Source organism: Hyaena hyaena, unplaced genomic scaffold, assembly GCF_003009895.1.
Source record: "Hyaena hyaena isolate Hyena2069 unplaced genomic scaffold, ASM300989v1 scaffold_21, whole genome shotgun sequence".
NCBI lineage: Eukaryota > Metazoa > Chordata > Mammalia > Carnivora > Hyaenidae > Hyaena > Hyaena hyaena.
In genome coordinates this window covers 389,521-446,299 of record NW_024080653.1, presented here as the reverse complement: position 1 = coordinate 446,299, position 56,779 = coordinate 389,521, and the positions used below count along the sequence as shown (strand labels likewise).

The following is a 56,779-nucleotide window of genomic DNA, read 5'->3' as shown; positions in this document are numbered from 1 at the left end:
AGGAGACGCCGTCCTGGGCGGCCGAGTCGTCCCCGCTGCCGGGCTGGGGGTCATCGGCCTCCGGGGCCTGGGTGAGGGGCGCGAGCAGGGCCTCGGCCAGGTGGTCCTCCCGGCCCAGCAGGTAGGTCTTCGCCTGCTTCATCTGCTGCAGCTCCAGCAGCTCGGCCTCCAGCTCCTGCACGCGGAGGCGGCAGGCCTCCAGGTCGCACAGCTGCCGCTCCAGCTCCGCGTACTCCTGCAGCACCGCCGCGTACTCCCGCTCCGCCCGCTCCTTGCGCTGCCGCTCCTGGCTCACCTGGGAACGCAGCACGCCCACCAACGTCTGCAGCCGCTCGTTCTCCTCCAGGGGCCGCGGGCCTAGCTCCAAGGAGGAGCTGTGCAGGCGGAAGGCATCCTCGCACCTGAGAGGGAGCAGGCCGGCAGACATCTGGTCAAGGCCAAGGTCCCGGGATCCAGCTACCCACGCTTAGCAGATCTCCCGGCCAATGGGCAAGATCTTCTGTTTGCTCCACTCTCTGCCCTTTCTCTCCCTTCTCTCTGCCCTGGGCAGTGACCTGCGTCAGCCGGGTTTCTGCTCTCTCCGGAGCTCAACCAGCCAGCAGGTCCGAGGGTGGGAGCAGAGGGAGGTCAGGGAAGGTCTTCCCCAGATTCCTTTCCTGGTTAGTCCTGGCCCGGCAGCCCCTGCTGGACTTCCAGTAGCATCCTTCCCCTGGTGCCTTCAGGACTGGGGGTGGTAACAGCTCCTTGCTGTTTGCAAGCCTGGGGAAGCTGCAGTGTCCCTGCGGTCTCCCCACACCTCGTCCACACCTCTTCATCCATCGCTCCTCAGTTACTCCGTGCAAGGTGCTGTCTCCTGCCAGGACCTTGACCGAAACACCCACTAAACACACAACGGGTATTTTTACATTAAGAGGTCATCCCGCTAAGATTTACTGGGAACTGAAAGGTGTAGTGGTTAACTCCTCCTGAGTTAGAATTCTAGCTTAGTAAAGAGGTGACCTTGGATAAGCTCCCATAACCTCTGAGCTTCCTTTTCCTCATCTGAGTAGCGGAGGTGATAAAACGTACCTGGCGGGATCGCCACGGGAGTGAAATCACTTTGAGTGGCGGGCCCACGGCCAGGGCTCGCTAAATGCCAGCTGCCGCCTGTTGTTGGCAACGGGATCAGTCCCTCCGACAGCCTGGTGATGCGCCAACTCTCATTCCCACCTGCTGCCTCGTGCCCACCCTCTCCTTCCTCCGGGACTCGGGGACGCCGTGCAGGGTCCAGACCGCCCTCACCCTGCCCCCTGTGTCACCCTCACCTACCGGGGGCTGGTGCACAGCTCCTTGAGACAGGGGAAGGTGTGGATGGTGCGCCTGCGTTCCCGCTTCTCCCGGCGCACTCGCAGCTGCTCCAGGCCCCGCAGCTGCTCCACTTGGGCCTGAAGCTCCTCCACCTGGGCCTGCAGGCGCTCAATGGTCTCTGTCAGCCTGGAGGTGGGGTGGGGGACATACACGGGAGGGACTTTAAGGGGACGGGGCCAGCCCTCCTCACTGCAGCCCTGGAGGGACTGGGGGTGGAGGTGGGGACAGATGGGCAACCTTGAACCCCACTTCCTGGTGCTGAGGTCAAACGGAACTCCCCTTGTACCTGAGGACCCGCCCTTCTTCTGCACTTCCCGGGCTGAGCTGCCCATCCTCCCTGTGCCACCTCGGTCCCTTCTACACCATTGGAGCACTTATCACCCTGCACGGCAATAAAATATTCACATGCCTGTCTTCACCTAGGCTGTGAGCTCCTGGGGGTGGGGCTGTCTCTCTGTATCCCCGTCACTGTACCCCCAGTGCCTAAACAGAGCCTGCTATGTAGCTGGTGCTTCAAGAAGGGGTGTGGCCTGAACGTGAAACCACCCACAATTGACAAGGGCAATTTCACTACCATCCCGGGGTTCAGGCCCGGGCTTCTGGGAGAAGGAGCGTGAGTCAGAGCCACTGGCCAACATGCCTATCTACAACCCAACCTGACCGCTCCCTCGCTCGCCCCCCGGCCCTCCCCGCCCGGCCCTCACCCATGGATCTTCTGCTGGGCAGCCTTACTCTCCAGCACCAGCTTCTGGTTGGTCAGTTCCAGGTCGCGGGCTGTCAGGTCCAGCTGTTCGTACACTTTGGCATGCTGCTCATTCATGTGCCGCAGCGTGTCCAGCTGCTTGGTTAGGTACTGGAGGGGAGAAGGTTGACAGGGCTGGGGACAATGTCATGGGCCATTCTCCTACTTCTAGGAACACGTTTGCTTCGAGGTACTGGTCTGCAGCAGAGCTGGGGGTAAAGATGGTGGTGCAATGGCTGCCCGGGATAGTTGTACAGGTTGTGAACCGGCACAAGCTATAGGACCAAGGCTGTGTCTGCTAAGAGGGCACCTTTCCCTAAGTCATAACAAAGGCACCACGGGCCAAGGGGTCCTCAGTGGGCGGGGGAGCACGTGCAGGGCCTGTGTGGCCCCTCACCTCGATCTCCTGCACTTGCTCCTCGTTGGTGGAGTACATCTGCTGCAGAGACTCCTCCAGCTCCTTGTTCCTCTCCAGCAGGGTCTTCCCCAGCTCTGCGGCCAAGTGCAAGTCTAGTGGAAGAGGGGGCAGAGGGTGGGAGGAACCTGAGGAACTGAACGGGCTCAGAGGACTCCCATAAATGTTCCCAGCATGCATTCTGTGCCTTGGGGACTCCAAGACAACCAGGACACAAGCTGGCCTCGGAGCCCGCGGGCCTTGGAGGGGATGGAAGCCAGGGACTAAGACTTTACACTGACTGTCGCTTCTTCCTGCAATGTCCTCTCTCTCCCCAGACCCTCCCAAGGCTCATCCCTCTCCACCTTCCACTCTGTGCTTAAATGTCACCTTCTCCAGGAGCCCTTCCCTGACCACAGACTCAAAATCACACCCGCCCCCGCCTCATACTCCCTCTCTGTTTAATTTTTCTCCTTAGTGAATATCACCATCTAACTTACCAAACAGTTTGGCATATCATTTATCTTTTTTTTTTAAATATATATATTTTTTTATTTCTAGGGGAGAGAGAGAGACAGCGTGAACAGGGGAGGGTCAGAGAGAGAGGGAGTCACAGACTCTGAAACAGGCTCCAGGCTCTGAGCTGGCAGTCAGCACAGAGCCCGACGCGGGGCTCGAACCCACGAACCGCGAGATCATGACCTAAGCGAAAGTCGGACGCTTAACCGACTAAGCCACCCGGGCACCCCTGGCATATCATTTATCTTGTTCATTCCCTCCCTGACTAACTGTAAGCTCACAGGGCAGGGATTTTGCCCATTTTGTTCACTGGTATCCCAAGACCTACCACAGTGCCTGGCATACAGCAGGTGCATAATAAATATTTTCTGAAAGAACGAGAGGAATGTGATCAGACAATCGATAGACATGGGGCAAAGTGCCCTGGGATGATGGTAAGGGAGAGCTCACTCTCCCTGGGCTCAGCGGGAGGCTGAGTGAGCTTTCAGGTTGGGTTTGGAAGGGTGACTAGGACCTCACCGAGAGGCAAAAGAAACAGAAAGACTTGCTGGATATTAGAATTGGGTGAGGGGCGCCTGGCTGGCTTAGTCAGTAGAACATGTCACTCTTGATCCCGAGGCTGTGAGTTTGAGCCCCAGGTTGGGTAGAGATTACTAAAAATTAAAATTTAAAAAAAAATTTTTTTTTTTTTAATGTTTTATCCATTTCTAGGAGAGAGAGAGAGACAGCGTGAGCAGGGGAGGGTCAGAGAGAGAGGGAGTCACAGACTCTGAAACAGGCTCCAGGCTCTGAGCTGGCAGTCAGCACAGAGCCCGACGCGGGGCTCGAACCCATAAACTGCGGGATCATGACCTAAGCGAAAGTCGGACGCTTAACCGACTAAGCCACCCAGGTGCCCCTCTAAAAATTAATTTTTAAAAAAATCTTAAAAAAAAAGAAGGAGCTAGGACTTTATTTAAAAAAAAACTGAATGAGGCTTCAGAGTTCTTTGGCCCAACATCCTTATTCCATGGAGGACAGGCTGGAGAAGGAGAGGGAAGAATGACTTGCCCAAGGTTATGGCCACATTGGAAGCAGAATTCAGGTCTCCTGACCCTGGCTGGGGACCATTTGGTCCTAGTGATATGTGCCCCTCTCAGAAACCTCCTTTCACAGGGCAGCAAAACCATCATCATCTTGCTCCCAGAAGCCCTGATTCTTGTACCCTAGGACCGGAACCTGCTCTCCCCGACCCCAGCCAAAGGTGCACGAACACTGTCAGAGAGGCTGGGAGGGGATCTAGCCTGCTTCTGGGGTGGCTGTGTGGTGGGGAGGGGGACGGATTAAAAGGAAATGGCAGGTGCTGGTTTCCCTAAAAATTCTCTCTAGTGGGTCTGGAGTTGTGTGAGGGCACCTAGACATTTGGAGTAGGTATTTCTCGATATATATGCCTCATTCTTCTTAGAAACAAAGGAAACAACATACTTATTATCATAAGGGGACACTTTATTATTTCTTTATATATATTTAAAATTAAATTTTTTTTTCAATGTGTATTTATTTTTGAGAGGCAGAGAAACAGAGCAGGAGTGGGGGAGGGGCAGAGAGAGGGAGACAGAATTGGAAGCAGGTTCTAGGCTCTGAGCTGTCAGCACAGAGCCCGACACAGGGCTCGAACCCATGAACTGTGAGATCATGACCTGAGTCGCAGTCAGATGCTCAACCCTCTGAGCCACCCAGGCACCCCCAATTTTTTAAAATGTTTATTTATAGTTGAGAGAGAGAAAGAGAGATAGTGCATGAGTCGGGGAGGGGCAGAGAGAGCCGGAGAAAGAATCTGAAACAGGCTTCAGATTCTGAGCTATTAGCAAAGAGCCACACGTGGGGCTTGAATTCATGAACTCTGAGATTGTGACCTGAGCCGCCGAGGTCATTGACTGAACCACCCAGTTGCCCCTATATTTTAATGTTTATTTACTTATTTTGAGAGAGAGAGAGAAAGCAAGCATGTGCCAGTGAATGGGGGAGGGCCAGAGATGGAGGGAGACAGAATCCCAAGCAGGCTCTGCACTGTGCAGAGCCTGATGTGAGGCTCTAACTCGCGAACCCCGAAATCATGACCTGAGCCAAAGTTTGATGCTCAACGGACTGAGCTTTCAAGGCACCCTGAGGGAGAGAAAATCTTAAGCAGACTCTATGCTCAGAGCAGAGTCCAATGTGGGGCTCAATCCCATGACCTTGGAATCATGATCTGAGCCAAAATCAAGAGTCAGATGCTCAACAGACTGAGCCACCCAGGCGCCCCAAGTTGCTGTGCACTTTAAATGAGTGAATTAGCTGGTGTGTGAATTATATCTCAAAAAAGCTGTTAAAACAAAAACAAACAAACAAAACCACTGAGGGCAGTTTAATCTGGGGGCAGAGACTGGTGTTAGGAAGCAAGACCCTTAAAGAGGTTGGTAGATAGGCTCTGATTGAGTTCGCAAGGCTCTTTTCTTTTGAAAATCACTTTAAAGTTTGTGTTAAGTGTACTTGATGTAAAAAATCAAACAGCACAGAAAGGTTAAGAATGGTGACCAAAATCTGGCCTTTTGCAGCAACATGGATGGAACTAGAGGGTGTTAGGCTGAGCAAAATAAGTCAGGCAGAGAAGGACAGATACCATATGTTTACACATATAGGTGGATTAGGAGGAAGTTAACAGAGGACAATGCAGGAGAAGAAGGGGGAAAATAGTTGGGGAGATGGAGGGAGGCAAACCATGAGACTCTTGAATGCCGAGAACAAACTGAGGGCTGATGGGGGTGGGGGTGAGGGGAAGGGGGGGTGATGGGCATGGAGGAGGGCACTTGTTGGGATGAGCACTGGGTGTTATATGTGAACCAACTTGACAATAAACTATTTAAGGAAGAAAAAATACATTAGTTCATAAGAGAAGAAAATTGTAAAACATAAATCTTCATGTAAATAAAAATGTCATGTACACATAAAAAAAATGGTGACCAAAAAATTACTTGAAAACGGACCTCACATATTCTTAGATCTATTACTGGGAATTCCATAAACAAATGCATATGGCCTCAAATGGTTATGACAGAATGATTATTTGTAAGTAACAGAAGTCACAGCCTGCGTGTGCGGTGTGGGAGGAGAGAGGAGGAAGCAGGTAGATGAAAATGCCCCATTTAGAGAAAGACGCTGTCCACATGCTGGTCACCATTCTTATAAACAGCTCTCTGGGCTTAAAGCAGCTATAGGTACAATTTCGTGTGAACAGGATGTTTTTCTGTACGTGCTTTTTTCACTTAACAATTTGGCACAGGGGCACCTGGGTGGCTTGGTCGGTTAAGTGTTAGACTTCGGCTCAGGCAGTTTGTGGGTTCGAGCCCTGAGTCGGGTTCTGTGCTGACAGCCCAGAGCCCAGAGCCTGGAGTCTGCTTTGGATTCTGTGTGTGTCTCTCTCTCTGCCTCTCCCCCCTCACACACACTCTCTCTCTCTCTCAAAAATAAATGAACATTTAAAAAAGAAGAAAGAAAAACAATCATGTAAATCTCAGAAGAACCTTCAGCTTTGAGCAATTAACATCAGATGATGATGGCAATAAAAACCAGGTACCTGATACAGACCAGTCGGGGAATGGGCCACTTGCAGTATGAGTTTATTAACTATGAGTTGTGGAGAAGTCTACAAAGTGTGAAGGCCTCTGCGCTCGTCCATCTATAAAGTGTGAAGTCTGATGTTTAACATCGTAGAACTGTGCAGCCCTATGTTATGTCGAGTGCTCAGTAGAAATTCGGGAGCCCAGCAAGACCACGTCCAGTTGGCAATGATGGAGCCGTACCGCCTTCCTCCTCTCTGTAGTGAGATGGTAAACAGCTGGCTCACCCCCAAACAGTATCAAATAACTCAGGTATCAGTGACAAAGAACACAAGGCCACGGTCATCAGTGTTTTCTCCCTGGGGAACTGTCAGGTGGCCTGCAGCTTAACCTAGAGTCCAAGACCCCAGGCTCTGAAGCTGAGTGAGGAAAGGTCGGGAGCAACTGCATTTTATGCTTTTCCTTCCAGGTGGGCACGTGAGCCGGGTGTGTGTGTTCCTACCTCTGGCAGGCGGGGCCAGCTGCAAGTCACACTATAAACCAGGAACACAGGAGCCTGCGTTGCAAAGGCACCGAATGTAACCAGGCCACCCAGTGACTCAGGGGAGGGGAGGAAGGGAACACGATAGAAGCTGTCTGCGGTGGGAGAAAAATCTCAGAGAGTGTCTCAGGGAAACTGGATCACGATGCAAGCTAAGCTGGTCAAAGCTGTGAGGAGGGATCACAGGAGAAGCCAGAAGCTGCAGGGCAGGGAACTGGCTGGAGCCAAGCGCTGGGGAAAGTACACCAGCTAGAGGGGGCCTGGCGGTGTCTCTGAGCTCAGGGCAGAGTGCGACTCCCCCTGGACCAGGGGTGGGGGAAGTCAGGGGGTGGGAGAAGGAGGGAGCCGGCTAAGGAGGAAGTAGAAATCAGAGTGATAAACAGTCTGTCATGGCCAGATTAATGGTCACACTGGACAAAGCCGGGGAAGGTACCGAGTCTGAATGGGCGTCTCCCCTGGGCCCTGGAGTTTTCTGGGGTCTCCAGTAGTGGGCTTCGGCGGTGTTGCCCTCTGAGTGCCTGCTGACATGTGTTCCCTGTGAGCGATGCCCCGGAGGCCTGAGAGGGAGTGGCCGGCAGTCAAGGAGATATCGTTGAAAAGAAACCCTGAAATCCCACTGTCCCCCCTGGTTGGGGTTGGGGTGTGGCTCTGGAGCAGAGAGGTGGGAAAGGGCCAGGGGTCGGGCACAGGGGGAAGGGACAAAGATAAAGGCAGTGGGAGGAGAAGATCTACCCCATCTGGCAGGGATGTGGGGTTCCTGCTTACAGCCTCCAAGGCATGAATGTCAGGAACTCTGGGGCCACACAATTGGGGTCCGGTCACCTCCCTCTCCTTGTCATGTCAGAGCTCTTGCCCAGGGCTGAGACTCAAGGTCGGGCACCCAGGACTTCAAATCTATGACTCAGCAGCTATCTCTCAGCATGGAAAGAGGTACCATAGGGCCCGCCATGCCTAGTCCAAGGTCAAGGAGGGAGGCGGGCAGAGAAAGAGAGCGCGAACCAGTGTGCTTAACAATCAATGGATTTTTCTATTTTTACAGATGCTTGTGTCAGTGGGCGGAAGGAACATGGTGACGATCTAGGACCTTGCTTGTCCCAACTGCCTCCCTCCACTGGGACAGAATGGAATCAAAGTCAGGCAGCAGGCCAAGCTTCCAGAAAGTAAAGTTGGCGCCTGCCCCCAGGGCAGGGGAGAAACACACACAGAGGGGAGACCCAGCTGGTTGAGCTAACCTCTTCCTGAGCCACTCAGAGGCAATCAGGGAGCAGCTGGGCAGAGGAGAATTTGGGGACTGGGTACAGGGAAGGGGGATGTTACAGGCACTTGATTCCCCAGTGTAGCTGGCCTTTGGCCGACGCTTCGCCCCACCATCCAGCTCTCCGTGCCAGGCTCTGGGAGGTGGTGCTGCAGTGCCTGGGCCTGAGACTTCCTCTGAACCCACCCCTGGCATTCTAGACGCTCCTACTTTCTAGTCACATGTGGGCTTTTCATGTTGCTCTGTGCCTTCGTACAGCATCCTTTCTACCTACAATGAATGCCCAGGCAGCCGCTATTGAACTCTCTAGCTCAGAGGGCCCTTTGCATAAACCTATATGAGTATTACACCAGAAGGCCCTCTGTTTCTTATCTCACTGCTCTCTGCCCTCACCCAGGGTGAGCAGGTATTTGTTTTTTGGTCAAGATGTCCAACTTCTTCTGACACTGCCTCATTTCTGGTTTCCCTCCTTGTTCCTGGACCCTGGCTACTACTGGGGCTACAACGCAAGGCCAGCGGCTGCAGGCCAGCGAGGCCGTCCCCTACCCTGGCCCCAGAGCATGGCAGCCCAGCCCAGCTTGAATCTCTCGCTCTCCAGAAGCAACACATCTCCCACCCCTACTCCCTGGCTCCTTCCTCCCACATCTGGGCCGGGCACAGTGCCAGAGACATTGTTAGGGGTGCGGGAATGAAATGAGACAGCAACAATATCAGCATCAGCTTCCCAGGAAGCCATCTTCCCAGGAGCTCAGCTTCCAACCTTTCCATCGAGGCCTGCCTCTTCCATGAAGCCCTCTTACTGCATTCTAACACCCACACTTAGTTATAGGCCCATCTCCACCTGGCCGGGTGCACCCAGGAGGCCAGGGCTGGAACTGTTCCCAGCTCCCAGGATGGTGTCTGACACCTAGGTGTCAGCCTGATAGGTGTGGGGGGATGTAAAATTTGGGGGGTTAGTGCCCAGCATGGGGGATGGGGTTGTCACGGCCACTACCGGACATCACACTCCAGGCAGGGAGGCTGAGGTGGGACTCCCGGGTGAAGAGTATGGCAGAGTCCAGCCCAGCACCCCCAGTCCCACACTCATCCCCCAGAGACTGATTAACCCACGCTCCTGAGTACAAGGACGGTTTCATCTACCAGCAAATCTGGCCACATGGGGATGTGGGTCAGGGCCAGGAAACAAAAGGCTCCAGGATCCGGGTAGATGCCTCACATGAGGGCAAAGCTAGGCATCTGGGGTCCCACGGAGACGCCACTCAGAGCAAGGGCTATTAGTAGACACTGAACCAGAGTTGTGTCCACACCCGCCTGGCTTGCTGGGTGACAGTGCTCATTTCTCCTGGACATGTTTCCGTGCCCCTTCAGCTCTAACCACCCGAGAACGAGGTGCTTTGGGGGAAGAGAGGGTGGATTTGACTGCATTCCAGCAGACCTTGGCCTTGACCCCCTCAGGCCTCCTCCTCCTTCCTGTCCTACAGCTCCACCCCGCCCGCCCCCCCCTCCCACTCAGAGTGATGTCACGAAGGCCACCTCATCACCAGATTCTAACCCCCTTCCCGCCATCCTCTCTACACTCAGACGGGAGTGGGGGAGGTGGCTCCCCCTTCACTCAGGCTCTAGTCTGGTGCATTGCTCAGAATGCCCCAACCTGGTTCCCTCGAACCATGAGTCATTTGAAAGAGGGCTGGGAGGGAAAGGGAAAGGGCCAGGGACACCCCCCCCTCCCTCCCGCTCCCTAGGAGGATTGGAGACTCCAAGTTTTTGCTGCTTCTTGGTCAGCAGGGTCCCCAAACCCCTATACCCTCCCTGGGTAGAGGGTAAAGAAGTTGGCGAAACTTTCTGGGAGTCTTAGAGCTCAGGAATCCTGGCAGGGAAGGGTGCACCAGATTTGGAATGGGATAACTTTCACACACACACACACACACACACACGCACGCACACACACACACACACACACACACACACACACACACTCACCATTCCTCTCAGCAAAACATAACCAAGGAGCCACCTCCAAGCCTTCAAAGACTTCTAGCCAGTACTCAGGCCCCCCAATAATACTAGGGGCGCTTGGGCAGCTCCTGCCTCTAAGATGCGGTGGGTGAGCGGGGTGAAGTATGCCCCTGTCGTTCGGGGAAACAGAATGGCCGCTCCCCCCACTTTTGTGTGTCTTCGCCGGTCCGGCCCCGGTCTTCTCAGGCAGCGCTACCCGTCTCCACGTCCGCGTTCTCCAGACGCATCACCCTCGGAGTCCGGCGCTCCGGGTCCAGCCCGGCCCTCCCCGGGGTGATACTGCTCAACAATGGAGAAGCGGACAGGGGTCGCGGGGCGCACCCCGCTTTCCCGCCGCACCCACGCCGCCGTGCTCACCCTGTTCCAGGTCCTGCTGGTCGTACCAGGGCTCCTCTTCCTCTGTGGTGAAGTCTTCCATCCTGGCGGCTCTCCGCATGGCCCCGCGGGCGGCGGGCGGCAGGCGGGCGCTGCGGCGGCGCGGCTCAGGGCCGGGGCGCGGGGCCCGGGACAATGCGGCGGAGGCGGGCCGGGCCTCCCGCGTCGCGGACTCGGGCTGCAGTGCCCCCGCCCGCGCCGCGCCCCTTCGCCATCGGCCGCCGACCGGGCGCCCACGCGGGGCTGGCGCGCCGCCGCGGTCCGGCCCGGCCGGGGTCCTGCGGAGTCGGGGGCACCGGGCGACGGCGGCACAAAGGGTGGAGGGGCGGGGGCGGCGGGCCGGAAGGCGGCAAGGAGGGCTGGGGTCAGCCGGCACGTCTGGGGCGCTAGGAGTGCACGCGGGCCGCGGCGGGCGCCCCCTGCCCGGCTTCGGCCCGCGCTGCCCCAGGCCCGCCAGGCGACACCGGGAGCCGCCGCTGCATCTTGGCGGGGTCCGCCCCGCGCTTCCCTAGCCGCCCGCTCCGCGGGGTGGGGCCGGCCGCCTCTGACCAATCAGAAAACGTATGCAAAGGTGGAGGCGGGGCAGAGGGCGGGACCTCCCTGGCGTCTCGGTGGGGCAGTTGCTGGTTGAACCTCACCCTCCATCTACGTCCAACTCCTTCAGTGTACCGCTCCGTGTCTGAAATGATTTTATTTTGTTTACCTGCTGTTCTCTCTCTCTCTCTCCCTCTCCCTCCACATCTCCTGAAAGCACAGCTCTTGCCCCTTTTGTTCACAGCTGACTCTTTAATATCTAGAACAGGCTGACCCATTGGTACCGTCCATGGACACTCTTTGAATTGAATGAATGTTAATTTACAATTATCTTTAAGAAGCTGAGTGTCTGAATATTTGTGGCCGGAAACTTCAGGCCGGGAGTGGTGAAGTTTGAGGGTATGTTACCTGCATTCTGGACTTTCCCCTTTAAGGTCCTGTTTCCCTCCCCTTCCCTCTCCTTACACATTTTATACCCAGTTATACCAGTTAAAGCCATTCATGATTTCACCTTCTAAGCATCCTTAAAGGAATTATCAGACTCAAGCATTCATGTAACTGATTTTTATTGGATCCATCATGTGCTAGTACTGTTGCGGCATCTTGAGTATATCCAACTCTGAATATATGTGGCAAATATATATATATTTGCCAAATATATATATATCCAACAAAGGACTTGTATCCAGAATATAGAAAGAATATCTGTAAATCCACAGGAAAGACAGCCCAGTAGAAAAATGGGTAAAAGACTCGACCAGGCACTTCACAAATGACCAAATGACCCAACAAACATGTGACAAGGTGTTCAACTTCTTTAGAAGGATCAACTCTTGTAGGGGAAGAGAAAGGAAATAGGGTGTGCAGAGGCAGGAGTTGAGTTGAGATATGGCTTTGATAAAAGTGTCCCCCAACTCTGCACAGCTCTGGACTCAATCCAGAGATATCCTTCAAAGCTACTTCAATGGCAATGGGGAGAGGGCCTTTATATCCCCCCTCTCCCCTGCTCATATCCACAAATCATTGAATGGGTGCAGGCAGTGAATGGGAAGCAATGTGATCTTGGGCAAAGAGGCTGTTTTCAGTTCCTCTCTTCTTAGAAAGGGCTGGCAGCTGAGGACTGTCAGCCAGCAGGCTTTCCAGCAGTTGGGGGAACACATCTTTCAGTCCTGAAAAGGCGTCAGGGAGATGCACCACAGTATGCATTATATATGCATATCCTATAATCTAGCCATTCTGTTTCTTATATACGTGCAGCAGAAGTATGTACATGGGTGCCCGGGTGGCTCAGTCGATTAAGTGTCTGACTCTTTGTTTCAGCTCAGGTCATGATCTCACGGTTCATGAGGTTGAGCCCTGCGTTGGGCTCTGTGCTGACAGTGCAGAGCCTGCTTGGTATTCTTTCTCTCCTTCCCTCTTTACCCTTCCCCTGCTTGTGCTTTCTTTCTCTCTCACAAATAAATAAACTTAAAAAAAAAAAGAAATATTTACATATGTTAACGAAAGACATGTACAAGAATGTTCATAGCAGCATAACTGATAATAGCCCAAACTGGAAACAACCCAAATGTCCATCAATAGTCAATGAATAAAATGTGGTATCCACGTGCAATGGAAGATTATATAGTACAAATAAACTGTTGAGTGAAAGATGCCAGGCATAACATAAAAAGTAAGTACTCGAATTGGCATTCTATTATTTTTTTTTAATTTATTTATTTTTGAGAGACAGAGAGGTACAGAACACAAGTAGGGGAGGCAGAGAGAGAAGGAGATACAGAATCTGAAGCAGGCTCCAGGCTCTGAGCTGTCAGCACAGAGCCTGGCCCAGGGCTGGAACTCACAAATGGTGAGACCATGACCTGAGCCGAAGTCGGATACTTAACCGACTGAGTCACCCAGGCGCCTCAGCATCCTATTATTTCTATAACAAGTTACCTCAAATTTAGTGAGTTGAAACAACATAAATTTGGGGCACCTGGGTGGCTCAGTCGGTTAAGCGTCCGACTTCGGCTCAGGTCATGATCTCATGGTTCATGGGTTCATGCTGACAGCTAGCTCAGAGCCTGGAGCCTGTTTCACATTCTGTGTCTCCCTCTCTCTCTGACACTCTTCTGCTCCCACTGCTCTCTCTCTCTCTCTCTCTCTCTCTCTCTCTCTCGGAAATTAAAAAAAAAAAAAAAAAGAAAACATAAACTTACTGACAGTTTTGTAGGTTAGAAGTCCGACATGGCTCTCGATGGCTGAAATATAGGTTTCTGCAAGGCTGTATTCCCTTCTGGAAGCTCTAGGGAAGAATCAGTTTCCTTGGGTTTATACCTTCTAAATGCCACCCACATTCCTTGGCTCATGGCCCCCTTCTTCCATCTTCAAAGCTATCAACAGCAGGTTGTATCTTTCTCATACTGCATCACTCTGACCTTTCTACTTCTCTCTTCCACTTTTTTTTTTTAACCATTTATTCAGTTTTGAGAGAGATAGAGTGTGAGTGGAGGAGGGGCAGAGAGAGAGAGGGAGACACAGAATCTGAAGCAGTCTCCAGGCTCTGAGCTGTCAACACAGAGCCTGACACGGGGCTCAAGTCCACAAATTGTGAGATCATGACCTGAGCCGAAGTTGGCGGCTTAATCAACTGAGCCACCCAGGTGCCCCTCTCTTCCGCTTTTTAAAGACCCTATGATGACATTGAGCCTGCCCCATAACCCAGCATAATCTTCCCATCTCAAGGTCCTTAAGTCAATCACATCTGCAAAGTCCCCTTTGCTATGCAAGGTAACATATTTAAAGGTAAGGGTTAGGATGCAAGCATCTCTAGGGATCATTTTATTTACATAAGGTTCAAAACTGGCAAAAAGGAATCCAATCCGGACAGTGTTTAGCTATGAGTGAGGATCCATGTGGGGAACTCTAAGTGGCTGGGAGAATTTTCTTTCCTGATCTGGGTGCTGGTTACACCGGTGTGTTCATTTGTGACAAATGTACACTTAGGATGTGTACATTTCTTTGACTATATGTTATATACTTTAATAACAGTTTACTTAAGAAGAAAAATAAATCTATGGTTGACACATAAGCAGTCTCTGTCCCTGTGCAGTTTTCATTCTAGTGGGAATAATTAAATAAATTATTGCAACCTGCAACATATGCCATGAAGGAAATTAACAGGTTTCTGGGAGAAAGTTTGGGGTGAGGTTTAGATTCAGCATTCAGGAAAGACCTCCCTCAGAATGGGACGTCTAAGCTAATACCTAAAGGACGAGATGGTGCCAGCCATGCCAAGCTCTGGGGGGAGAGTGTTCCAGGCCGAAGCAACAGCAAGGTCAAAGGCTTTAAGGCAAAAAGAGCTTGATCTATATTAGAAACTGACAGAAGGCCAGTGTAACTGAGTGGAATGGATAAAGGAGAGATGAAATGGGAGTTGAGGCCAAAGAAAGAAATTGGGATTTTTTTTTCCCGCTCAACTGGTCAAGGCTTGCTATTTTCAGTTGTAAAAGATCAGTGGTGGAGTGCTTGGGTGGCTCAGTCGGTTTAGTGTCTGACTCTTGGTTTTGGCTCAGGTCATCATCTCACGGTTCGTGAGTTCGAACCCCTCCTGAGGCTCCGTGCTGAAAGTGTGGAGCCTGCTTGGGACTCTCTCTTTCCCTTGTTCTCTGCCCTTACCCCCACTCCTCAAAAAATAAATTAATTAATTTTAAAAAAAAGTCAGTGGCAATATTGGAGCATGAAATAGAGGGGAGGAAGCAAGCATCCAGTTTGGAGACCTTTGTGATCATCCGGAAGGGAAGTAATGGCGGAATGGGCAAGGCTGGTAGCGGTGGAGATGGAGCAACATGAGAAACATTTTGTGTGCAGATGAACTGACTGCAGAATCAGAGTGATGCCTTAGACTCCTGGATCTAGTAACTGGGTGATAGTGATGCCATGTATTGAACTGGGGACAAAAATGAGTCTAAGGGAGCAGCAGGTTGGGGTGGGGGTGAGTTTTAGAGGGATCTGGTCAGCACTTCAGGCCCACCAAGTCTCCTCCCCATTTGTTCATTTCTTTATTCTGCAGCGCTGTGGGAGTGCTGCCCCTAAGGAGTTTAGGAAGTCCCCAGAGGAGACCAGGGGCAAAGGGCTGAGGGCCAGGGCCTGGGAGGGCTGCCTCAGTTTCCCCAGCTGGTGGTAGTTCGAGCAATTAAAGGCAGCCCCAACCTCAAGTTTCACCAGATGCTTTCAGTGGTGACTTAGATGACCCCTGTGTGTGAAAACATGTGAAAGGGTCATCTCTCGCCCTTTACCATAGTGGCCATGCTCTCAGCTTGGCTCTCCTCTCCTGTAGTGACCCTTCCCTGTCCCAGCCCCAGAAGCATCACCTGGCAGGGACCAGAATGTCACAAAGGCTGGATTCTCATTGCCATCCCAGCAATAGGCAGGGTGATTCAGGTCGGATTCTCCTGGATCTCACGAGGCTGGTACAGGCCAAAGCTGGGAAGCCAACCCTGCCAGGTCGGTGGGACTTCCCTGTGCCCCTCTACAGGGGGTCAGAGAGTGGAGGTCCAGGTGCCCCCGCAGAGCTGTGGCTGGCTGCCGGGGTGGGGCGGTCGGAGGGGGGAGGAGATGCATGCTGGGTACCAGGCCTGTACCCCCGCCCTTTCCCTGACACTGGAATCCCAGGCTCCTTGCCCAGTGGGACCCCTCCCTGTGCCTTTAGGCCAGACTTAATATCGCTTAAACTATTCCAGGAGGAGGAAAGTCAGTTCTGCTTTTTTTTTTTTTTTTTTTAACGTTTTATTTTTTTGAGAGCCAGAGCCAGAGCACGAGCAGGGAAGGGGCAGAGAGAGAAGGAGATCCAGAATCTGAAGCAGGCTCCAGGCTCCGAGCTGTCAGCACAGAGCCAGATGCGGGGCTCCAAGCAAGATCATGACCTGAGCCGAAGTCAGAGGCTCAGCCAACTGAGCCACCCAGGCGCCCCTCGGCTCCGCTTTTGAGGAAGGAAATTCCTCAGCCTCTCTGAGCCAGCAGCCAACAAGCCCTGGGATCCATTTCAGGCCTTTCCCTCTAAGTAGGTAGAGAGGCTCCTCAGGGGTCTCAAGCGTAAACTTCGTCGTCCCCAGGCTGGTACCTCATAGGTGTGTCAGGCGGATCTACTGCGTGGTGTTCCTTGTTGGAGGCATCAAGACTCGGCGCTGATGGCCGGAGCCCTCGCTGGACACCATGTCCCCCAAGCCTTGGGCGTTGTGATTCCCCTGGGTTGGCTTCACACTCCAGCCACCAGGAGCGCTTCCCGAGCTCTCTCACTCGGCCTCCCTGGGAATGCAAGCCCAGCTCCAGGATGTGCGACCTGAGCGCTGCAGGGAACCGCGGGGAAGCCGGAGCCGGGAGGCGGGACCCCGCGACGCAAACGCCGTCCCGCCAGCGCCTCCGGGACGCAGGGCGGGGATGGACATCCCGACACCACCGCCAAGGCGCCACTTGCCACCCACCCTCCCAGCCGGGCTCCCCGCCTCCGCCCCCCAGCCCGGCCCACCGGAAATGACGGCACTTGCGCAGGCAACGCTGACGTCGGAGGGTCCCGGCAGCTCCGGGTCACCCGAGTCACCCTGGGGGAGGGGCAGGGTGCCGCGCCCGCGTCTCTGGCCCTCGGGCATGCACCGCCCCCGCCCGCTGCGCGTCTTGGGTTGGGTTCAGGGGAACGGGCGAAGCAAGGACACCTTCCTCGGGTGCCCCCACCCCGCAGGCCGCGCTGCCCTCCCAGTCCCCAGACGCACCGTCTGAGCGCTGGGCGCACACTGCACTGAATGATCTCGCCCCATCTGTTCCCGCACCCCCACCCCCAGTCTGAAGTCAGTGCCAGGCGGGGTAAGGCGTGAGTGAGGTCATCTGGTGCCCATTCCCCGCCCCCCCCCATCTACCATCTCCGTGTGTCCCAGACAGCTGTCTGTTCTGAGAAGGGAACTGTTTTAGATCCTCACGGTCCTTGTGGTCAGGAAGTGCTTCCGTATGTCTACCTCAAATCCCTGCAGTTTAAACCCTCCAGGCCTGCCATCAGTGGAGTGACCTTTAGGGTGCAAATGCTGAGTGTCCTCCTGTGGCCTCACCCTTACTCCTTTAAGACCTCCCCACGGGGCTGTTGAGAAGATTCAATGAGCTATAACACAGGGCAAGTGCTTAGCTCAGTGCCTGGGCCATGGGAGCACGCGCTATTCAGCGTTTGCCTTTACCATTATTATTAGCACAACTTTTTTACCTGCAGGACCTATTCCTTGCCCATCATGAGCTCTCTTCTGGCAGGGCTCCTGAGGCGGGTTGGGGAGACCCATCCAGGGACCTTACCTTTCTGGTGGCGCATTGCTGGGGGGCAGGTGAAGCCTGCAGCCTGGGCCGAAACCAGGGGCCTCAGACACTGGGGGAAGCTCCAGGCACATTCGCTCCTTGTCCACTGCCCGAGCTCTCACAGCGTCTTGCGGACCCGGTCACAGATGACACCCCCACTGCATGGGATCCCTTTGCCTCCGGGCAAGTTGAGAGCTGGTGGAGGGCAGAACTCTGGGCGGGACGTAGCAGGTGCTGATGAATGAACACATAGATGCTCTGAAACGAGTGGCAGAACCTTATTCCTTGCCTTGCCTTCTTCGTCCCACCACTTGCCCCACCTCAGAGGCTCCTCAAAGAACTACAAATCTGAGACAGAGTTCGTGAAAATGTGTGGTTCCTATCGACTGAAGGGAACTGCCAAATTGGCTCCATCTTCTGTGCCGCGGGAGTGATCTTTATTCGTTTACCCAATAAAGAATTGTGCGCCAGGCCAGTGCTGGACGCCGGCGACGCAGGGAGCAAGACAAACCCAGTCCGTGCTCGTGAGAAGCTTACATTTCCGTAGGAGAGACAGACATAAACCGAACAAAAAGGCGAAAATACTTTAAATGATGGTAAATTTTTAGTAAACACGTCGGCAGCTAACATAACAACAGCTGGGGATGGGAAATCTCTCAGGGAAGGAGAGTGGAAGGAGATGTCCCAGGCAGGAAGAGCTCAAAGGGTTTGAGGAAGGAAGACGTGTGTGGCCTGGGTGGATGCAGGGGGCTCCTGGGGGGCGGGGGGGGGGGCAGGGCCCAGTCCCTGTAGAGCCTTGGAGGTCAGGGTCGGGGCCCAGCGAAAATTGTTCCTAACAAAGGGCTCCAAGGTGTTTTCAGTGGGGAAGCGTTGTGAGCTGCATTTTATTTTATTTATTAAAAAAATTTTTTTGAAGGAGGGGGCACCTGAGTGGCTCAGTCATTAAGCCTCGGACTTCAGCTCAGGTCATGATCTCACAGTTTGTGAGTTCGAGCCCCGCGTTGGGCTCTGTGCTGACAACTCAGAGCCTGGAGCCTGCTTCAGATTCTGTGTCTCCCTCTCTCTCTTTCTACCCTCCCCCACTCACACTCTTTGTGTGTGTTTCTCTTATGAATAAACAAACATTAAAAATTTTTTAAAATATTAATGTTTGTTATTTTCGAGAGACAGAGACAGAGCGCAAGCAGGGGAGGAGAAGAGAGAGGGAAACAAGGTACTAAACAGCCACGCATTTCCTCCTCTTTCTCTCTGGACAGGCTCTTTCTGTATGCACCATTTGGGACACTCCCTCTCAGAGCTGTGACGCCCAAGCCACACGCAGAAGTCCAATGTTGGTGTGACCATCTTCGCCCACCCACTGAGCCCAGCCTGTGTGTTCTCCCAGCCCAGGCGCCAGATGTAGAAGTGAAGAAGCCTCTAGATGACTCCGGGTCCCAGCTGTTCCGAGTGAACCCTCCCCTACGTCTGCTGGTCTCCCCAGCTGAGACCACAGGTACCGTGGAGCAGATGCAAGCCACCCCAGCTGGGTCCCATCTGAATTACTGAGCACAGAATTGACAATAAAACGGTGTTTGTTTTACACCAAGTTTGGTAGGAGGTCATTACACAGCCAACCCACATCCGATTGACAAGCAAGTGCCAAGATTCCAACTTGAGACTTCACCTGCCTCCTTCCTCTCCATTCCACCTGTGACTGCCCAGGCTCAGCCCTGGTCCTCTCTTACCCTCAAGCTGCTGGATTCCCAGTGTTGAGTCACTTTATCTTTCCTGCAGCAGACAGAATGACTTTGCCAAGACATAATGACATCCGATGACATTTCCCCCCTGCTTCAGAGGCTCCTCAGTGCTCACAGAGCGAGATAAAAGCTGTTGGACAGGATATGAAGCCCTTTATGGTCCAGTCCTGGCCTGCCTCCCCAGTTTTATCTCTTATCAGTCTTTTTTTTTTTAATTTTTTTTTTATTTCTAGGAGAGAGAGAGAGAGAGAGAGAGACAGCGTGAGCAGGGGAGGGTCAGAGAGAGAGGGAGTCACAGACTGAAACAGGCTCCAGGCTCTGAGCTGGCAGTCAGCACAGAGCCCGACGCGGGGCTCAAACCCACGAACCACGAGATCATGACCTAAGCGAAAGTCGGATGCTTAACCGACTAAGCCACCCAGGCGCCCCTCTCTTATCACTCTAAATTTCATCCCAACCAGGTCTTCCTGGGCTCTGGGCAAACCAGGCTCTCTGAACCTTTGGGCTTTCCTCCCCCTTGTTCCTCCCACCTGGATGTGGGAAATGTTCCATTTGCCCATTCCCCGCTCTTTCCATCTTCCCTATCTGCTCCATGGCCCGAGGCTGAAGCTTCTGCAGGCTGCATCAATGGCCTCCTTTGTTCTCTTGCTGTCCATGGGTCCATTGATGGGAAGTGCCGGCAGGAAATCAGAGGGCAGAACAGTGAAGGTAGGGTATCCATCCCATGGCTCCCTGCCTTCCAGACCCTGTGAGGTCACTATTTCTGATGGCTCTCTCTTACAACGGGGCTCTCTTCCTCTGGATTCTGGTAACCGTTCCTCCATTCCTCCACTGCCAGGGTCCTGAACAGACTCCACTCCAGACCCCAAGGCTGTCTATGGCCTGTATGGTTGCCCTATCTTGGCAGTAGGAACTTGCCTTTGTAGCTCAGGCCCTAACACCTTGCAAAGTATGCAGCCCTTAGCAGGTACGGAGTTAATGCTTGTTCCATGACTGATGGTTGAACTTAGAAAAAAGGGCTCATAGGAGCCACAGACAGGGACTCTTCCTTTATGCTGGGCATAAAAGGAGGGACATGGGATAGTTTCCACATAGGAAATCATAGCTAAGAGCCTACTAGAGAATCATCAAGTTAATGTTTATTTATTTATTTGAGAGAGAGACACACACAGAGAATGTGAGCGAGGGAGGGGCAGAGAGAGAGGGAGACACAGAATCTGAAGCAGGCTCCAGGCTCTGAGCTGTCAGCACAGAGCCCGACACGGGGCTTGAACCCACAAACCGTGAGATCATAACCTGAGCTGAATTCAGCTGCTTAACTGACTGAGCCACGTGGACGCCCCAACTAATTCCTTTAAACTTTTAAAAGCTCTGTTTGACTGCTATTTTTCCTGTACTAATCTAGTGTTTTTTTCCTTAAAGATTTTGACTATATAAGTGTTCAAGCACACACACAAAAGTAGAGAGAACGGTACAGTGAATCTTCACATATTCCACAGATTCAACAGTGACCAGGCCTCTGCCACATTTGCCTCATCTTGCCTGTGTGTTCTCTGTCTTGTTTTCTTTGCTACAGTATTTCAGAGCAAACCCTAGTCATTATGCCATCTTGTCTCTCTCGCTTCAGTATGCACTAAACAATACCAATGGCAGTTAAGAAAGCAACCACTGGGGGCTGTCTGGGTGGCTCAGTTGGTTAAGCGCCCAACTCTTGGTTTCAGCTTACGTCATGATCTTGTGGTTCATGAGTTCGAGCCCCGAGTCCAGCTCTGTGTTAATCAGTACAGAGCCTGCTTGGAATCCTCCTCTCTCTCTCTCTCTCTCAAAATAAATAAACAAACATAAGCAAAAAGCAATCACTGGTGGGATTAGGGAGGGTGTTAAGTTTAACCTGGAGACAGTAAACACGTGGTGGGGATAAATGGATATTTTTTCACCTAGATGTATTAGCGATCATATTCCTCAAGATAATATTATTATTTTTTCCATTCTATGGGGTCAAGAGTGCCCAGGGACCTTATAAGATTTCCTGGAGATGAACACCAAGATTTCCTGAGGAGCAGAATGCCCAGTGGATGGGAGTCCTCCTGAGGTTGGAGGAAGATTAATAGATTTATTTAAATCCATCCCATGAAAGTTGATGGAAAGAGCAAGGTCGACGGATGTCGAGTAATATTTTGGTGCCACTGGGAGTTCCTGGTTGCCAATCCATGAAATGGCTCTGGGTGATGGGCAAAACCAAAAGGCTCACAATTAGTCCCTTGGAATGGCCGGTTAGCACCTGCTCTTGCTTTTTTTTTTTGAAGTCAAATTTATTGAGGTTTAGTTTACATACCATAAAATTTATCCCTCTTAGAGTGTATATGAACTTCGACAAACATGTGCAGTCATTGAATTACCACCATGATCATAGCATAGAATGTTTTCATCACCCCCAAAAGTTTTCTCATGCCTTTTCTTCTTTTTTTTTAATGTTTATTTTAGAGAGAGGGAGAGACGGAGTGTGAGCAGGGGAGGGAAAGAGTGAGAGGGAGTCACAGAATCCCAAGCAGGCTCCAGGTTCTGAACCTGATGCGGGGCTTGAACTCACAAACCAGAAGATCATGATCTGAGCTGACACTCAACTGACTGAGCCACCCAGGCACCCCTCCTCATACCTTTTCATAGTCCATCTCCCAGCCTACTCCCAGCCCAAGGCAACAATCCCTTCATTGTTTTCTGTCCCAATGTTTTGTCTTTTTCCAGAATATCATATAAATGATATAATACAGTACGCTGCCTTCTGTGTCTGGCACAGTACTTTTGAGATTCATTCACATTGTTGCTGCCTGGATCAGTAGTTTTTTCCTTTTCACTGCTAAATACTAGTCCTATTGTGCCAGTGAACCCCAATCTGTTTATCCACCAGATGATGGACATTTGGGTAGTTTCCACTCTTTGGTGATTATAAATGAAATTGCTATAAGCATCACACAGGCTTTTTGTATGGATATATATCTTCATTTTTCCTGGGTAAATACCACAAGTGGGACTACTGAGTCATGTGGTAACTGTATAATTTAACTTTATAAGAAAATATAAATGCTCTCCATCCTCAGCAGTATTTGCTATTTTTTTTAACCCATTCTTATAGGTAGATCTAATAATTATTATATTATGGTTTAAATTTGCATTTCCTTGATGACTAAGATTCCAAAATTTTTTTTAATGTTTATTTATTTTTGAGAGAGAGAGCATGAGGGCGACAGAAGTGGACTCCACGCTGACAGCAGTGAGCCCAGTGGGGTGCTTGACCTCACAAACAGTGAGATCATGATGACCTGAGCTCAAGTTGGATGCTAAACCAACTGAACCACCCAGGCTCTCCAAGAGCCTGAAAAAAATTTTAATATTTTATTTTTGAGAGAGAGAGAGAGAGAGTGCGAGAGGGGAAGGGGCAGAGGGAGACACAGAATCGGAAGCAGGCTCCAGGCTCTGAGCTGTTAGCACAGAGCCCAACGCAGGGCTCAAACTCCTCAATCGTGAGGTCACGACCTGAGCCAAAGTTGGATGCTCAACTATCTGAGCCACCCAGGCACCCCAAGATACTGAATTTTTAATGTCACTGTGGCCTGGACTGAGGTTAGGTGATTTGTAGAGGAGATTGGATTTTAATTTTTTCTTAATGCCAAATAAAGACAAATGAATAATTTGTTATCTTGGAGGGATTAGAAAAGCCGTGGAGCCTGCCCAGAATGTCATCCAGGGCAGAAAAACCCACCTCTGGAGCAAGAACAGAGCTATCCTTCAGAGTCTGCTCATTTGGTGAGAGGGCAGCATCCCTGTCCCCCTCCTCTCTGCCTCCATGCCTGTCCTGTCCTGTCTTTGTACAATCCTTTCACTGGATAGATGGTGCCCCTGTCATTTTTCGCCTGTGGAATTCCTATTTAAGCTAAATGCCACCTTCCTTTGAAGCGTCTTCGGATTTCCAGAAGCTTCCAGAAACAGCATACAAGATAATATGGAAAAAGTGCTGCCTCTTTTGGTGTCAGAGTTGGAATCGTTGTTTTGGTTTTGTTCTTTAGTGGTTGTGTGAGTTGCCATTACTCTGGGCAAGTAATGTAATTGTTTTGAACTTCAGTTTCCTCTACTGTAAAATGGGGATAATACTTTTCTCAGAGGTAGGTTTTTCTTGTGTTAGAGATATTGTCATTATTATGACATCATTGAACAGTGTTCATTATCATTAATAATAGTACCAATTTGGGGCTCCTGGGTGGCTCAGTCGGTTGGGCGTCAGACTTCAGCTCAGGTCATGATCCCACGGTCTGTGGGTTCGAGCCCCACGTCGGGCTCTGCGCTGACAGCTCAGAGCCTGGAGCCTGCTTCCGATTCTGTGTCTCCCTCTCTCTCTGACCCTCCCCTGTTCATGCTGTCTCTCTCTCTCTCAGAAATAACTAAAAAACATTAAAAATATATTATCAATTTTCCTCTATCAAAGGCTCACTCAGCTGAACCATGTTTACTTCTTTCCTTGTTTCTTTCCCAAGCCAATTGCTCATAAAGGGCAGGCCCTGTGACTTGAGCTCTCTATGTCGGGTCCTTGACACAGTGTTAGTAAGTAACAGTCCTGCAACATAATTTGTTGAAAAATTCGCAGGGAAGGCAGGTGGCCAGAAAGCAGTTGAGGGAACTGGGGGTCCCTCCCACTCTCATCAGGCCCAGGAACGCCTTTCCTGGAGCCTGAGGCTTGTGGCTGGAAAAACAGCCGGGCTGTCTGGTGATGTGGGTTTGACAGATCAAATAAAAGGGAACCAAGAAAGCAAATCCTGAGGGGAAAAAAAGGAGGGGGTGTGGAGTGGGGAGAATCAGGCCTGACAAGGAAGAAACTCGAGGGAGAGGGCTGCCTGGGAAAGTATGCGCCCAGAGTTGCTTGGGGACCAATGGTGAGGACGGGGGCAGGGGACGGGGGCTGGGAGGGTTGCGGGCCCCGGCGGCCGAGTGGAAACGCGAGAGATGGAACAGGGACAGCGCTCCGAAGCAGAAGGGAGGGCGCGGAGGTCCGGGGTCCGGGGAAGCAGGGCGCCTGGAGCGTGGCAACAGCGGGTCCCAGGAGAGGACTCCAGGCGCCTGGAGTGGGCGGTGCGGGGCGCGGCAGGTGCGGGGGCGGAGCCACGTGAGGGCGGGACCAGGCGGGGAGGAGCCTAGGGGGGGCGGGGCCGACGCCGGGCCGGCAGGCGGGGTGCGCCGCTCCTCTTCTGCGAGAGCAGCGGGGGCCGCGGAGCTGGAGCTGGATCCCGAGCCGGGGCCGGGGCGGGAGTCGGGGCCGGGGCCGGGCCGGAGCGGGCTCCAGCGATATGGGGTCGGCCGACTCTAAGCTGAATTTCCGAAAGGCGGTGATCCAGCTCACCACCAAGACGCAGGTGCGACCGGGGCCCCGGCCTCTCCACCCACCTGCCGGGCTGGGGGCTGGGCAGGGCCGGGGGTGCTGCGCGAACTTGGCTTGTCAGGAGATAGGGGACCGGCTGGCCTGCAGGGTGACGCTGAAGCCAGGGCCGGAATGGAACCCCTTGGCCTGTAGCCCAGGGCTTCATCCCCTAGCCCTAGCCCCTCACCCCCAGCCTCCTCTCCCGGGAATATCCCTCTCTCCGCAGCCGCTGCTGCCACCTTAGGCTGACGTGTGCCTACTCCCAGAGCCGGCAACGCTGCTGTCCGCCACCTGTCCCGCCCCCTCCCCCCACCCCCCGCTCCCGCCCCTCCAGCCTTGCATCTTCAGCTCCCCCCCCTTCCCGCCCCCATCCACCCATCCACCTTCCTGCTTCCCTCCCTGCCCCTCGGTGCCCGAGGTTCCCAGACGCGTAGACCCTGGCTGATTCAATGCAAACAAAGCCGGGCCGGCGCCTGCCGGGTCGGGGAAAACAGCTGGTGAGCAGTGCAGCGGCCTCGCTGGGCCCAGGTCGATGTCCACAGCAAGGGAAGGCCCGGGTCTTCCTGAGAATGTGCAAAGAGTGGCGGGCAGCGCTGCAGCCTCCCAGAGGGACCTGTTCCCAGGCCCCTGGAATCCAGTTTCCCAGCTGGGGACCCCTGCTCCAGGGGGCTTCTCCTTTGAGGCCCAGCGGTGGGGATGGCTGTATTTTCAGGTACCTTCTTTTCTCTGGGTCAGGGCTGACAACCCCCAGGTTGTCTTTGACTGGCTGGTATGGGGTCTGGGGGTGTCTTTCAGCCTGGTCCATGCCTGCACACTCCCCTGAATTCACAAGTGACACAGAGCTCACCTCCTTGCCTCCAACACATAGGGTCTGGCCCCAGCAAGGCTGCTTCCTGCCTACCCCTTCTCTCCTTACCCCTTGAACCAGGCTGCTCTGGCTACAGAGATGCCAAGTCCTGATTCCCCAGATCCCCCATGTTCAAGGGAGTCAGGACTTGCTGATGTCTGGGACTTTCCTCTTACCCTTACCCCCAGGGCTCTCTCTGGTTCATGGACTGAGGGAGCCATTTCCCCAGTGCCAGCTGGTCACAGCTCCAGAGGCTGGACCTCTTGTCTTACACTCTCTTATTCCCACGAGAGACAGGTCAGGTGCCTGGCAAATGCCCAAGGCCTCTGGAGAGCCCAGACCCAGCTAAGAGGCATTTGACAGAAACCAGATTTGCTTCTCAACCACTTCCCTAATGGCTCCTGATTCATTCTAGCACTTGGCTTTTTGGGGATGGGGCTTCTAGGTCTGTGGGTGGCAAGTGGGCCAGCCCCTCGGTGTGGAGCCACAGGGAGAGGAGGGAGGGAGGCTCCCATGTTTACCTACCAGGGGAAGGAAACACCTTGTTGGAGGAAAGAGCTATGGGCTGTTGGCTCAGCAGGCAGGGTCCTTTGCCAGGCCAGCAGGACTAGCTTAGCCAGGTCCCAAAAGATCTGGGTAGATTAGATTCTTACCTGTGCTGGACTTTCCCCCCAAATACAGTGTGCCCATGTCTTCCCCTGGCTGCCGCCCTGCTGTGGAGCTGGCTGAGATGGTACTGTCCCATTTCCCAGCTGAGGACAGTAAGTTAGCTTGGGTCAAGACTGGAGCCAGAGGCCAGGCTGGGTCTCCCTCTGGAGACCAGTTGGGCCCTGCAGGTGGGAAGGGACCTGGGCTGGTCTGAGGGAGAGAGCCTGAAGCCTTGGGTCCTGCACAGGGACCTGGCTTGGGCAGCTGGGGAGTGAAGACCAGATCCTAGTTGGTTGTCCCAGACCTTGCCATTCAGAGTCCCCAAGGAGATTCAGGCAGCTGTCCACAGGGTGTCTTCGAGTCTCAGATCCTTGGAGGCTGTGCTGTGAACACAGATGTTTGTTCTAGGCTGCAGACAGGCCGACCCAGTACCTTTTCCTGTGGTTTGGACATGAGCCGCCACTGCTGGGCCTTCCCTGCCTTCCTGAGCTGCATCCTGTTTTCTTCCTGCCCTGGGCTAGGCCTGACCCTGGTCCTGAGGCTTAGCAGTTTGAGCTATGTTTCCCGAACCTTTCCTAGGGTGGGTGGGGCGCTAGAAGGAGGACCTTCCTGGACCCACGACCCTCCCTTAGATCCTGCCTATTTGGAGATTCTCTGCCGTAGGCCCGGTGAGACCTGGTGGGTCCATGTTTACATGTGTGCACACATATGTGCGTTTGAATGCTCTGGTGACACAGTCCTCCAGAACAGGTCACCCTTAGCAGGCTCGAGCACTGTGGTCCTTCCCTCCCTCTCACCCTGCCAGAAAGTTCAAAAGAAGATGCAGCTGGGCCCCTAAGCTGGTGGGGGGTCTGGCCTGAGCAGGTACTGAAAAAACTAGGGCAAGAATATCTGGTTTCATACCAGGGCCGCTCAGTTCCTATGCCCTGGCAGCAAGGGCATTCCTACCTCCAGCAAAAATACTCTTTTCAAAAAAAAAAAAAAAAAAAAACTGGCTCGGACTCTAGAAGCTTCTTTGAGTTGTGTGGAGCCCAGCTCAGGTAACTGAGATGGGAGTTAAGCTGTGTTTCTCCCCTCGGAAGCCTGAGGGGCTCCGGTGACCCTGGGTAATATCTGTAGCATCAGGCCAGCCTGTATAGCCAGGTGATGGTCACCAAGCTCCCACAATAGGAGCCAGAGAGCTAGGGGCGCCTGAGTGGCTTAGTCGGTTAAGCGTCCGACTTTCGCTTAGGTCATGATCTCGTGGTTCGTGGGTTCGAGCCCCGCGTCGGGCTCTGTGCTGACTGCCAGCTCAGAGCCCGGAGCTTGTTTCAGTCTGTGACTCCCTCTCTCTCTGACCCTCCCCTGCTCACGCTGTCTCTCTCTCTCTCCTAGAAATAAATAAAACATTAAAAAAAAAAAAAAAAAAAAGGAGCCAGAGAGCTGGGATTCTCCTCAGCTTCTTGGCTGGACTAGCCTGGGGCCTCCTAAGGTTCCTTCTAAGTCTCTCTCCTCACTTTGAATTCAGTCCCTAGGTGACACTTGCCTGATGAACTAGGACAGAGGTCAAGTCCACTGGTGCTCAGATGAGTTTCTGCCCCTTTAAGGGGGTCGTAGCTAGCTGGGAGGTGGGGAAAGGGTCGGAGATGGGCCTTCCCAGAGATACTCCCAGGTTTTTAGGATATCCTTCCCCACCGCAACCCTGGTCGCCCACATGGGGGAAGGCGTGGTGTCCGGTGACTACAGTGACTGTCAGAGGGCTGTCCTGGCTGAGACCAGGAGGGCCAGCAAACCCCAGCCCCAGGGCCCCTCCTTTGGCCTTTGTTCTCCCCCAACTAACTTGCTCTACCAGTTCTGGGACTGAGCAGGCCTGGTACCAGGCCTGGCCTGTGGGCCATGGCCACGTGCTGTCCGCCACGTGCTGTCCTGTAATTTGAAGGGGGGGGGCACTGTAATTGGGGAGTGGGCAGTGGTACAGCCGGACCTTGGTGAGGCTTTCCACCCCAGCCCTGAGCTTGGGCAACCCCACCGGTGCTCAGACCTGCCCAGAGACTAGATTGAAGCGATCTCTAGGACTAAAATCAGCCTTTCCCTGAACAAATATTGGCTGAGCATCCGCAATGTGCTTCAACTGCAGGGTCAAGGAAGCAGGGCTGGTGGGCTAATGGGGCCTCGAGGCAGGTGCATTGAGACCGTGGAGTCAGGGCCTGTGATGAGTGACTGAGTGGGGGGAGCAGCGTTCCAAGGTGGAAGTAAGCCTGTCTGGCGTAGAGCTCTGGGAGAATTCTTGGAAGAAGGGGATTCAGAGAACGGAGTTATTTTTAAATGAGATATATATATATTTCTGATGGTAAGAGGAGTGCACACTGAGTGTGGATTTGTGTGGCAGCAGGGCATTTATCAGTGCTTTCAGAGAAGGGAGAAGGCTGAGTTGATGGAGCAACTAAGGTCTCTTGCGGGAGCTGCTGTTCAGAGAGCGCCTTCGCCATCCTGGCCCCTCGGCAGATGGACGTTCAAAAGGAAAACGTAGTGATATGTGCGTTTGCCGAAAAACATCCGTTAAAAAATAAAAACCATCCAGAGAGTTAATCTCTGTTAACATTCTGTCGTTTTCTTCTAGGCTTTTATTGCTATATAATTTAGCAAAGATTGTGACCATCTTGTAGTTTAGTTTTATACCTTCTTTTTTCCACAGTGTTGTACCGTGAGTGTTTTTCATTCATTAATACTCTTTGGAAACATGTTCTGGTGGTTTGCATAATAACCTATTGTATGAAAACGCCTTAACTTTTTGAGTGTTTCCTGTTTGTTGGCATCCTTATACGTGCACATCTCTGATCGTTTCCTTAGGATTTCTAGAAATGGAATTGATGATTCACACTGGTTCCCTGCGAACTGCTTATGTGATTCAAAATGTGCAAGTGTGTTTAAGGTGTATCACTTTCCTAGGACCAGTGGGACTTTGGAATGTGCTAGAAGGGTGGGCATGCGGGGAAGAGGGGACAGTCCGAGCGAAGGCAAAGAGAAGTTGTGACAGGGTTGTGTCGTGGGGATGGTGAATACTGGTGTGTGTGCCCATGTGCAATTTGCGCATGTGTGCATCTGTGTATGCATACATGTGTGCACATGTGTGCACGCATGAAGGTATGTTAGGTCAGATCTTGGCTGACTGTCTGGCCCAGGTCTGGACTCAGTCCTGTGGGCAGTGGGGAGCCCTAAAGGTCTCTGTGGAGGGAACAGTGCTTTTGGTGCTGTGCTTTGACCGTGGGTTGGGGGCAGTGTGGAGGCAGGATTGAGGAGATAAATTTGGAGGTGGGGTCCTGGCAAGAGTGGACTGAGCTGCGGCACTGGCAGTGAGTACTGAGAGGAGCAGGTGCAATCAGAGAGCCGCGGGGGTTGCCTCCTTTAGATTTGGGTGTGCGTGGAAGCTGGGGCCGAGGGCAGATGGTGAGGCTGGGCTTAGGTGAAATGATCACCCATTCTCTTGCCTTCTTCCTTTGGGGAGGGGCACCACCTGGGTCTGGTCCCCAGGCACTTGACCTAGCAGCATGGCCTGGGGAGGCCCCCAGGCGGGGAGGCGCTGCCAGAGAAGGGTGGTGAGTTTCCCTGTCCCTCAGGGACTGAGTTAGCTTTGGCTGCCGAACCCAGTGCCCGGCTGACCTCTGGCATCCGCGCCAAGTGTCTCCATCCTGCCTGTGCCAGCCCGGGCTCATGATGGCCGAAGCGTTGCCCCCACACGGGAGGGCTCCTGAGCACCAGCAAGGATGGAACAGGGGGACCGTGCCTTCCTCTCTGGGGCTCCTTTGGCTATAGACCGGTAAACTGTGGGCCTGTCGGCAAGGGATGGTATAATGACTCTGGAAACATTGGCCCCCCCCACAGCCTGTGGAAGCCACCGATGATGCCTTCTGGGACCAGTTCTGGGCGGACACGGCCACCTCGGTGCAGGATGTCTTTGCGCTGGTGCCAGCGGCAGAGATCCGGGCCGTGCGGGAGGAGTCACCCTCCAACCTGGCCACTCTGTGCTACAAGGTGAGTGCAAGTGGCCCTCTCCCTCGCTGCCATTCCCTGCTGGGCCATTTCCCACCCTCCCACGGGGGCTGAAGCTGGCCTAGCCCTGGGGACCGAGGGAGCAGGTACCCATGACATCCCACGAGCCCAGGTGTGGGCAGTGTCAAGGCGGTACCCACCTGTCCCCACTGGCTGGGCTCTGGTGGGGAAGTGATCCTGGCAGCCACCCCCTGGGAGGCCTTCCTCCGGCCCCCACCTTGCTGAGCATTTCCCACGCGTTGTCAGCTCATTCAGCTCACCCTGTGTGGTAGACACTGTTAGTGTCACCATTTTTTTTTTTTAATGTTTTATTTATTTCTAGGAGAGAGAGAGAGAGAGCGTGAGCAGGGGAGGGTCAGAGAGAGAGGGAGTCACAGACTGAAACAGGCTCCAGGCTCCCAGCTGGCAGTCAGCACAGAGCCCGACGCGGGGCTCGAACCCACGAACCGCGAGGTCATGACCCAAGCGAAAGTCGGACGCTTAACCGACTAAGCTACCCAGGCGCCCCTTAGTGTCACCATTTTACCGATGAGGAGAAAGATTCAGACAGGTGGTCACTTAGCAAGGTCTCAGCTGGTGAGCAGTGGGCTGGTCTGTCCAGTGAGGCTGCTCTCTAGGCCATTTCCCGTCCCCCTGGGCTGGCTGACCCTGTCTGCCTCTCCCCCTCCAAAGCCTGGGGTGACCCCAAGTGCCAGGGCCCCACTCCCCACCCTTCTAGTGTGGCCCCTCTGCCTGTCCCCACAGGCTGTGGAGAAGCTGGTGCAGGGAGCTGAGAGCGGCTGCCATTCGGAGAAGGAGAAGCAGATCGTCCTGAACTGCAGCCGGCTTCTCACCCGTGTGCTGCCCTACATCTTTGAGGACCCTGACTGGAGGGGCTTCTTCTGGTCCACAGTGCCCGGGGCAGGGCGAGGAGGGGTCTGTGGGCCTGGCTGTGGGGCTGGATGGGAGGTGATGGGGTGACAGGGAGAGACCCCACTTGGGGTCGGTTATATTCCTCCAAATCTCTTGTGGGGTTTGGGGAGTACAAGCGTAGGTGAGTAGGGGGTGCTGCTGAGGAGGGGGCTTCTCCCACAGGGGGCTCTACCCCTGAAGCTGGGCAGATGTGGGGGCAGGGAAGCTGGGCACTCGCCTTCCCTGTCTGCCCCCTCCCAGGCCAAGGGCGGGACCCCAGTGATTCCCAGCAGGCCTGAGGCTCTAGAGTTTTAGGGGCCTGGCCTGGCTCCTCCCAGTCAGTGGGAAGGTTCCCCCGACCCCAGGGTCCCAGCCCTGCTCCGGCTCTGGCCCCCTTCTGCCTTAGGAGGTTTGAGGTGATGGGGAATCTACTTCCTTTTTCTTCTGCCTCTTCCTTCATCTCACTGCCCATGGGTGCCTGCCTGGGCGCAGATCCTCACTGCCTTCCACCCCCCAAATCCTGGGGCCACCTCTCCTTGGCCAGCGACCGCTGAGGCAGCCCATATGCTATGTCCCGAGCAGGGAGAGGACGACGACGAGAATGCCCGGCCCCTGGCTGAGTCCTTGCTTCTGGCCATCGCCGACCTCCTCTTCTGCCCAGACTTCACTGTCCAGAGCCACCGGAGGAGCACTGTGGTGAGAGCCCCCCAGTCTCCCGCCCCCGAGGCCGAGGAGGGCTCTGGTCCTGGGTTGGGGCTGGTTGAAGTTCCCTGGGGCAGGACTCTGGAAAAGGCGGGCAGGTCTGGGGAAGGGCTCGTGGCTGGCACAGCTGGAGAGGAGCCAGCTGGTGCCTGGCCCTGCCCCGTGTATCCGGGAGGCTGGGCACAAGCACCCATTGTCCTCGCCTGGGCAGTGGGTGGGGGCGTGGGGCTGGGATGAAGGAGATCTGGCCCTCTCACTTCCTGTGGGCCCATGGACTCGACCTTGAGTGTTCTCTGCCCCCCATCCCCACGCACCACCAAGTGCACCGGGTTCCATTCCCCTCCCTCCCTCTCTCTCCCTGCCTCAAGCTGGACCGATCAAATAAAACAACCAGAGGAGAAAAATTAGCTTTCAAGAACAATAATTTCTTCCCTCGTGCATTATCACCTGGGGCACTTGGAGGGTCTGTCTTTAGGACAATATGAGGGTCTCTGCCTCCAGGGATGACAGTGGGGGCCTTGATCACTCACTCCCAGCCTGATCGCTCTCCGACCATGTCCCCAGGACTCGGCAGAGGATGTCCACTCTCTGGACAGCTGTGAATACATCTGGGAGGCTGGCGTGGGCTTTGCTCACTCCCCTCAGCCCAACTACATCCATGATGTGAACCGGTGAGCTTTGCTTGGACCCAGAGCCCACAGTGTAGCTGGACCCCAGGCCTTCCCTCCGCTCCCCGGCTCAGAGGGGGAACCATGCATGGGGTCTTTCAAGGACACCTGTCCACTCGTGACCCAACATCAGCCTGACAGGGATCAAATGGGGTCAGTTCTTTTCATGGCCTTGCGCCGGGGCCGGGAACGGTGGGCATGCCATTCTGCAAGAGAATTGCCATCTTTAGGTACTGAAACCCCCTGCCGTAATCTCCCTCCCTAAGGATGGAGCTGTTGAAACTGCTGCTTACATGCTTCTCTGAGGCCATGTACCTGCCCCCAGCTCCGGACAGTGGAAGTCCCAACCCGTGGGTGCAGTTCTTTTGTTCTACGGAGAACAGGTGAGGGGCCCCTGGCCTTTCTTTCCATTCTCCTTCTGGTTCCCGGCAGCTCCGAATGGAGGCCGCTCTCCAGCCGAGTCTTAGTCAAGGGGAGTTGCCTCCCCCTGGTGGTGATGGCTTGTAATGTACCAGCCACGGGTTGTGCCTTCAAAGTCCAGTGTCCCAAATGTGGGGGGCGGGGAGCTGGGTGAATGGTGCCTGGGTCCTCCATCTAGAGCTGTGCTGTCCCGTAGAAATATAAATGCCAATCACATATGCAAGCCGAGCATTTCTAGCAGTGACAGTAAGAGAATAAAAAAGAAACAGGTGGAGTTAATTCTCATATTTCATTTAACCGAATATATATAAAATGCTATTAACATTTAACATGTAATTGGTGTGCACAATTATTGAGAGGTTTTACATTCCTGTTGTGCTAAGTTTTCAAAATCCGCTGTGGAGTTTATACGTACAATACATCTCCATTCAGACCAGCCACACTGTAATCTGTCACCAGCTACATGTGGCTTGTATCCAGCAGTGCCCCTGGACAGTGGCTGGGGAGGAGGCATCATGAATTACCCTGAAGGATGGGGAAGCCTGGCTCAGGAGTTAGTGCCTCTAAGGGTCTTGGCTCATCTTAATCCCAGCCTCTCATTCCCAGATGACACAACTCATCCTTCGAGTTTGCTGGCCTTCTGCCCAACTTCCCCCTCCCCCCACCCCAGAAGGAAAGGGAGCCCAGGCGACTCCCTCCACCAGCCTCAGTTGAAAGCTGGCGGGAGGTTTTTTTCTCACCAGCGTTATCAGGCCAAACGGCCATGCTGTGCCCCTCACTTAACCTCTCTGGGTCTCAGTTTCCTCGTCTGTAAGATGAGGAGCTTGAACCCTGACACCTTACAAATCTCTGAATGGAGTCATCCCGTGGCCGGGGAAACTGGGTGATGGAGCACATGCTCTGCTCCGCAAGGGGAAGCCCACCTCCCTGTGAGACCCCAACCCATTCTTTGAAGCCTCAAGGGAGGGCACCTGCCTCTCAAAGACCTGAGGGGCACATCATTGTACATTCGTCCAAACGGTGCAGTGCCGAGGATGGACCCTAATGTAAACTCTGGGCTTTGATGATGTAACCACATAGGTTTGGTGTAACAACGTGCCACTCTCGGGTGGGCTCCCAGTAGTGGGGGAGGCTGTGCATGTGTGGGGGTGGGGGGTACAGGGGAATCTCTGTTCCTTCTTTGTGTTTTGCTGTGAACCTAAAACTGCTCTAAAAATAGTCATAAACTAAAAAAAATAGGCTTCAGCCGTTGGGAGGGAAATCTAAGGGATAAAGACATGATTTCCCATATAACTGGCCATCCCACTCTTCGTAATAAATTCCTTTGCCCTCGGCCCAGCCCGGCCTGGGTTCTGGATGCAGGCAAGGACAAGGAGGGGGCTCTCTTACTGAGGAGGGGATCGGCCTGGTTCTGCAATCTGGCTCCCAGCCTAGGGCCAGCGCTGAAGCACTTGTCGAATGAGGGGGTGGCTTGGCTGACCGTCCTGCGTGGCCACGTGGCCACGTGGGAGGTGCACGAGGGCCGGTCTGGTGGTCTCCGCAGCCTCACCCCTCCTCTGCCGCAGACACGCCCTCCCCCTCTTTACCTCCCTCCTCAACACCGTGTGTGCCTATGACCCTGTGGGCTACGGGATCCCCTACAACCACCTGCTCTTCTCTGACTACCGGGAACCCCTGGTGGAGGAGGCTGCCCAGGTGCTCATCGTCACCTTGGACCATGACAGTGCCACCAGCATCAGCCCCACCGTGGATGGCACCACCACAGGCACTGCCATGGATGACTCGGACGTAAGGATGGGCGTGGGGGGAGGGCGGCCGGCCCTTCCAGGCTCGGGGCACTCTCTTTAGCAGAGCTGGGCAAGGGGTACCAGGTGGGCACCTCGTGGTGAGCCTGGGGATGTCTGAGGGAGCCCTGGGGTAGCAGCAAGGGGTGAAGCCACCCGCTTATCCCAGGCTCCACCATTGGCAGCCTCCAGGACCCGAGAACCTGTTTGTGAACTACCTGTCCCGCATACATCGTGAAGAGGTGAGTCGAACACTGCTCTTGCTCCAGTGGATTCTCAGTGTCCACCCCCCACCATGGTTATGGCCTTGCAGGGGTGATAGGTTGGAGACGAGATGGGGTAGGGGGAGTCCTGACCCCTACAGGAAGGAACCAGGGTCCCTGTGGACTTGGCCACCCCTGGCGAAACAGTGATGGCAGGACTTGGAGGGTTTTGAGATTGCAGAAAAGGGCCGATGGCCTCAACTGAGTAAGGACAACTGGGCAGGCTTCCAGGAGGAGGTGGCTCTGATGTCAGGTTTTGGTTAGGATAATGACAGTGGCCTTTAAGGCAGACTGATGTTCTTGTGTCCTGTGATCTTGGGGGAGGTTCTTGTGTTCCCCGAGCTCTGGCTTCTGCGGCTGTAACATGGAAACAGTAACTGCCTCCTTGCCTTTTGGGGTGGACTTCTTGTAGCAGGTGCTGAGTGAGTGCCTGCCCTTTGAGAATAGTAGAGTGCACCTCCGGTGTGACAGGGTGACGGGGGTGGGGGGGAGGGTCCAGGTGGGCAGGGACTGGTTCAGGGGGTGGGGTTGGGGGGTCACAAGGAGCAGCCTGTGGCCTGGGGGAGGGGCAGGAGTTCCCTCCAGACCTTTCCTAGACTCAGCTTCCTGAGGGGGCCTGGGTCAGGACAGCTACTGATGACAGAATCTGGGCCTTTCAGGCTCTAGAGGTGGGACCAGGCTGGGGGGGTGGGAGGGGGGAATGAGGAGGCATTTGTGGGGGAAGCTGCAGCCACAGAGGGCTGGGCTGGACAGATCTCTGCTGTCCCCTATTCAGGACTTTCAGTTCATCCTCAAGGGCATAGCCCGGCTGCTCTCCAACCCTCTGCTCCAGACCTATTTACCCAACTCCACCAAGAAGATCCAGTTCCATCAGGAGCTGCTGGTCCTCTTCTGGAAGCTCTGTGACTTCAATAAGGTGGGCTGGCCTCGGAGACCCGGTCTGGCGGGCAGTGGTCTCCCCTGAGATGGGGAGCGGCCACTCTGGATAGTCCAGGGATGGGGACAGTGTCTGGGATGGGGAGGGGGTGGGGCAGAGCTGTCTCCCTTCCTCTGACTCTGCCCACCTGTCCCCTCCCCCAGAAATTCCTCTTCTTTGTGCTGAAGAGCAGTGATGTGCTGGACATCCTGGTCCCCACCCTCTATTTCCTCAATGATGCCCGAGCGGATCAGTGTAAGGCTGGGGTTCGCACGAGATCCTGGGAGGCTTCCTGGTAGAGGGGTGGGCGCGGCCAGTCTGTGCTGTCTCCCAGGAGCTCAAGCTTGGGGGTCTGACCTCCCTTCAGGGGCTTCTTCCAGTGCTTCCAAGATGGGTCTCTGCCCTGGGCTCCCTTCCTCCCCTCCCCACCCTGTGTGATGACTTCTCTCATACCACGTGTCGCAGCTCGGGTGGGCCTGATGCACATCGGAGTCTTCATCCTGCTGCTTCTGAGTGGGGAGCGGAACTTTGGGGTGCGGCTGAACAAGCCCTACTCAGTGCGAGTGCCCATGGACATCCCGGTCTTTACCGGTACCCACGCAGACCTGCTCATTGTGGTGAGGGGCCTCCCTCAACCAGGACCTGGGGGCGTGGGGGATGTCCTTTTGGCTCAGTCTGGAGGTGGAGGGGACCCCACGGCCACCCCTCTGCCTCCTCGCACAGGTTTTCCACAAGATCATCACCAGCGGTCACCAGCGGCTGCAGCCCCTCTTCGATTGCCTGCTCACCATCGTGGTCAACGGTAGGGGGCTGGGAGCCCGCCTTCCCAGTGCTCACCACCAGGTGGCGCCAGGCCACGGGCTGACCCGCCGCGCCTCCCTGGCTCAAACCCTTCCAGTCCAATAGCTATATGATGGTGGCTACATACACACTGGTCAATTTTCCAGTGGCCGTATTAGAAAAACCAAACCAAACCAAACCAAACAAAACAAAAAAACAGAAACAGGTGACAATAATTTTATAATATAATATATTTTATGTAATCCACCCTACCCAAAATACCGTCATCTAAACATATAATCCCCATAAAAATTATTAGGACATATATTTTTTAATTTTTAAAATTTACTTATTTATTTCAAAAATTTTTAAATGTTTATTTGTTTTTTAAAAATTTTAGATGTTTTTTATTTATTTCTGAGAGAGAGAGAGAGAGAGAGACAGCGTGAACAGGGGAGGGTCAGAGAGAGAGGGAGACACAGAATCTGAAGCAGGCTCCAGGCTCTGAGCTGTGAGCACAGAGCCTGAACGCAGGGCTCGAACCCATGAACCATGAGATCATGACCTGAGCCGAAGTCGGACACTCAGCTGACTGAGTCACCCAGGTGCTCCTCCAATGTTTGCTTATTTTTGAGAGAGAGAGACAGAGCATGAGTGGGGGAGGGGCGGAGAGAGAGGGAGACACAGAATCCAAAGCAGCTCCAGGCTCTGAGCTGTCAGCACAGAGCCCAATGCGGGACTCAAACCCAACAAATGTGGGTTCATGACCTGAGCTGAAGTCAGATGCTTAACCAACTGAGCCACCCAGGCGCCCCTTAAATTTTATTTATTTTTGAGAAAAAGAAAGAGAGGGAGAGAGAGAGAGAGAGAGAGAGAGAGAGAGAGAAAGAGAAAGAGCAGGGGAGGGGCAGAGAGGGATAAAGAGAATCCCAAGCAGGCTTTGTGCTATCAGCAGTCTCACAAACTGTGAACCGAAATCAAAAGCCAGATGCTTAACCAACTGAGCTACCCAGGCACCCCCCAAATTATTGAGACATTTTCTATTCTTTTTTTTTTACATCCAGTCTTCAAAATCTTGTGTGTTTCACATGTGCAGCATATCTCGGTTAGAACTAGCTATGTTTCAAGTGTCTAATGACCACAAACAGCTCGTGGCGACTGTACTGGACAGCACAGGTCTGGACAGTGTGGTCTCAGGGCGCCAGGATGTGCCCCAGCCTCTCGCAAGGACTGTAGACACCTGTGCTCCAGGGGAGGGGCTCAGGCTGGCTGGCATGCTGGGCCCAGGAAGGTTGTGGCCGTGGACTGAGGCAGGATGGCTTAGAGGTGGCTGTCTTCTGGAGAGGACATCTTGGCCGGGAGGTTTGGGCTCCAAGTTGGTGGGATGGAGCTGGGCCCTGGAGGCTTCTAGCTGCCCCTTCTAGAGGCCCCTGAGCTCTGGCGCCAGCACCTTCCCTTACTGGTTCACTCCCCGGCTCCATCTCACACATTTTAACTGAGCACTAAGTGTAGCCCGTTCTGAGGAATGCATTTGTGAACGAGAAAGTCGCCGTCCCTGCCCCAGCCTAGCGAGGGAGAAGGACGTGAGACCAAGAGGTGCACAGAGCGATATATGGCTTCATGCCGTGCACAGCGTTTCTTCTCTGATCCCCCCTCACAGGCCCTGCAAAAGAATAAGTTTCTAATTATGTGTGGCGTATCAGTTTGATATTCTGGAAAGACAGAGGCCGAGTTTGTATCCCTGCTGCATCATTTAACAACGGGATCTTTGGACAGGTTGACAAACCTCTCTGAGTCTCAGTTTCCTCGTGTATAAAAATGGTGATCGCTTCATCTGTATCCGGCCCCCCCTTTCAGAGGTGTAGTGAGGAGTGGGCGAGAGGCCATGTGTGAGTGGCCCTGTGAACAGTAGGGCTGTCCACACGGTGGAGGGACCAGGGCGGGGCCCACACTGCCCCCTGGAGCCGCGCGGAAGGCATGGCTGGTGTGGCCTTGGCCTCTGATGGCTTGTTTTCCTGGCTTTGTATGTGTGTGTGTGTGTGTGGGGGGGGGATTTACAAGCAAGGGGCAGGCAGGGTCTGGCAGAGGAGCACCTTGTCCTGCCCAGGCCGGGGCACGCAGGGAGGGCTGGCGGAGGCCCCAGGAGTGAGCTGGCTCCTCCCCTGCAGTGTCCCCCTACCTCAAGAGCCTGTCCATGGTAGCCGCCAATAAGCTCCTGCACCTGCTAGAGGCCTTCTCCACCACCTGGTTCCTCTTCTCTGCCGCCCAGAACCACCATCTGGTCTTCTTCCTCCTGGAGGCCTTCAATAACATCATCCAGTACCAGTTTGACGGTGAGGCAGCAGCCCGAGCCCCTGGCCTGGGTGGGAATCGGGATGGGCGGTGCGCAAGGACACCTTCCCGTCTAAGGAGGGCACAGCTCTCTCTGCTGCCGCCCCCAGTTCACTCAACATGCATTTATTAAGTGTCTGCTGTATACCAAGCTCGGTGCTGGGTAGAGGCGATACAGTGGAGAGCAAAGCAGAACGCTTCCTACGCTGTGGAGCTCGCAGCTGGGGATGGAGGCACGGAGGGAGGCTGTAAACCAATGGTCACCCAGACAGACAGGTCACCTTAAATCTGAGGAAAGGGAAGTTCAGAGAGGTGAGAGCTGTGAATTTTGTGAATGCCAGGCTGCTTGCTGTAAATTAGGGCCTGGCCACTTGTTAGCTCTGTGACTGTGGGCACATAACTTAACCTCTCCGAGCTTCAGTTTCTTCAGCTGTAAGACAGTCATAACAATGGTACTAAGAGTCCTTATCTCTGAGGGTGTTGGGAAGAGTAAATAATAACCCACAAGTAGCATTTAGTGGAGTGGCCGCTTAAGTATCAGCGGTTATTATTATTTCCAAAAGTAATATTTGCACTGATCTGTGAGGGAAGAATGGGGGTGGAGTAGGGTAGAAAAGCATTGTGTGTGTGGCTGGCAACATATGCAAAGGCCCTGGGGTGAGATGCTGAACGGAAAGCAGAACAGTGTGGTGAGAGGCAGGACCAGAGAGCTGGATGGGGCATTGAAGGCCCCGAGCTGAGGGAATTCAGCGTGGGCAGCAGAGCTCGGGCACAGGCCATATCGTCCTTATTGTCTTTCCCTCCTGGTGACCTGGCCCAGGGACACGGTCAAGATGTTGAACAGCTGGCTTGGTGTGGACCTGACACACTGGGCCTGCCCCACTTTGCCAGTGTTACCCCTCAGCGTGCTGGGTTGTGAGGGGGTCTGGAAGGGACTGGGGAGGGGCGTGGGGGGAGCTCAGCCCAGAAGCTTTTCTCCACCAATGTGACATTCTGGTAGAGCCACTGTCGCCGCGCACACCGCCGGGTGCCAGCCCTTCTGCAGCTCTGTCTCTTGGGCACCCTGCACCGTTTCCTACCCCTGGAATCAGACCCCCCCCTCCCATCCTCCAGACTCCCCCTCCCAGAAACCTTCCCCGGTCCCCTGGCGGAGGGGGAGGCAAGGGGGCCTCCCCAAGGTGAGGCTTGCTCGCTCTCTACAGGAAACTCCAACTTGGTCTACGCCATCATCCGAAAGCGCAGCGTCTTCCACCAGCTGGCCAACCTGCCCAGCGACCCCCCTGCCATCCACAAGGCCTTGCAACGGCGCCGACGGACACCTGAGCCCTTGTCCCGAACTGGCTCGCAAGAGGGAGCCTCCATGGAGGGCTCGCGCCCCGCTGCCCCCGCTGAGCCCGGCACCCTCAAGACCAGCCTGGCGGCAACTCCAGGTTTGGGCCTGGCGGGTGGTGGGGGTGGGGTGGGTACCTGCATGGTTGGGGGACAGGCAGGGTCTCTGGGATGTCATCCAGCCTCTGACAAAGGGCATGGCTGTGATGGGAAGCCGAGGGGAGGGGATGGGAGTGGCTGCAGGGGTGGGGGTGAGGGTATTGGGAGGTCAGGAGGACTAGCTAGGTTGGGGGGGTGGGACTGCGCCTCAGAAGTGGGTGTGGGGGAATCAGGGATGGCATTGCTAAAGTGGGTGGGGGAAAGGGGGGGCCTCATGGGGCCCAGTGCAGAAGCTTCCTAGGAGGGGCCCCAGGCAGGTGTCATCACACCCACCCACCCCCGGCCCCAGGCATCGACAAGCTGACGGAGAAGTCCCAGGTGTCAGAGGATGGCACCTTGCGATCCTTGGAGCCCACGCCCCAGGAGAGCTCGGCAGATGGCAGCCCCATTGTAGAAGTAGGTGACGGGGACTCCCACGGTGGGGTGAGCTTGGGACTTCCCTTTTTCCCTGGCCTCTGCGGTGTGGGCTGGGCCAGGGTGCTCTGGGATTATCAGCAGCAGAGGGCAGAAACGCAGTACCCAGGGCATGGGGGGTGGGGGGTGCTTTCACAGACCTCTCCCTTGTTTACTGGTCCAAAGCTTAAGCTCTTGGCCTTCAGACTCCTCATCCATCAGCCTTATCTGAGCCGAGCTGGCCTTTACCCGACCAGCCCTGTTAGCCCCTAGCCCGAAACCTGTCATCAGGTTGGGTTGGGTCAGGCAGTGCCTGAAGCCCAGGGCAAAGGGTGCTAGGCTGGGCTGTCCCCACTCTTGGGAGTGAGCCTCCCACCAAGGAGGCCAGTGGAGAGGCATCATTGCCTCCTAGATTCCAGGCTGTGGGAGGAACTGGGAAGAAGGGCTGCCCCTCTGTCCTCTGCCCCATGCCTGCTCCCTGTACCCCTCACTCCTGTCGTTTCCCTGGGTCAGGAGCCCGGCCAGGCATGGCGGGAGCAGCGGCGACTGTCCAGCGCATCAGCCAGCGGGCAGTGGAGCCCAACATCGGAGTGGGTGAGGGTTTGGGCAGGTGGCTCTGAGCTGGGGGCGGGGCAGGGGCTCCTGGCCCTAGGAACAGCTCAGTGGAGGCTCGGATGGGAATGCATCCAAATCCAAGAACTAGCCTGGGAGCCGGGCTCCGGAGCACTCCTTCCGGCTGGGTGACCTTGGACTCTCTGGCTGGGTTGCTTCCTCTGCATACACTGCCCCAGAGTACGATGCAGGGTTGAGCTTCAGTTGCCCATGGCGCTCACTTCTTACAAGCTCTCCTTTCCAGCTTCCTTACTCAGTTCACTTGTCCACTCCCATGTGTGTGTCCTCTGATCACTGGTAATTACACTTATCGGGGATAAACGTCCTACTCGATCATGCCATTCTGAGGCTCCAAGGGGACGGTTTTTGGCATGTAGCGTACTCTCGATGAGAGGCCGTGGCTCTCCCCATGAATACCAGTCAGTGTGCATGGGCACTGCCCCGTGCCAGGCCCTGGGTGTGGTGAGCGGGGCCCTTTCTGCCTCCAGGAGCCCGTGGTTCTGGGTCAGGGGTGAGGCCTCTCCCCTCGCCTGTGGGGGCTGCTCTCCCAGCCCCAGGAACCCCCGTCCCCCCCGCCAGGTTCTCTCGTGGAAGTCCAAACTGCCCCTTCAGACGATCATGAGGCTGCTGCAGGTGCTGGTCCCCCAGGTGGAGAAGATCTGCATTGACAAGTGAGGCCTGGGCAGGGGCGGGGGGAGAAGGGGCGGCAGGTGGGCTCTGGGGAGGGCCAAGCCCAGGCGGGGGCCCCGGCTGGGAGTGGGAGCACTTTCAGAGAGGGTCGTCCCACGTGGGCATGTTGGAAACCGTCCCCTCGTCCTAGCAGGGGCCTGACGGATGAGTCGGAGATCCTGAGGTTTCTGCAGCATGGCACCCTGGTGGGGCTGCTGCCTGTGCCCCACCCCATCCTCATCCGCAAGTACCAGGCCAACTCGGGCACGGCCATGTGGTTCCGCACCTACATGTGGGGCGTCATCTACCTGAGGTGGGTCCGCCGGTGGGGGGCGGGGGTGGGGCTCAGCGCTGGCCTCGGCTCTGGGTCCCACCACGGCAGCAGGCTTAAGGTCAAGACAGTCAACCGGGGTGGGGGTGGGGGTCTTGTCAAGTTGAGGGTGGGCTCCCCCTGCCTGGGGTGGGAAGGGGTTGGGGCCGTACCACCTCCTAGCTGCTCCCCAGTCTCGGCTGCAAGGCCTCCCAGCACCCCTGCGACAGCCTGCTCCCTCCGCAGGAATGTGGACCCGCCTGTCTGGTACGACACGGATGTGAAGCTGTTTGACATCCAGCGGGTGTGAGGATGGAAGCCTCCCAGGGGCTGGGATCAGGGGAGGGTGGGGGCCCTGGTCCCCTGAGGCTCCCCTGACTCCCCGTTCTGGGCTTTAAATCACCACAATCAGAGCTGGGGCTGGCAGAGTGGCTGAGTCCTGGGGGCCCCGTGTGGCTGGGATGGTGGGGACAGGCTGTGATCAAAGCCCCTTCCCTGCCTCCCCCCCCACCCCCCCACCCCCCAGGGCCGTGGACTCCCAGGATCCTCCTGTGTCCAGGGCTTCAGGCCCTGGCCAGAGCCCTCACCTCACTCTGGCTCTCCCTCAAGATCCCTTTTCTGTGCTGCCCACCCCCAGAGGCCACCAGGTCCCTGTGTCCTAATGGGCTGCCCTGCAGAGAGCTGGGAGCTGTCCCTTAAGGCACCTGGCAGAAGCAGGGGAGCCTTTCCCAAGCCTCCTAACCTGGAGCCACCTGGCCCAGGCCTGGCTTGCTGCTGGGGCCCAGAGGAGGAAGGAGAGTGTCCGGGTCGCTGAGGAGACCAGGGGCTGCCAGACTGCAGAAGCCAGACTAGGGGACCTCATGCATTTTAGGGGTTTGGAGTGGCGTGTTGAGGCTCAGTGGGTGTAGCCTGACTCTGTTATCCAGGATGGGCAGAGAAGTGTGGGGAGGGAGCCATTCGATCCTCCCTGCCCCCACTCACTGCTTGGATGACTGGGGGGTGGAGGGGGCAGGATGCCACCCCTCCACCCTCCAGCTCTGGCCTCCGGGTCTCCCGCACCCTACTTGTGTCAGTACAATCTTTGCTCTGTACAATCGGCCTCTTTACACAATAAACTGCCCTCTCCACGTCCTGGCTCTTTGTGCTTGGAGGGGAGGGGAAGGGAGGGGCTGGGGCTGTGGCTCTTGTCTTCAGGGGAGCCGGGAACTCGGTCTCCCAGAGTCAATCCCCAGAGGGCCCTCAGCATACGCCTGGGAACCAGCATTTATCATTTTCTTGGGTGGGGAAATGGAGGATTGCACCCTCTCACCCAGGGTGCAGCCCCCAGAGAAACAGCCCAGGCAGGAGAGAATAGAAGCTTGCCTCCCAGCCTTCTGCACGGTCCCTGGGGGCCGTGCTGGTCCCAGGAAGCCACCAAAACAGCACTGGGGGCCCCTGGCGCTGCGTCCCTGGGCTTTCCGGTGCCCAGCATCATGGGGAGGGGCCCAGAGGGTGCAAGGCCTGGGCCGCCCTCCCTGAGTCTCACCCTGGGCTTCACCTGGGGCCCATCCCACTGTTTGCACTGGGCTCAGGGAGCTGGATGGGGTGTCAGTGCCTGCCCCGTCCACCCAATGGCTCAGAGGATCCAGCAGGCCAGAAGCTGCAGTCCCTTTGCTAAGCCAGCTGCAGAAAGTCACCTGCGGCTCTGTTCCAGAGAGGAGTGTGCTGGCGGGGTGGGGTGGGGGGCATGTGAGAGCCCTAGCCCCTTGCCTCACCTCCTCCCATGAATCAGGCAAGGGGGAAAGACTGGTGTAGACACCTCCTGGCCCAGAAATAGACTGGCCCAGCTCTATAGCCCTGACCAGGAAGACTGTCCCTTCCTACCATACTCGGAGTGACAGCTCTGTCCCTGGGAACAAATGTCACAAAGCTTGAATGTGATCGATCAAACAAACAGGGTTTATGGCAGCAGGAGAGAGCTGTTGAACTCTGCCTGGTAGCTAATTAATGAGCTCATTAGGAGACAGGGTATGTGGGAAGGGAGGGCCAGGCCCGCTTGCTGGGCTGCAAGCTTCTAGAATGTCCTGGGCTGAGCTTGAACCAAGTGCCCTTCCCATAGAAGGAGGGAGACCCCTGAGGCTGACCTGGGTGGCTGGGCCCCTTCCAGACTCTGTCATTTAGGGCTGTCAGTCCCGGAGAGCTGTGGGGGGCTTCCTGGGATGTCCTCTGGGCTGTACTGATTGTGCTGGTGAACAGGGGCAGACACGTGTCCAGTCCTGGGTGTGGGCATCATAAGCTCAGTCCAGCCCTGCCCTTGGTCTTGGGCTGCAGACAGTGTCTCCCACCTCGGTGAGGGTCTCAGGGAGGGGGAGGCTTTGGGGAACCCAATCTGGACTAAGCCCCCCTGGAATGGGGCATTTGCTCAGAGGCTCTGGCTACCCTCTCCCCAGCCTTGGCACTTTGTGTTCTGCCGGGGGTGGGTCCTGGGGCAGCCTCAGGCCTCCAAGTAGACCTCCACCAGCCCCCCAACAGAATGCATACGGTAGAAGACCCCCAGAGGCAGACCAAAGTTGACGATGGTGAACCACGTCCGGTAGCCATAGAAGTCCTTTTCCAGCCCGTTCTCAAACTCCGGGTGTATGCCAAATGCGGGCATCATCCACAGCTGGGGAGGAGAAGAGGTGGTGAGGGAGAGGGCTCTCTGCGTCCAAGCGTACTCCATTCAGGGGAGGCAGGACCCCAAAGCTGCTAGCACCCCTACCCCCCTTCAGGCCTTCAGCCTTGGGCTTTCAAAGCCAGCCGTTCCCCCTACCCAGCACTACAGCCACCTCTCTGGCTTGCCAGCCTGCCTTCCAGGCGGACATGAGGCCTCACTCTGCCACCAGCCCTGGTCTGACCTGCTCTGGGCTCCCCCATGTCCTGACCTCAACCACCTTCTTCGACTCTGACTCCATTTTTCTGCCAGTCTTGACTCTCTGCTCCCTCCACCTGGCCCTGCCTTCTGTCCAAATTCTGCCCCTTTCTCAAGTCCCAGATTAAATCTTCACGAGGCCTTCCTTGGGCCGTCCGGCCCACATTTCCTTCTCCTGGCTCCTACTGTGCGTTAGGGCCAGGTGACGATGTGTGGTGACGTGTGTCAGGGGCTTCACCACCTGAGGTGTTTCCAGCGCAGAGCACCTAAAATGTGGTCATCATGCGCTCCCACAACTCTGGGTGTCCCGGCACTGCCACTGATGGGCTGTGGGACAACCTAAGCCTCAGTTTCCCCATCTGTCAAATGGGGACAGTGATGGCGCAGAATGGTGGCTGTTGCAGGGTTTCCTGTGATGATTCAGTGAGGTGCGGAGCTACGGTACAGGGAGGTGTACCCAGCACCCATTGTCAACATCTTCCACTAGAGAGCTTTTTGGAAACCAGGCACGTGATGATCTCTTCCGTTGACCGAATTCGGTGGATGATCAGTTATTCGGTAATTCCCTAACTGGTCCCCTGGTGTCCCTCCCACTAGACAGTAAACTTCCTGAGGGTGGACATCTTACATGTTTGTAAAGAGCACTTAGCTACATGCTTGGCATGTTCATTCATGCAGACACCTTGCAGCGAGCTGGGGACACTGCTCTCAAACAGCATGGAGCTGGATGAAAAGACGCATGTGTTCCTGACAATAAGAGGCCAATTGCCCTTGGGACAGTCAAGGTGCAATGAATGCACCTTGATCCATTCCTTCCTCCCTGAGGGTCTTTGAGGCTACCTGGCTAGCTCCACCCCCGCGCTCCCCGGACCATCCACTCACTGTGAGATTGCAGAGGATGAGGAAGAGTGAGATTTCCTTGAGCGCCCGCCGCTTCCAGTTGAGGTGGCTGTAGGAGTGGATGTAGGCCAGCGAGGCCCGCCGCAGGTCCTGGCCCAGCTCCAGCAGGGAGCCCCGGCGGGACGGCTCGGCCTCCGGCTTCCCGGCTGGGCCCCTGGAAGCCGTCTCCCAGAGCGGACGCCGGTGCAGCCCCTCGATGATGAAGAGGTTCTGGGTGATGTGCTGCAGGATAAGCAGCAGCGAGTAGGCCAGGATGAGGCGGTTGAGCAGCTCATGCGGTTGGGTGGCCACGATGGCCACGATGGAAAAGTAGGCGATGCCCATCTGGCCCAGCGCTGCGCCCATGAGCAGCACCACATCCAGGCTGCGGGTGGGGTTCTTGAGCGTGTCCAGCTCCCGCTCCTCCAGCCCGTGGATGGCTGTGCCCGCCAGGCATGCCAGGCTCATGGCGGGCAACACGGCTACATAGAAGGCATAGTAGAGGATGAAGTACTTGCGTGCGATATCAGGGCCACTTGCTTTGATCTGGAAGAGCACGAAGACGCACATGCCTGCCACCAGGGCCAGCAGACCAAGCAATGGCCCAAAGATGACCCCGTGCAGGTGGAAGGGAGGCGTGCCGGGGTGGGCGCCTCCGTGGGGGGCCAGGCGGCGGCCCACATTCTTCCACATGACAAAGAGCATGGCACAGCAGATGAGGCAGTACTCGGTGCTGAAGGGGTAGAGCATCAGGTAGCCCTTCTGGAAGACCTCGCACACGGTGGCGTTGAGGCACAGGCAGGTGCTGGTGCCATTGCCTGGGGAGAGGCAGTGCGGGGAGGGATAGTTGTTCAGGTGGACCTTGCTCTGAGGAAACCAGCTGCCCCAATCAGTCCCATGCTCCTGGAGTATGCCACCCATTTTACAGACATGGAAACTGAGGCCCAGAGATAGACATCAGAAATCACGGGACGGTCATTTCTTCACAAAGGGATTTCAGGCTTCAGGAGCCAAGCTTTTGTAAAGCATTTAACACATCATGTCTTTGGGGCCAGATGTCACCTCTACAAATGACTTGTTGAACACGAGGGGAAAATCTATAACTTTATTTTTTTATTTAAAAAAATTTTTTTAAATGTTTTTATTTATTTCTGAGAGAGAGAGACAGCATGAGGAGGGGAGGGTCAGAGAGAGAGGGAGACACAGAATCTGAAGCAGGCTCCAGGCTCTGAGCTAGCTGTCAGCACAGAGCCTGATGCAGGGGTTGAACCCACGAGCCATGAGATCATGACCTGAGCCGAAGTCGGACGCTCAACTGACTGAGCCACCCAGGCGCCCCTTTATAACTTTATAACAGGAGGATCTGGCTGCTGCACCTGAACCCTCGGGAGCACAGTCTGTGGGGTAATCAGACATCTTGCCTCGAGATGAGGTCCCTTACAAAGCTCACGGCATCATCTGTGGAATGCCAGTGTCCAAAGTGTTTCACCTGAATCTGATCGAGACTTTGGTCCATACTTCCAGGTTGCAGGCAGAGCAGGGAAGAGGAGAACAAGTCAGATGCCACCAGTAGGAAGCAGCCTGACAAACCTCAATGCCATCAGGAAAACAGAGACTTAAGAGACGGAACAACCAAGCACAGCATGTTTGAACACACCATCGTAGAAGACGTTTCATAGGCTGGTTGGGGAAAGCTGAATAGATCGATGGAGAGGATGGGGATGATGTTGAAGAATTCTGTTAGAAATTATAACATTGTAGGGGCGCCTGGGTGGCTCAGTCAGTTAGGCGTCTGACTTTGGCTCAGGTCATATCTCATGGCTCGTGGGTTCGAGCCCTGCATCGGGCTCTGTGCTGACAGCTCAGAACCTGGAGCTTTCTTCAGATTCTGTGTCTTCCTCTCTCCCTGCCCCTCCCCTGATTGCTCTCTCTCTCTCTCAAAAAATAAATTAACATTAAAAAAAGAAATTATAATAACATTGTAGTAGTGGAGAGAAATGAACTTATTTTAAAGAGATGTGCATGAAACTGTTTTGAGATGAAATGCCATGATCTCCATAATGTAATTCGGCAAAACATTGAAATAAATAGCAAAATGTTAATAATTATTACATCTAGGTGATGGGTATATCCTGTTGTTGTGTTTTTTACTCATCTGTATGTTTGAATTTTTTAATAATAAAAGAATCTGTGATGTTACTTCTCAAAAATTCCCAGTGCAGCTCTTCTGAAAAACATATCTGAGCATAAAGAATGTCCGCAGTGCACAGGTGGGCTGTGAGTTTTGCAGCCGGTGTGCAAACCTGTGAATGTGCTGGGAAGACTTGGCTGTACACAGACCAGGATGGTGATGCCATCAGGGGAGGGTGCTTTATACACACAGGGGTGGCTGAAACCCCCATGTAGGTTTATGGGACGTAGCCTCTAAGGGCAGACTGTACAGGTAGGGGGTTGGGTCATGGAACAGTCTGACGGAGGAGTTCCTTCTGCCCAGAAATCTTCTGTCCCTCCTGATAAGCCCCGGGATTTGCAACTATGTTAGGAAGACATTCCTTTCTGTCCTGAAGCCTTTTTAGTTTCTTGCAAGTAAAATGCAAATACTAAGGGTGGGGCGCATGCCTGGGCTTAGCCAGGCATTCGAGGGTGGCTAAGGTGACAGCTAGGTGGATGCCCGGAGGAGGGCTGCACGGTGCCAGCACCGATGGGACAGGGTGACGACCAGCGTGTAGTCATGATCCAGAGTTTGCTCCCACTCTGGGAGGGAGCACGCGTGCTTGCGCACGTGTGCGTGTGTGCGTGTGTGCGTGTGTGTGTGTGTGTGTGTGTACATTCGGGGCTGGGGGATCATGTCTCCCTCTGTACCTGAGAAGTTTTCCACCAGGGCGCTGAGCTCAGCGTTGATCTCGCGGTGCATGGAGTCGTTGGTGACGGCCAGAACCCACAGCAGCAGGTTTGTGGCCAAAGCCAGCATTAGGCCACACCTGGGGGAGGTGCCACACTCTGCCCACACAGCCCGGCTGGCTCCCCAGGTGCTCCGCCCTCACCATCACTGCCTTTGGGGCGACCCCTCTCTCCCAAAGCCGGATCCCATCTGGCATTAGGACTTTAGGAGATGCAGCCCGGGGAGCCACCTGGGAACCCTTCCCAGACTAACCTGCCACCCCAGGGACACCCTGTCCAAGGAAGCTGTGGGGACAGGGGACAGGGAGCCCCAGGAGTTGCAGGGAGAGAAGGTGCCCCGTCTTACCTAGTGAAATTGGTCTGGACCTGAACACAGTCCTTACAGTGTTTCCAGAGCACCCAGGTCTGAAAGAGATGAGGCCTTGAGCCCAAGGACTGGAGGGGGTGGGGGTGGGGGGGCACTGGTGGTGGGACCGTGGGGCATATGCCCCAGTTGCTTGCATGTATGTACGATGGAAGTGACAGCGAGGACATCTGGATGGGGATCCTGGCTCTGCCGTTCCCATGCCTCAGTTGCCTCGGCTCTAAAATGGGCCTAATATGCCTTCCTCTCAGGGGAATGCCTACTTCTCAGGGAAATGGGCGGGATGATGCAAAGAAACAGCCAGTGCAATGCCCGGCACAGTACAGGGGCTCAGGAGTGCGAGGGGTATTGGTTACTAACAGTAGCTCTGTATTTCTGGGGGGATGTAGATTTAGGGATATGCAAATATGCACAGGCAGATGTATTTATTATAGGCGTCTGCATTTCGGTGACATGTTGGGCGTGCTGATGCAGGTACATGGAGGCGTGCGTGCGTGGACGTGGGCAGGAGGCAGGCACTACTGGGGGCTGTGGCACGTGGGTATGTACCCTGGGCCCTGTAGACTGTTTCTAGGCATTGTCAGGGTGTGTGTGCATGCGGCATGGGGATGGGAGAGGCCTGTCACCTGGGCGCCAATGAAGACGATCTCGATGACAGGGAAGATGAGTTCCATCTGCGACTTGCAGTGGTTGTGGCTCACGTCGTAGCCCACGCGGAAGACGTTCAGGCAGATGGCGCAGCTGCCAAAGAGAAGCAGGGAGCCTGGCCGGGCCAGGTGGCCGTTGGCACCTCCCCCAGATCCGGCTCTGTCCCCCCAGTCCCCTCCGCCCACCCAGGGCCCCCGCACTCACCCCGCATCCAGATGGATCCTGCATGAGAATCCCGGAAGAGCATGGCATGCGGGTGGCGGATGGTGCGGGCGACATAATAGAGGAACCAGAGAAGGGATAGGGCCTTCAGTGCGGCCAGCAGGATCCACACGTCGGCCAGTGTGACAGCCACGTTGTTGAAAATCATGCTGCAGATGAAGGCGCCACCCAGGAACACCACGTTGAGGGCCAGGAGCCCCGAGAAGAGCTGACCTGCCTTCTGGGCCTGTCTGTCTCTCCGCAGCAGCAGTGAGAAATGCCGCACCAGCCAGGATTTCCGGTAGGATGAGGCAGGAGCTCCCGTTTTCTCGGCTCCCGCATCCATTGGGTTCTCCTCGGCCGGGGCTGCTCTAGCCTCCTGTGCTTCTGGAGAGGCCGTGGATGGAAGCTGAGAAGGGGCTGGGGAAAAAGAGTCTTGGTTATCTGCCAGAGTTCTGGGTTTCAATTCCACCCTTGCCCTTAACTGCTGTGTGACGTAGGGCAAGCTATGCAACCTCCCTAATCAGACATTGGAAATAGTAGCAGCAGTTGCCTTATCTACTTTACAGAACCTGAGGAGGTTCACACAGACCAGGGGTGGAGGCTCAGTCAGTCAAGTATCTCTGGCTCTTGATTTTGGTTCAGGTCATGATCCCAGGGCTGTGGGATTGAGCCCTGCGTCGGGCTCTGTGCTGAGTGTGAAGTCTGCTTGGGATTCTCTACCCCCCGTCCCTCTCCCCCACTCTCTCTTTCTCTCTCTAAAATAAAAACAAAAAACAAAAAACAGATATGGGATATGGGAGTCCTTTGTGCTCCAAATAAAGATAGGGATTATTTCAACTGGCTTGAGGAATACGTCCCTCCCAACGCCCGGCAGATTTATCCCACTTCGGCCTGATCTGAACATGGAAAATAACTCTGCATAATGTCTGACCGCTGGACATTTTCCAGGGATGTGACTTGTCACCACTAAAAAGCAACTTGTGTTCTCCTTACTTCTGGGAGGAATTTCCCTCCCGAAGGCAGGGAGAGCAAATAGGTGTCCTCTCGTGTTCTGACTTTGATTAGTTGGGTGATGTTTGCCTAGAATGTTATGTTGAGAAGGATCCTGAGGCTGAGTGTGAGCTTGGTGGGAAAGAATGCTGTGATTTGAAATGATACTTGATTATGGATGTATATGTGTATATATAAAATTACTTTTTTTTTTTTTTAATATTTTTATTTATTTCTAGGAGAGAGAGAGAGACAGCATGAGCAGGGGGAGGGTCAGAGAGAGAGGGAGTCACAGACTGAAACAGGCTCCAGGCTCTGAGCTGGCAGTCAGCACAGAGCCCAACGCGGGGCTTGAACCCACGAACCGTGAGATCATGACCTAAGCGAAAGTCGGACGCTTAACCGACTAAGCCACCCAGGCGCCCCTATATAAAATTACTTTTATGTATGTATGTATGTATTTTAATATAATTTGTTGTCAAATTGGTCTCCATACAACACCCAGTGCTCATCCGAACAAGTTAAAATTACTTTTAAAAGTCTAGAGGAGGGGCGCCTGGGTGGCTTAGTCGGTTAAGCGTCCGGCTTTCGCTTGGGTCATGATCTCGCGGTTCATGGGTTCGAGCCCCGCGTCGGGCTCTGTGCTGACTGCCAGCTCAGAGCCTGGAGCCTGTTTCAGTCTGTGACTCCCTCTCTCTCTGACCCTCCCCTGCTCATGCTGTCTCTCTCTCTCTCTCCTAGAAATAAATAAAATATTAAAAAAAAAAAAAGTCTAGAGGAGGGGCGCCGGGGTGGCTCAGTTGGTTAAGCATCTGACTCTTGATTTCGGCTCAGGTCATGATCTCACGGTTCGTGAGATTGAGCGCCATGTCGGGCTCTGTATTGACAGTGCAGAACTTGCTTGGGATCCTCTCTCTCCCCCTCTGTCTGCCCCTCCCTCCCTCTCTGTCTCAAAAATAAATAAATAAACGTCAAAAAAAGAATAAAAGTCTGGAAGACATCCACCAGATTCACAATAGAAACTTTTTCTAGGGAATGAAGTAGGGGTACTAGGATTGGTTTAATGCTCCAGTTTTTATTTAAAAAAATTTTTAAAGCTCATTTATTTATTTTGAGAGAAAGCGTGTGTGTGTGTGTGTGTGTGTGTGTGTGAGCAGGGGAAGGGCAGAGAGAGAGAGAGAGAGAATCCCAAGCAGGCTCTGCACTGTCAGCACAGAGCCCTACGTGGGGCTTGGACTCACAAACCGTGAGATCATGACCTGAGCCTAAACCAAGAGTCAGATGCTTAGCCAACTGAGCCCCCCAGGCGCCCCGAGTGCTCTAGTTTTTAAAAGCACATCTTTTTATGGGAGTTTAAAGCACATTAGGATTTAGGGGAAAAGTTCTGGGATTGACTTGCAATGTCTGCTGTGAACACTGGACAGGCTGGGAGTCCAGCAGATAGAGAGGGACACAGAGGATCCCAAGCAGGCTCTGAGCTGACAGCACAGAGCCCAACTCGGGGTCTGAACCCACGAATTGTGAGATCATGACCTGAGCTAAAGCCAGACACCAGCAGACTGAGCCACCCAGGTGCCCCTCCCTTAGGTTTTTCTCGACCCCAAGCTCTACCCTAGTTCAGGTCTCTTCCACTCTCTTTTGCACTGGTCTCCCTACCCACTGTGCCTCTCCCACTGTAAGCCCGCAAAGGCACCCAATTGCCGAGGTGAAATGAGTCAGTCAGAGAAAGACAAATACCATAAGATTTCGCTCATATATGGAATTTAAGAAACAAAACAAAGCAAAAAAGGAGACAAACGAAAAACCAGACTCTGTATAAATACAGAGAACAAATTGCTGGTTACAGAGGGGAGGTGGGTGGGGGGATGGGTGAAAGAGTTGATGGGGATTAAGGGTACAGTTACTGTGATGAACACTGATGAATGTATAGAATTGTTGAATCACTATTTGTATCTCTGAAGCTAATATAACACTGTATGTTAATTACAATGGAACTAAAAAAATAAAAATAAAAAAGGCAAATAATTGCCTCCAGTATCAAGTGCAAACTACCTAGCATGACCTGCACTGCCTTTCAAAATGAAACCATACAGTGCATGTTTAGTACAGGCTTGGAGGTCAGCTGCTGTTGCTCCCTGGTCTGGCCTTGACTTAGCTCTCTAGCACTGTCCTCAGAGCCCCCACTGCCTGCCCGGGACTGTGTCACCCTGCTCTAGCTCCCAGAAAGTGCCTGCTTTTGCTCACCTCGCTGTCTGTCCACACCACCCTTTGCCCATAATGCCCACTCCCTTGCCCTTTGGCTGACTGCAACTTAGAGCAGAACCCTACCTCCTCCCCAGGCCAAGGCTACAGTAGGTGCCCCATGGCCTCCCATGGCGGGGGGGTTGTTAGAGAATCACCTATCAGGCTCATTCTCTTCTAACTCACTGCACTTTGCTCTGTCTCTGCCTTTAGACTCTGAGCTTCAACTTTTCCCTCTCTGTAACCACTGAAAGACCCTCACCCCATTTGGCTCTAAAAGACAGCCTCTCCAATGCCCCAGGCTCCCATATGCACTTGCTTAATATTTATACCTTCTAAGGTTCTCTTATGGCAAATAGAATAACAAAACTTGGTCCTCTCTTAAAGATTCTACAAATGATTTTGTCCCCCTTTCCCAGTCTGCTCTGCCATCTTTTGATGTTTTTATTTTTTCTTTGAGAGAGAGACAGTGTGAGCAGGGGAGGGTCAGAGAGAGAGGGAGACACAGAATCTGAAGCAGGCTCCAGGCTCTGAGCTAGCTGTCAGCACTGAGCTGATGTGGGGCTCGAACCCACGAACTGTGAGATCATGACCTGAGCCGAAGTCGGACGCTTAACCGACTGAGCCACCCAGGCGCGCCCCCTCTGTCATCTTTTGGCCCCTCCCTGTCCAGCCCCCTCATCACACTCTGGCCACCTCCTCCCCATGTCAATCCAGGCCCATCCAGAAAGGCTCCAAGGCTCCACATTTCTTGTGTGGCTCCCCTCACCCACCTCTCTCACCCCCCTTCACATCTGGAAGCTGCTGTTTCTGTCTCACCTATTACCTTCCACCAATGGCTCTTGCCCATTCTCTCTACCTACCTTAAGCTCCTTTCCTGGGAAGCATTCTTTTCCTGCCCAAGCATCTGTTGGGAGTGCACCGTCTGGTGAGGTGTTGTGGGCATGCCTGGCTCCTCTCAAGGCAAGGAACTCCCCAGGGCAGAGACCAGGTCCTGCTGAACTTGAACCCTCCAAACCCAGCACAGGCACTGAGTTCTTGCTGACCGACTCGGCCATTTTCTGGGGGAACTTTCAGCACCACAGCCATGGACAGCCCATTAAATGCTTCCTTCTCATCCTGGCTCAACCCCAGAGACTTTAGAGATGATCTGTGTCTGCCCTCCCAGGCTCCCCGACCCAAGTTGAGCAAGCATGAGGCTCACATGGACACCTCCCTGCCCCTTTTCTCCCAACCCTGACTCCTCCTTCTTGCCTTCCCCAGAATGTCTCTCAGCTTCCCAGGGCAATATAGCCTAATGAGCCCGGATTCTGGCACTTACTATCTCTGTGATCTTGGATAAGCTACTCAGACTCTATGTGTCTCAGTTTCCTCATATGTAAAATGGATGTACAACTATGGAATAATACCTGGTGCACAGAAGATACTTAGTAAAGATTACTTGAACGAAGAAACGAAGGACTTAAAGTATAATACCTACCTCGTTGGGGTTTTGTCAAAATTAAATGATTTAATGTGTGTAAATGCATGTGGAGCCATGTCTGGCACACAGAAAACTCTCGGTGTTGGTTATCTGTGCCTTTCCTTTCAGTTCTGTTGAGGTCCTGGAGAGGCTGGAAGGGTCAGGATTACTGGTGAATTTCAGGGGTGGTTTCTGCTCGGACTGCAGGCCTCGAGGGGACACTCCAGTACAAGGTTCCAGGTCCTCTCCAGGGTCCTCTTCCTTGCCCTCCCCACCCCCAAATCCAACCCTCAGGCCGCTAGAGGGAGCCCCAAAAGTGGCGAATTTGTCTGCGGCGGGGAAGGTAGCAGGGTGGGATATGTGGGGGCCGTGGGAAAGAGGCTAGGGCACCCAGGACTGACGAGGAGGAATCCGCCCCTCTCTGGCACGTCTTTGGCGCGACGCCAGTCCAAAGGAGGGCCTGGACACCAAACTGGTTTGTGGGTTGCGACTAGAGACAGGTGATGAAAGCCACGGAGCCGTGGAGGCACAGGCGCCTGGCCCGGAGCCGCAGGACCAGCTCCGGAGGAGGCTGCTGAGCGCGGGCTGGGACCTTGGGGATTTCTTCCCGAGCCACTCGAGGGACTGTGGGGCCTGAGGTAGCCGCTACACATATGCCACAGACTGGGCGTCCAGGCAGCCCCAACCCCACAGCCCTTTACCCAGCCATCCTGGGTTTTGCTTCTTCCTGGCCTCGGCACCCACTTTTGGCTGCGGCCTCCCAGACCCGCTGTGGTGGGGCGTGCCCTGCTGACTTTTGTGGGCCCCCTATTCGCGGAAAAGAGGTGGGCGCGGAGCCTGGGTTGGGATGCAGGATAGAGAAACGTTGGTTCTCAGGTGGCCAGGGGTTGGCCTCACCCTGGTCATCTGGCCCTCCCTCCTCTACCCCTACAGCCCCTAGTCCTTGAACCCGAAGTAGATGTAAACGTCAAGGACAGGCCCGCCCGCTGGGGAAGTCCTGCCGGCAGTGGAGGGGTGCTCCAGGGCCGCCGGGAGCCTTCCTTACCTGAGGCCTGGGCTGGCATCGCCGCCAGCTGACCGACTGCCAGCGCAGCGCGGATTTTCAGTCCAGGTGAGGCCCCTGAGCCCGCAACGACGTCCCCGACACCCTCCCCTCACGGGACTGCGCAGCCGCTGTCCAGGCTCCGTGGCCCATCGATTTTTCTGTTGACTTTGGGGATCTCATTAATCCTTCGTTAATTACCCAGCCAGGGGCTCCCAGACCGTGCAGCCAATAGGGAGGCAGCCAGGCGGGCGGGTGGGGCCGGAGGCAGTGCAGGCTTGTGGCCTCAGGGTCAGAGGACCCGCGGCCGCCTGCCTCCGGGCCGGCTGGAGTCCACCGTCCTTAGGCCTCGTGCGGCAAAGGCCCTGCTGGGCTCAGGCCACACTTTCCTCTGGCGGCCAAGCAGGGAACAAACTGGGCCCCCTCCCAGATCTGGTGTCGCCTTTTCCTGTACCCCACCCAGCACATGGGAGGGGTGCGGTCTTGCAGCAACATTGCCACTTCACTGTCTCCCTAAGTCGACCGTGAACTTGCAGCGGAAGAGATCTCATTCCAACCGGGCAGCAGGCGGGTGGGGTGAGAAGTCGCCCCCTCTGACCCTCCTCACTCCTCAGCCTCTGTGACCTGCCCGCCTCGTTCTGCAGGTGA

General features: G+C 54.8%; 3 protein-coding genes across 6 annotated transcripts in view; 1 reads left to right on the top strand and 2 right to left on the bottom strand.

Moving 5' to 3' along the window:
• The window catches only part of CDR2L (cerebellar degeneration related protein 2 like), a 13,501-nt gene extending 2,272 nt beyond the window's left edge, over positions 1–11,229 (bottom strand). For both annotated transcript variants that reach the window (XR_005527450.1, XM_039226599.1), the window contains exons 1-5: positions 10,750–11,229; positions 2,487–2,599; positions 2,052–2,200; positions 1,309–1,473; positions 1–401 (exon numbers count right to left, since the gene is read on the bottom strand). The exon at positions 1–401 is cut by the window's left edge. Coding sequence is in view for 1 of the 2 variants with exons in the window: in XM_039226599.1 (XP_039082530.1) it covers positions 1–401; positions 1,309–1,473; positions 2,052–2,200; positions 2,487–2,599; positions 10,750–10,828 (907 nt within the window). In the remaining variant the exon portion in view is untranslated. The remainder of the gene's footprint in view (positions 402–1,308; positions 1,474–2,051; positions 2,201–2,486; positions 2,600–10,749) is intronic.
• Positions 11,230–24,641: 13,412 nt separating this feature from the next.
• On the top strand, positions 24,642–43,641 carry HID1 (HID1 domain containing). 3 transcript variants are annotated; one of them, XM_039226563.1, is made up of 19 exons: positions 24,642–24,754; positions 30,116–30,265; positions 31,028–31,198; positions 31,757–31,870; positions 32,441–32,547; positions 32,811–32,927; positions 34,530–34,752; positions 34,934–34,990; positions 35,787–35,927; positions 36,092–36,182; positions 36,393–36,544; positions 36,651–36,729; positions 38,876–39,040; positions 40,241–40,468; positions 40,816–40,922; positions 41,433–41,513; positions 42,111–42,202; positions 42,355–42,513; positions 42,757–43,641. In XM_039226563.1, the coding sequence occupies exons 1-19, from the start codon at positions 24,689–24,691 to the stop codon at positions 42,818–42,820; spliced, it is 2,364 nt and encodes a 787-aa protein (XP_039082494.1). In that variant the 5' UTR covers positions 24,642–24,688; the 3' UTR covers positions 42,821–43,641. The 3 variants fall into 3 exon arrangements, with proteins under 3 accessions (XP_039082494.1, XP_039082496.1, XP_039082493.1); XM_039226565.1 differs by having other exon boundaries at positions 31,754–31,867; XM_039226562.1 differs by having other exon boundaries at positions 31,754–31,870.
• Positions 43,642–44,983: 1,342 nt separating this feature from the next.
• Positions 44,984–56,153, bottom strand: OTOP3 (otopetrin 3). Its single transcript, XM_039226267.1, has 8 exons — positions 56,135–56,153; positions 55,260–55,418; positions 50,397–50,813; positions 50,171–50,307; positions 49,527–49,585; positions 49,142–49,260; positions 46,283–47,097; positions 44,984–45,154 (listed from the first exon to the last, which is right to left on the bottom strand). Exons 1-8 carry the CDS (start codon positions 56,151–56,153, stop codon positions 44,984–44,986), a joined length of 1,896 nt encoding a protein of 631 aa, XP_039082198.1.
• Positions 56,154–56,779: the final 626 nt, after the last annotated feature.

Coding starts and splice junctions, on each gene's coding strand:
- OTOP3 (XM_039226267.1), bottom strand. Junction 49,261..49,526: donor GTCCAGACCAATTTCACTAG/GTAAGACGGGGC, acceptor CACCTCCCCCAG/GTGTGGCCTAATGCTGGCTT. Junction 47,098..49,141: donor CCTGGTGGAAAACTTCTCAG/GTACAGAGGGAG, acceptor GCCTCTCCCCAG/GCAATGGCACCAGCACCTGC.
- HID1 (XM_039226562.1), top strand. CDS start 24,689: ATGGGGTCGGCCGACTCTAAGCTGAATTTCCGAAAGGCGGTGATCCAG. Junction 30,266..31,027: donor TGGCCACTCTGTGCTACAAG/GTGAGTGCAAGT, acceptor CTGTCCCCACAG/GCTGTGGAGAAGCTGGTGCA. Junction 34,753..34,933: donor CTGCCATGGATGACTCGGAC/GTAAGGATGGGC, acceptor CACCATTGGCAG/CCTCCAGGACCCGAGAACCT.